We start from the raw sequence: 72,089 nt of genomic DNA, 5'->3' as shown, positions 1-72,089 counted from the left end.
AACTATGTTTAATGATTAACTAATTCTATTTCAAGTATTCAGGTTAAGCAATTTAAATGCAGTGAATGAGTAGAGAAAGTGTAAGAGAAAAAGCAGCAACCAACACAAACACAAGCAGTTTTATAGTGGTTCGGAGCTAACCCTTGCTCCTACGTCCACTCCCTAAGCTCCACTTGGGAGTTCACTATAATTCCTTGGATTACAACCGGTTGTTTTACAAGCTCACAATCCAACTTGTTGTTTTACGAGATCACAACGAACTCGGTCGATTTTCATAGGCTCACCGACTAGAACCACCCGATTGTTTTTCCGGGATCACAATCGAACCCTTACACCGTTGGTTTTACCTCGGCTCCCCAACAAACCTTACAACCCTTGATTCAATCCCCTGATTGAATCAAGTAAGAAAATAGTTTGGGAAAATTACACGGAAAGCTTCTTAATAAGCAAATATTAAATAATATGAAAAGAGTGAAGTTAGAAGCCCTCAAACAGATTTTGAAAGTGGAAGAAGGGGCTTCTCGAATTCAGAGTCTCCTCTTTGAATGCGCTAAAGACTTGATGTCAGAAGGAGAGCTTTGAATGCGAAGGAAAGAGAATGTAGGATGGAGTTCAATGCGCTTCTTCCTTCTTTCCCTTGTATTTACTCTTGAGAGCCTTTGGTAGGTGGAAATCACTTTTCTTTTGAATGGAATCTCTCTCTTAATGTCTATTACTATTCACTCTGGCTATTTAAGCAGTCCACTTTGAAAACTTGCCGTTAGACACAAATTTGTGGCCGTTCTGCACAATCTGCAATTTCTGACAATGTGTCCGTTGGGATCGGAGTCGACTCGCTCGATCTGGAGTCGACTCGACTGTTGCTGGAGTCGACTCATGCTTCACTGGAGACGACTCGCCCACTGTTCAGGATTTGAATTAAAGTGCTGTCCCGTTCTGGAGTCGACTCGGCCAAACTTGGAGTCGACTCGCCAGTATCCGGAGATGACTCGGCCCTCTGGAGACGACTCGTTCTCAAGATTCCAGAGATCTATTTTTCTGTATTTCTTTCTCGAGTCGACTCGAATTATCTTGGAGTCGACTCGGCTCTCAGAACCCAAAAACTGATCTTCTGTCTTTGGAGTTGAACTGTCTCGGAGTCGACTCGGATCGTCTTGGAGTAGACTCGGCTCTCAAAGCCCGAAGTTGGTTCTCTGACTATTAGTCTTGCTTTCCTCTGAGAGTCGACTCTTGCTTGTTTAGGAGTCGACTTCCCAACCGTTGGAGTCGACTCGAATTCTTCCGGAGTCGACTCGGTAACAGGGTCCAGAAACCACTTCTTTGTCTTTCGGTCTGTTACTCCTTGGAGTCGACTCGGAATTGTCGGGAGTCGACTCGGTAAGCATCGGAGTCGACTCGAAGCCATTGGAATCGACTCGGTGACAGGGTCTGAGATTCATCTTTCTGTCCTGCTGTCAGTTCTCAGTCGGAGTCGACTCGCAGTGTGCCGGAGTCGACTCGAGCCTGTGCCAGAACATCTGAAACACTTGGAGTCGACTCGTAATCCTCCGGAGTCGACTCGAGTTTCAACCTTTGACTCAAGCTGATTTTCACATTCACTCAAAAGAAGATTCTCACAAATTTTGCCTGAGATACTAGATTGAATTCATTAGTATTACATAAAATATACTCAAATGCTTTGGTCTCATCAAAATCAAATTGGGGTATTATCAATCACTCCACAATCTCCTCCTTTTTGATGATGACAAAATATTGAGTATTTGATGAGAGAAATGCCTATCTAAAAAGATGATTCATAATAAAATTTTGAAATGAATTCAAATGTCTAGTTATTTTAATCTATCCAGAATTGAAAGGTATGAATCAGTAAATCCTGAAATTAAAGCTCCCCCTTTCATTTGGAATTATATAAGCCTTCATATCATGCAATCAATTGTTTGGCTTATATGTGTTTAATAAATTTGCTTTCTTAAGATTTCAGATTTTCTTCCTCAACGTATGCATTCAATTTTGTTTAGATTTTCTGAATTTTCTTTTAATGTCTTGAATCTTTTTAGCTTAAATTCTTACTTTCAGAGAAAAAATCTGACAATTTGTTCTTGAGTATGATTCAACTAATCTCCGAATATCCTTTGAATAGATTCTGGAGATTACTCCTTGAGGAGCCCCAACAGAGAGATAATGAGCCTTGAGGTATCGAATCCACTTAGAACAAATTACATAGTAGTAGTTGATCCCGTAGAGGCAAGGGTGAATCGAGAGATCAGCTACGTCTTGGTAAACAAGAATGAAAGCAGCGCCGAACTCAACAGTAGAGTACTCGGCTTTTAAGTGTGACTTTTGCTTTAAGGATTTCTTTTTTTGTGATTCCCTTTACATTTCAATTCATCATATTTTCTCCCCCTTTTTGTCATCATAGCAAAAAGACAGAAACCATACAAGTATAGAAGCACAAGTGCACAGTCTTGAAAAAGAAATGTCTACTCATTGTATTGATGTTCATTTAAATACAATTGTAAATACATCAGACAAGTGTAAAAACAAATACATCATAAAGTGCTGCACTAGGGTTTCTTGGAGGATGTGGTTTCCGAACTTAGTCTTGTGTGTTTCAAGACCAAGCTGAGCCCCTCTGAGACATTCCCTAGCTGAGCTATGATCTCTGAGGTGGCCCTAGTCTGGATCGAGGTAAGCTCGGTCACACTCTCCTGGAGGGTGTCCAACTTGGAGATCAATGCATTGGCTAACCGCTCTGCACCCTGACTCTGACTGCCTAGATCATGTCGGATGCCGTCTTGCATCTTCCTCGTGTCGTCCTTGACGTCACTCATGTTCCAGTATTGAGCTTGAACTAGGCTTCGCATATTGGATATTTCCTCCTTCAGGTGTGCAGTCATCTCTGTCACGGCTGCCAAGGAGGGAACTACCTTGGTGGAGGGAGCAGTCTGAGGACCTTGGAGCTCCCTCAGCAGGTCATCCCTCAGTTCCCTCACTATTTCCTGCCGCAACTCTCGAAGTTGCTCAGAAGATATCCGAACCTCTAGAGGCTGCTACTGAAAAGGTGGTGCAGTCGAGGGTCCGGCTGAAGCGGATGGGAAAGATGGACCAGAAGTGGAAGAAAAGGTGGGAAGATCTGTATAGTGCTCCTGGTCATGGTCAGGGCTAGGGGAGTGATGAGTGGTAGGGTTAGATGGTGTGGAAGTGGATGGTCTCCGTACCTAGACTCCCTCAACTCTATGAAAGCCCATACGATGGAGAGTCCCCTCACCCATGCGATCTGTGTGACGCAGTGAGCGAGAGGGTTCCCCCTCAGGAATAGGGACATCTAAGTCCCTAAAGATAAGAGTGAATAGCATACCATATAGGAGACTCAACCTAGGTTTATCTAGGGGTTCACAGATATACTTGTAGATGAGTTTAGGGAAGTTGATAGGAGTGTCCTGGAGTATGTGGAACATCAAGGCTAGGTCCCTCTCAGAGATAATGTCAAATCGGCCAGTTTTTGGAAAGAGAGTCCTAGAAATGATACTGAGGAGGAGCCGCATTTCAGCTGAAAGCTGATTTGCAGACACTTCCTCTATAGGGGACTGAGGGGGTCTCTCTAACACTGCCGTAAGGGCCTCAGTCCTATCAAGGGGGTGACTAGGAAAGATCCCTTCCCGGGAGAGATGGAGGACTCGAGCAATGAAGTCCTCCGAGATGAATACAGGGACACCCGCTACGGTTCCCTGGATACCACCACTACTTCGGGCTACAGTCCCATAGAATTTCCTAACTAACCCCGGATAAGTAGGGAGGTCTAAGGAACAGAATAACTCTAACCCTTGAGCCCTGAGACGATGCCCTAGGGTGAACCCTTTCCGGGAGAGGAAGTCAAAGTCGACTTTCCTCCCGGTGGAGACTGCCCTCCCGGCGCACGGACGCGAGGGAACCGACCGAGGCGGGGAAGGAACCGGAGGTGGTGGCCTCGCGGGTTCGTTCTGAGCCTTTGACCGTCGCTCGGCGCCGCTCGCGGAGAGAGGTCTCTTTCGGCTTGGGACAACGGCTTTCCTAGGCATTTTTGACCTAAACACAGGGGAAGGACAAGAAAAATGGAAGAAAACTCGACGGAGATGACCTAAAATGGGTCGGAGACGAGGTCGGAGACGAGGTCGGAGACGGCTTTAGGGCTTTTGAATAGTGGCGGCTGAAAATAGAAGTAAAGAGAAAAACATTCTGCTTAGGGTTAAAAATCGGATTTCCGACCTCGAGTCGACTCCGGTAAGTCGCGAGTCGACTCGACCTCGAGTCGACTCCTAAATATGCGCGAGTCGACTCGCCCACGAGCCGACTCTAAATTCTTTTCGAGTCGACTCGAACTCTGGCACATAACCAAAAAACTTGTTATTTCCATGCCAAAAGAGAGAGTTATGGAACTATCTAAGATTTAAGAACTGATTTGATGATCATAGATAAGAAGTCCTATGTCCAACATAAACTAATCATCAAAATCAATGAATTAGAGGAGAGTATCACTAGAATGGATCAATCACTCCTAACCCTCTTCTAAGCATACAAAATCGATCTTCACTCAAAGATTTTGTGAAGATATCAGCAAGTTGATCATCAGTACAAACAAATTGAAGTGTCACATCACCATTCAGAACATGATCTCTTATGAAGTGATGTCTTATCTCAATGTATTTAGTTCTTGAATGTTGAATTGGATTTTTAGTTAGATTAATGGCACTTGTATTATCACAGTTAATGGGAATTTTATCTTGTTTAATGCCATAATCTTCAAGTTGTTGTTTAATCCACAAGATTTGAGCACAACAACTCCCGGCAGCTACATATTCGGCTTCAGCCGTAGATAGTGCAACCGAGTTTTGTTTCTTGCTAAACCAAGAGATTAAGTTTTCTCCTAAGAATTGACATGACCCGCTGGTGCTTTTTCTATCAAGTTTACAACCAGCGAAGTCTGAATCAGTGTACCCTATTAAGTTTATGCTTGATTCTTTAGAGTACCATAAACCTATGTTTTTTGTTCCTATTAGGTATTTAAAGATTCTCTTAAAAGCAATTAAATATGATTTCTTAGGATTAGATTGATATCTAGCACACATGCACACACTAAACATGATATCAGGTCTACTTGCAGTAAGATATAATAAAGATCTTATCATACCTCTATACATCTTTTGATCTACTGATTTACCTGATTCATCTTTGTCTAGTTTGCATGATGAACTCATGGGTGTGCTGATTGATTTGTTTCCTTCCATATCAAACTTCTTAAGCATCTCCTTGATGTATTTTGCTTGACAGATGAAGATGCCTTCTTTAGATTGTTTGATTTGGAGCCCAAGGAAATAGTTCAGCTCTCCCATCATGCTCATTTCAAATTCACTCTGCATTAAGTCAGCAAATTCTTCACAGAGGCGATTGTTAGTAGCACCGAAAATAATATCATCTACATAAATATGTACTACTAACATATCTTTATTTTTCTTCTTTAAGAACAGTGTTGTATCAACGTTCCCTCTAGAGAATTCATGGTCTAATAGAAATTTGCTAAGTCTTTCATACCATGCTCTAGGAGCTTGTTTCAGACCATAAAGTGCTTTGTTTAGTTTATAAACATGATTGGGGTATTGATGATTTTCAAAACCAGGAGGTTGTTCTATATACACCTCCTCATTAATATACCCATTCAAAAAGGCACTTTTTACATCCATTTGAAATAGTTTGAAGTCTTTAGAGCATGCAAATGCTAGTAACAATCTAATTGCTTCAAATCTAGCTACAGAAGCAAAAGTCTCATCAAAGTCTATGCCTTCTTCTTGATTATATCCCTTTGCTACTAGTCTAGCTTTGTTCCTAATCACGATTTCATTTTCATCAAGTTTATTTTATATATCCATTTAGTTCCTATTATTGAGTATTCAGTGGGTCGTTCAACTAAGTTCCATACTTTGTTTCTAGTAAATTGGTTTAGCTCTTCTTGCATAGCATTTATCCAATTTACATCATTTTCAGCTTCTTCTATGTTTTTAGGTTCAAAGTGTGAGACAAATGCTAGATGATTATTTAAGTTCCTAAGAGATGCTCTAGTTCTAACAGGTTGAGATGGATCATCTAAAATTAATTCCTTAGGATGACCATGAGCATACCTCCAAGCTTTAGTAAGCCCATGATCAACAATTACGTCTCGGCTTGTTGAAGTTTCTCCAATTTGCTTCGGTTCATCCTCTTGTAATATCATCTCATCTATCTTTTTCTCAAGTATTTCTGCATCATCATCAAGAGCTACTTTCTTGCTAGAAGAGATATCATTAGTATCATTAAAAACAACATGTATAGACTCTTCAATAACAAGAGTTCTTTTGTTAAAGACTCTATAAGCTTTACTTGATGTAGAATATCCCAAAAAAATACCTTCATCAGATTTAGAATCAAATTTACCTAAGTTATCTTTGTCATTATTATGAATGAAACACCTACATCCAAAAACATGAAAATAGTTTACTTTGGACTTTCTATCTCTTCAAAGTTCATAAGGTATTTTCTTTATAATTGGTCTCAATAAAACTCTATTTAATATATGACATGATGTATTAATGGCTTCTCCCCAAAAATACTTAGGGAGGTTACTTTCACACAACATGGTTCTAGCCATTTCCTCTAGGATTCTATTCTTTCTTTCTACAACTCCATTTTGTTGTGGTGTCCTAGGTGCAGAGAAATTATGAGTTATTCCCTTTTTACTACAGAATTCATCAAATAGATGATTTTCAAATTCCGTTCCATGATCACTCCTAATAGCTATAACTGAAGCATTTCTTGAATTAGTAACTTCCTTATGAAATTTCTTAAATACTGAAAATGCTTCATCTTTATGAGCTAAGAACATGAGCCATGTGTATCTAGAAAAATCATCTACAATGACAATGCCATACTTGTTTCCACCAAGACTTGTGGTTCTAGTTGGTCCAAATAGATCCATGTGAAGTAGTTCAAGGGGTCTAGCAGTAGAGACACAATTTATGGATTTAAAGGAACTTCTAGATTGTTTGCCATATTGACATGCTTCACAAATTTTATTTTTCTCAAATTTTAGTTTTGGCAAACCTATTATAGAATCTCTTTTAACTAGTTTTGATATTGTATTCATACTTGATCGATTATTTCAATTTTGAAAATAAACCACGCAATAGCACGTATCCTGTAGGATAGTGATTACGGGTGTCGGTCCACAGGGATTGGAGACAAGTTATTTTTCCTAATTAAATGATTACTTCAAAGGGGATAAGCTAGAGTAAATGATAAAAACTAAGAATTAATATGGGTGTAGTAGTATGAATTATCTATGGAGAGAGGTGTTTAGGGCTAGAATCCACCGATGGATTCGTAATTGTGATGCTTTCAATGACTTAGATGCGTGTATGATCTGATTGCTCTTAACTACAAGTTAGGGCAATTATACAAAAAGCTGAAATCTAACCCACAGTATGAGTCATCTAAGCCTGGCACAAACCATCTTTTCTAAGGATAGGCATGGTCTGTCCTATTTAGCATGATTCATCTGAGGATTAATTTTTCAAAGATAAATCCGATAGTTGCATAGCAATCTCTTCCAAACCACAGGTATTGGATTCAATTTCGATAAACTAGATTAATTCATGCAAAGACTTTCTACAAGATAAACATCTTACATAAATTAAACAAGACATTTTAAGATCATAATTTCATCGAGTATGCAACTGTCTTACAACGCTAAAAATCAAAGAAATGCAACACAAATACTCATCCATGGCTTCATCAAACCCCTAAACCGAGGCTTAGCTGCTCATGGTGGCCGGAAGTCCTCCCATCTTCATCTCCCTCTCGGCTTTCTTCTTCTTTTCACTGAAACAGGGGGTCTCCCCTGTTTTTCTTTTGAACCGATCCGAGCTCCTCTCCCCCCCCTCTTCTTCTGATGGACACCCTATTTATAGGCAAGTGAGGATGCTTGGGATTCCGGAAGGGGCGTACTCGGAGGCTTGACTGTGGCACGTTCCATGGAGCTTGGGTGCGATGATGGGAGGAGCGGATCCATGGGAGAGGGGCTGAGACCTTTGATTCGGATGAAGGTCTGGCCGCGGGATCTCGGGAAGACACCATTCACGGACGCGTGATGTTGGAGCTTGATCCGTGGAGGGGGTGATTCACGGGAAGAAGATGAATACGGACGAGATCTTGGGCTGCTTCATAGGCTGCTGGCAGTGGGATTGCTTGGATGCTGTGAGGAGGTGATGACCCGTGGGCTGGTGGGAGGAGCCGATCACGGCCACGGTGGAAGCTTGGATCACGGCTTGACTTCGAAAGGGAGGAGATGCGCTGAAGATGGAAGATGCCACGGGATGATTCGGGCGTTGATCATGAAAGATGCTTGATGGGCGTTGGTAGATCGCTGGAAATCACGCTTGCTCGGATGCGGTTGGGATGCTTGCAGCGCGTGAAGAACGCGGGCGTTGCTGGCGCGGCTGAAGAAGCTGGGAGGAGGGCGGAAGAAGGGCCGGAGGATCTGGTCGCGGGATCGTCGGGAGGGGAAGAAGATAAACAGTGAAATGCATTTTTAGTTTTTTTTTTTTTTTTGTTTTTCCTAACACTGTTCATATGAACAGTGTTTTTCACGGGACACTGTTCATATGAACAGTGAATCATGGATATTCAATTATTATTATTATTATTATTATTGTTTTAAAATTATAAATTTTATATGAAGGTAGGAAAGGAATTGGTTGGGAATTGGCTTTGGATTTGAGGTGGGTCATGATCGTTGATTTGCTTGAAATTGTTCTCGAGCCCAATGTTATTTATATTTAATTCTTGCTGAGCTGCTTCAGATCGAACTTGACTAGACAAGACTAAAAACCGGACCGTGACCTAATAAAAAGGGTTAATCAAACCTTTGCCCCATACATAATTAATTATAACTTTCAATCGAATCAGGACCAAAACCCATTTAATTATAAGCTTAGCTTGATTACAACTCTATCAGGTTACCAAATCGGGTCAACACAATCTCCTCCTTATATGTTTTTATGAAATTTTCATGAAAGATTGCAAACAAGAGAGAGACAAGTTCAGAATCTAGTTTAAGAGAATAATTACCATATTTTAAACTTACTTCAATGTTTGTTCAATTTCATGGTAAAATATGTATTTATCAGTTTAAAAATATTGATAAGTGCTATAGAAAGGTAACTAAATTATAAATTATTAAGCACTTATCACACCCCCAAACCTATATTTTGCTAGTCCTCGAGCAAAATAAAATTAGAAAAGAAAAACTCTAACTCACTTTCGCAGGCATCGCGATTGCATTTACCATATGCAACAAGGCTTTAAACCCCTAGGTTACCCTAGTGGACGAGTTATAGTCTCGTGAGGGTTTCCAGTGAAGATACCCACAAACTTCTAAAATTTTATTATTATTATTATTATTATTATTATTATTTATTTTTTTATAGTTATTATTATTTTTATTTTTATTTTTTATTATATATATATATATATTTAGATCGATTGATCTATGAAGTGAAAATCAAATTCCAAATGCATACTAGCTAAGATTTCCAAAAACTCTTTTTTTTATTATTATTATTATTTAAGATATATAAATGATAAGAATTTCAAAGCACACACGGTTTTATTTACTAAGTCAGCCCAAATTCTAGGTTAGTATGCAATCTAAGTTAAAGTCATTAAGTTTTCTTTTAGGGAGTTGTAAGACTTATTTATACTGGAGTGCTCGGTGAAATCTGGACCGTACACAAGCTAAGGGTTCGGATCTCCAAAATATTGTTAATACTAGTAGTTTCCAAGGATTGGTCGAAAAGACCTACTCACTGATTCAAAATCATCTTATCTGCAGGATTTCGAGAGTTGTGGATGTTTACTTTAGTACCTCACGGGCTTTATCTGTAATATTCCAGTTTACTCGAATTTTTACAACGACGGCTTTCACACTATTGTCTTTTCGGTCAATACAACATTTTTTTTTCTTTTTTTTTCTTTTCTTTTTTTTAAGAAAGATATATAAATTGTGCACTTTTACTCTTGTGGTGATTTCTCCGTGTAACGAGCAATCAGTCGACAACTCTCACACCAGTTGGCATAAGGTGTCGGGCATCAAGACTCCCCTACGGACTTATGCTCGGAGTCCTCATCACAAGCCCACTTGATCTTTGACAATAGGTAGCCCTTTTCGATGTTCCTGACTAAATCCATTTTTATTGATATTTTTTTTTTTTGGATTAGATAAGTATGATTCATCAGGGTCCAAGGTTGCTACCATACTCTCAACATAATGTCGAGCCTAGACCTTAGAAGAGTCGGCCAGTGTGTAGTGAAATTCCAAAGTATTAATTAGCTTACAACTCCCTAAGAGAGACTTAATAAAAAGAACTTAAATTTGTATTACTTCCCACTAGTCATTGGGCTTTTTAGATTTTATATACCTTGTGTGTTTATCATTCTCGCATAAATGTATATAAATTAGGGTTTTTTTTAACAAAAACCTTTTTTTTAATTATTTTATAAAAAAATGAAAATAAACACATTTTTTTTAAAAAAAAATATTTTTATTTTTTTCTTTTTTTAAAAAAAATGATTTTTTATTATTATTATTTATTTTTTTTATTTATTATTATTATTATTATTATTTTGGATGAAAATCAAGATGAATACCCCCAAACCTAAACCTAACATTGTCCTCAATGTTAAGAAATAATCTAAGAGAATTGGGTTGCCTCCCAACAAGCGCTAAGTTTATTGTCTTCAGCCAGACACAGTCAGGTAGTTTTTGCATCTCCTTTTATGGGTTCATCTATTTTGTCTATCATAAAACACTCAACTTTCCTCGCGGGTTGGTCGTCTGCATTGAACACATTTAATTTTACCTTCATGTTCCCAAATGATATATTCATTACCCCCGTTCTACAATTTATGCACGCATTGGCTGTTGCTAAAAAGGGGCGCCCAAGGATCACGGGGATTTGTTTCTTAGGATTAGGTTCATGTTCCATATCAAGGACAATGAAATCTACTGGAAAATAGAATTTGTCTACCTTGACAAGAACATCTTCAATTATCCCACGTGGTGTTTTTACAGATCGATCAGCCAATTGAAGGGATACCGAGGTTGGTTTTAACTCACCTAACCCAAGTTTCTCATAAACTGAATAAGGTAAAAGGTTGACACTTGCCCCTAGATCTAAGAGTGCTCGATCAATGAAATTATTTCCTAAGACACAGGAGATGGTGGGAGCACCAGGATCTTTGAATTTCGGAGGGGTGTTGTGTTGGAGAATAGAACTCACTTGATCAGTTAAGAAGACCTTTTTAGGCACATGTGTCCTAGATTTTCGCTTTTGTGTACAAAGGTCTTTGAGGAATTTGGCATAGGAGGGAACTTGTCTAATAGCATCAAGAAGCGGAAGGTTGATTTTCACTTGTTTGAAAACCTCCATTATTTCCTCTAGTGAAGTTCCTTTTTTGCCAAAGGGAGAGGGTGAATTAAGAGCTTCAGGATATGGGGCCTTTGGGATATGAGTTTTGGCAGAAGGTGGACTAGGTGAAGAAGAAGAAGAAGGTTTTTCATTTGACACATTTCTATCCTCTTCTTCATCTTCCTTATTGTTGTCCTCCCCAATCTTATTGTTTACTACACGTCCACTCCTTAGGGTAGTCAAAGCATTGGCTTGTTCATGATGAATTGCATTTAGTTGATTTTCTTGAGCCATGTATTGTCCCCTAGGATTACTTAGTAGTTGGCTTGGAAGCTTTCCTTCCTCTCGCTTGTTTAGTGCATTAGCTAGTTGACCCATTTGGGATTCTAGCTTGGCGATTGATTGAGTATGAGAGTGCACTAATTGTGTAATGGTTTCCAAACCTTGAAGGGCGTTCAACACTTTCTCCTCAAAGGCTGTGTTTCTTTGGGGTGGAGGAGGAGTGTGTTGAAATTGAGTCGAGGGACGGTAGAGATGAATATTTTGTGGGGTTTGAAAATTCTGAGGGTTTGGAAAGTTTTGGAAATAATGTTGGGCAGTATTCGAAGCTTGCTGCTTCCAAAAAAAGTTTGGATGATTTCGCCATCCCGGGTTATATGTATTGGAAAATGGGTCATTACCCGGTCTAGGCAGTGTTTTAGCAGCATTGATGTGTTCTTGCACGAGTTCGGAGAATTGGGGCGCTGAAGGGCACTCATGAATAGGGTGGGATGAGCTAGAACAAATAGTACACACTTGTGCTTGGGAAGAGTTCATGTAATGCCCACCTATCATCAGTTGGTCAATCTTATGGGACAATGCATCTACCTTGCTAGACAGGTCCATAGAATGACTTATTTCACAAATGGTCCCTTTTCTTTGAGAACTCGGGGGTGCTTGACGAGAACATGAAGCATGGTGGAGGGAGTTTTCATTTAGATTTTCAAATAATTTCCATGCTTCATGCTCATTTTGAAGCATGAATGTCCCCCCACATGCGGCATCAATCATCTGACGGTTTCGTTCAGTCAATCCGTCATAGAAGCATTGCACTAGCTGCCACTTAGGTATTTGATGATGTGGACATTTACGGATTAGGTCCCAAAATCTCTCCCAAGTTTCATGAAATTCTTCTCCCTCAGTTTGGGAGAAGCTTGTGATAGCACGTCTAAACTGGTTCGTTCTTCCTATGGGAAAGTATTTTTTAAGGAATTCTTGTTGCATTTGATCCCAAGAACGAATTGAGTTAGCTTCTAAAGAATTCAGCCATTGTTTGGCTCTATCTTTAAGGGAAAAGGGGAATAACCTAAGTTTCAGGGCATCATCAGTGAAGTTCTGAATCTTGACAGTGGTGCAAATCTCAAGAAATTCATCTAAATGTTTGTAGGGGTCTTCGTTGGTGAGCCCATAAAAAGATGGGAGCATTTGGATCACACTAGACTTTATTTCATATTGTACAGCTGCTACCTCAGGTAATCGAATGCAAGATGGGGAAGTGTAAATAGTGGGAGTAAAGTACTCCCTCAGGAGTTTGGGTTGTTCTTCAGCCATCTTAAGAGGTGGGGATGATCCTAATGTTTTGATCTTAGCTCGAATGTTCCTAAGGGTTCGTTCTATTTCAGGGTCAAAAGGTAATAGGTTTTGTACTCTAGAACGACTACCGTGCATACACTAGTACTCGATCAATCAAGCATGCAATAAAAGAGAAAAGCATATCAATCCTAGTCTTTGTCCTAAAATCACTAGATAGCTCCTAACTGGTTTGAAGAGGGCACCTAAGCCTCCAATCCGGTCTAATGAACCGAGTTGACCAGGTAAGCTCCCAGGTAAGTGGAGGGGTCACGATGCGTTCGCAAAGGTCCCACTTAAAACCCACTTGCCTCGAACAGATGAACTGTCTCCCTTATAGGGACAAAGCTTGCCTAGACATCAACTAAGCCACAGAGCGAAATTGGTGCAACCTTCGGTGATCTTCGTCCTATTGAGCTCGAATGTCCCTAGGAGCCAACGTCTAATTGATTTTAATTAAAGATGACACTATGTGAGATTGAGTTCACCTAAGTTGGGCAAGAGTCCGGTGATGAAATCCGGCTCTTATCTTGTTGGGGTGACTGCCCTTACTATGTGCAAATTGATTTGTGTATGTGTATCAAGCATGCATTCACAATTTTGCTATAATTAAAATCAAACAATCACCACAAAATTTCAAACCAATAATTAATTTAAATAAGAAAAGTTTAGAGGTTACCAAAGGGAATTTTCCCAGCAATTTAATTTTTTTTTTTGCAAACCTCTACAGCATTTCTTTTCCGGCAGTTCTCCTTTTGATCATCCCAGATTTTTTTCCTCGATTCCTGATCAAATAATATATAAAAAAAATAAATAAAAATTAGTAAGGGAGAAAAAGAAGATAAGAAAAGTAACAATAATAGAAAAAAAGAATTTTAAGAAATTTTTTTTAATTTTTAAATAAATTTTTTTTTAGTAGAAAAATAACTATCCTAGCAATCCCCGGCAACGGCGCCAAAAATTGATCGGTTATTTCAATTTTGAAAATAAACCACGCAATAGCACGTATCCTGTAGGATAGTGATTACGGGTGTCGGTCCACAGGGATTGGAGACAAGTTATTTTTCCTAATTAAATGATTACTTCAAAGGGGATAAGCTAGAGTAAATGATAAAAACTAAGAATTAATATGGGTGTAGTAGTATGAATTATCTATGGAGAGAGGTGTTTAGGGCTAGAATCCACCGATGGATTCGTAATTGTGATGCTTTCAATGACTTAGATGCGTGTATGATCTGATTGCTCTTAACTACAAGTTAGGGCAATTATACAAAAAGCTGAAATCTAACCCACAGTATGAGTCATCTAAGCCTGGCACAAACCATCTTTTCTAAGGATAGGCATGGTCTGTCCTATTTAGCATGATTCATCTGAGGATTAATTTTTCAAAGATAAATCCGATAGTTGCATAGCAATCTCTTCCAAACCACAGGTATTGGATTCAATTTCGATAAACTAGATTAATTCATGCAAAGACTTTCTACAAGATAAACATCTTACATAAATTAAACAAGACATTTTAAGATCATAATTTCATCGAGTATGCAACTGTCTTACAACGCTAAAAATCAAAGAAATGCAACACAAATACTCATCCATGGCTTCATCAAACCCCTAAACCGAGGCTTAGCTGCTCATGGTGGCCGGAAGTCCTCCCATCTTCATCTCCCTCTCGGCTTTCTTCTTCTTTTCACTGAAACAGGGGGTCTCCCCTGTTTTTCTTTTGAACCGATCCGAGCTCCTCTCCCCCCCCTCTTCTTCTGATGGACACCCTATTTATAGGCAAGTGAGGATGCTTGGGATTCCGGAAGGGGCGTACTCGGAGGCTTGACTGTGGCACGTTCCATGGAGCTTGGGTGCGATGATGGGAGGAGCGGATCCATGGGAGAGGGGCTGAGACCTTTGATTCGGATGAAGGTCTGGCCGCGGGATCTCGGGAAGACACCATTCACGGACGCGTGATGTTGGAGCTTGATCCGTGGAGGGGGTGATTCACGGGAAGAAGATGAATACGGACGGGATCTTGGGCTGCTTCATAGGCTGCTGGCAGTGGGATTGCTTGGATGCTGTGAGGAGGTGATGACCCGTGGGCTGGTGGGAGGAGCCGATCACGGCCACGGTGGAAGCTTGGATCACGGCTTGACTTCGAAAGGGAGGAGATGCGCTGAAGATGGAAGATGCCACGGGATGATTCGGGCGTTGATCATGAAAGATGCTTGATGGGCGTTGGTAGATCGCTGGAAATCACGCTTGCTCGGATGCGGTTGGGATGCTTGCAGCGCGTGAAGAACGCGGGCGTTGCTGGCGCGGCTGAAGAAGCTGGGAGGAGGGCGGAAGAAGGGCCGGAGGATCTGGTCGCGGGATCGTCGGGAGGGGAAGAAGATAAACAGTGAAATGCATTTTTAGTTTTTTTTTTTTTTTGTTTTTCCTAACACTGTTCATATGAACAGTGTTTTTCACGGGACACTGTTCATATGAACAGTGAATCATGGATATTCAATTATTATTATTATTATTATTTTTGTTTTAAAATTATAAATTTTATATGAAGGTAGGAAAGGAATTGGTTGGGAATTGGCTTTGGATTTGAGGTGGGTCATGATCGTTGATTTGCTTGAAATTGTTCTCGAGCCCAATGTTATTTACATTTAATTCTTGCTGAGCTGCTTCAGATCGAACTCGACCAGACAAGACTAAAAACCGGACCGTGACCTAATAAAAAGGGTTAATCAAACCTTTGCCCCATACATAATTAATTATAACTTTCAATCGAATCAGGACCAAAACCCATTTAATTATAAGCTTAGCTTGATTACAACTCTATCAGGTTACCAAATCGGGTCAACACAATCTCCTCCTTATATGTTTTTATGAAATTTTCATGAAAGATTGCAAACAAGAGAGAGACAAGTTCAGAATCTAGTTTAAGAGAATAATTACCATATTTTAAACTTACTTCAATGTTTGTTCAATTTCATGGTAAAATATGTATTTATCAGTTTAAAAATATTGATAAGTGCTATGGAAAGGTAACTAAATTATAAATTATTAAGCACTTATCAATACTTGCATGACCTAACTTACGGTGCCATAACCAACTTGCATCATTAACCTTAGTATCACTAGCTACTAAGCAAGGGTTATTTTTGGCAAGATTTTTAAGATCTACTACGTACACATTGCCACGTCTTATTCCTTTGAATACTAAGCTATTGTCAATTGAGTTGGTTATGATGCAAAGAGTTGGCTTAAACAGAACATCAAAACCTCTATCACATAATTGACTTATGCAAAGTAAGTTATGCTTAAGACCATCTACAAATCGTACATTATCAACAAAGGTTGAAGAGGTGATTTGTACTTTACCTATACTAACAATGTGATCTTGGTTATTGTCTCCAAATGTCACAGCACCTCCCTTTTTAGGCTCTAGGGTGAAGAATTGCTCCTTGTCACCCGTCATGTGTCTTGAGCAGCCACTATCTAAGTACCAACAGTTTTTGTTGACTTTGACTGCAAGACACTCCTACACAAGGAAATCATACAATTTTAGGTACCCAAGTTTTCTTGGGTCCTTCAAGATTAGTAATGTTGGTTCCTTTTGGAACCCAAATCTTTTTAATTTTTCTTTTAGCTTCTACTTTCCTATGGTCACACACATTAGCTTTATGTCCTACTTTTTCACAGAAAAATCAGGTTATATTCTTAGTTTTACTTTTCCCTGCTTTCACAAAAAAAGTTTTTAAGGAGCTTTTGCTTATTCTTAGGTTTATACCCTAAACCAGCTCTATTAAATACAGCTCGTTGATTATTAAGTATCATTTCCAATTTTTCAGAGCTATATGTAAACTTTTCAACAATAGGTTTGTATTTTTCAAGTTCTTTTATTAGCTTTTGTTTTTCTGTTTTCAGTATGTTTAAGTCTTTTGTGAGATTATCTTTTATAATTTGTTTACCATTTTTAAGTTCTGAAATTTTCTTGGTTAGTTTTTCGTTATCTTTAATTAAGGTATTAGTTTTTTGAATTAATATTTGGTTGTTTGTTTTAAGTTCTAAATTTTCTTTAATGATAAAATCCTTGTCCTTAATTAATTTATCGTATTTATGGAAGTGAGATTGATTAGTTAGTTTTAGTTCTTTATTCTTAAGATTTATTGTCTTATATTCATTCATTAGTTCATTAAATGCATCATACAATTCATCAAAGGTAAAATCTAAATGCGTTTCAGATGTTACCTCATTTTCATTCGCCATAAAACAAACGTTGGCCTTTTCCTCTTGTTCCTCATCCGATGATGATGTTGATGAATCGGAGTCCGTCAAAGTGGAGACGAGGACTTTCTTTTTTTTATATTTGCTGCCCTTCTTCAGCAAGGGACAGTCAACTCTGAAATGTCCCGGCTTCTTGCATTCATAGCATCCGATTCCTTCATTTTCCCTTTTCTTACCTTTATCCTTGTTGTAGAAACTTGAGGGACCTCTCCTCTGATGAAAGGACTTCTTCCGGTTGATGAATTTTCTAAACTTTCGCACGAGAAGAGCCTCATCATCGTCTTCCTCATTATCTTCTTCTTCGCTGCTGCTACTGCAAGATAGATCCATGTTAGAAGAAGTAGATTTGAAGGCTATTACCTTTTTCTTATGAGAGGATTCTTCTTCGCTGTGTTATTTCATTGTGAGCTCATGCGTCATCAGGGATCCAAGAAGCTCCTCAAGTGACAGCTTGTTCAAGTCCTTGGCTTCTTGGATTGCCGTTACCTTGGCTTCCCATGACCTTGGCAAACATCGAAGAATTTTTCTGACAAGGTCACTGTTAGTATAACTTTTGCCAAGGCTTTTTAGGCCATTGATAATATCAGTAAATCTAGTAAACATGCAAGTGATAGTTTCATTAGATTCCATCTTAAATAATTCATATTTATGAACTAGTATGTTTATTTTAGATTCTTTTATTTGATTCGTGCCCTCGTGGGTCACTTCAAGTCTATCTCATATCTCTTTTGCAGAATTGCAAGTAGAGACTCTATTGAATTCATTACGGTCTAAGGCACAATAAAGTACATTCATTGCTTTGGCAATTAGTTGTACCTTCCTTCTATCATCATCATCCCAATCTTTTTTAAGTTTGGGTATAGTAATATCATGTACAAAAATCGAAAGAATGTATGGTTTATTAACTATGGTGCTCCAAATCTCATAGTCTTGTGTTTGAATAAATATTCTCATCCTAGCCTTCCAATAGGTGTAGTCGGTTCCATTGAAGAATGGAGGTCTATGGGTGGATTGCCCCTCAATAAGAGAAGATCCAAATGGGGTTGTCATTTTGATCTTTTACTCTTTTAATATAAGAGTTCCGGCTCTGATACCACTTGTTGCCCAAGAAGACAACCCAAGAGGGGGGGTGAATTGGGTTATGACTTAAATCTCGACCAATTAAAAAACTATGTTTAATGATTAACTAATTCTATTTCAAGTATTCAGGTTAAGCAATTTAAATGCAGTGAATGAGTAGAGAAAGTGTAAGAGACAAAGCAGCAACCAACACAAACACAAGCAGTTTTATAGTGGTTCGGAGCTAACCCTTGCTCCTACGTCCACTCCCCAAGCTACACTTGGGAGTTCACTATAATCCCTTGGATTACAGCCGGTTGTTTTACAAGCTCACAACCCAACTTGTTGTTTTACGAGATCACAACGAACTCGGTCGGTTTTCACAAGCTCACCGATTAGAACCATCCGATTGTTTTTCCGGGATCACAATCGAACCCTTACACCGTTGGTTTTACCCTCGGCTCACCAACAAACCTTACAACCCTTGATTCAATCCTCTGATTGAATCAAGTAAGAAAATAGTTTGGAAAAATTACACGAAAAGCTTATTAATAAGCAAATATTAAACAATATTAAAAGAGTGAAGTTAGAAGCCCTCAAACAAATTTTGAAAGTGGAAGAAGGGGCTTCTCGAATTCAGAGTCTCCTCTTTGAATGCGCTAAAGACTTGATGTCAGAAGGAGAGCCTTGAATGCGAAGGAAAGAGAATATAGGATGGAGTTCAATACGCTTCTTCCTTCTTTCCCTTGTATTTACTCTTGAGAGCCTTTGGTAGGTGGAAATCACTTTTTCTTTGAATGAAATCTCTCTCTTAATGTCTATTACTGTTCACTCTGGCTATTTAAGCAGTCCACTTTGTAAACTAGCCGTTAGACACCAATTTGTGGCCGTTCTGCACAATCTGCAACTCCTGACAATGTGTCCGTTGGGATCGGAGTCGACTCGCTCGATCTGGAGTCGACTCGGCTGTTGCTGGAGTCGACTCATGCTTCACTGGAGACGACTCGCCCACTGTTCAGGATTTGAATTAAAGTGCTGTCCCGTTCTGGAGTCGACTCGGCCAAACTTGGAGTCGACTCGCCAGTATCCGGAGATGACTCGGCCCTCTGGAGACGACTCGTTCTCAGGATTCCAGAGATCTATTTTTCTATATTTCTTTCTCGAGTCGACTCGAATTATCTTGGAGTCGACTCGGCCCTCAGAACCCAAAAACTGATCTTCTGTCTTTGGAGTTGAACTGCCTCGGAGTCGACTCGGATCGTCTTGGAGTCGACTCGGCTCTCAAAGCCCGAAGTTGGTTCTCTGACTATTGGTCTTGCTTTCCTATGAGAGTCGACACTTGCTTGTTTAGGAGTCGACTTCCCAACCGTTGGAGTCGACTCGAATTCTTCTGGAGTCGACTCCATAATAGGGTCTAGAAACGACTTCTCTATCTTTCGGTCTGTTATTCCTTGGAGTCGACTCGGAACTGTCGGGAGTCGACTCAGTAAGCATCGGAGTCGACTCGAAGCCGTTGGAGTCGACTCGGTGACAGGGTCTGAGATTCATCTTTCTGTCCTGCTGTTTGTTCTCAGTCGGAGTCGACTCGCAGTGTGCCGGAGTCGACTCGAGCCTGTGCCAGAACATCTGAAACACTTGGAGTCGACTCGTAATCCTCCGGAGTCAACTCGAGTTTCAGCCTTTGACTCAAGCTGATTTTCACATGCACTCAAAAGAAGATTCTCACAAATTTTGCCTGAGATACTAGATTGAATTCATTAGTATTACATAAAATATACTCAAATGCTTTGGTCTCATCAAAATCAAATTGGGGTATTATCAATCACTCCACAGGTATTTTGGGTAAAAACCAAAAAATAGCCGTTTGGAAACGGCTATTTTCTTCCCCCTGCCAGACGGGTCGTGCCTGGCACGGCCCGTAACGGTGGCACGGCCCGTAACGGTGGCACGGCCCGTTTGGACCCGTTACGGGCCGTGCCAGGCACGGCCCATTTCGCGGCCCGTGATGGGCCGTGCCAGGCACGGCCCATCTCGTGCCCGGGCCCGGCACGGCCTGCCACCCCACGGGCCTAGGGCCGGGCTGTTGGCAGCGACCCGCACCGGAACCCACTCACACCGGCACTGCCCACCAACGTCGGAAAACAAAGAGAGAATAACTCTCTCGCTCCCTCGACACCGGACTCAAGGATCACCTCTTCGCTTATCCGTACGAAGGGCAAAAGATTACCCTGGTATCAGTAAGGGTAAAGCACTTGAGCACCGCAGCGGATTATCAAACACAAAAGAAGAAGGAAGAAGAAGATAGCAAAGCAAACACAAAGATGTAACGAGGTTCGCCTACAAATAGCCTACGTCCTCCACCGCTCCAAATCTCAACTAAGATGAATAGATTACAGAGATGGCACACACCCGAACGATCACACGAGATCGCTCTACAAGAGATTCACACAGAATTCCCTTTGCACAAGAAGTAGGATCCCAATCCTCTTCTTCTCTAGAACCCTAGCCTCACAAACAAGAGTCTCTCTCAAATATACGGCCAATCACTCTACCCTAGGGCTCTCATGAGTCCTATATATAGTCTCAAGACCTTCAGATGATCATAGCCGTCGAAACGCCACCAAAAACACCAAAAGAAAATCGTCCGTACGATTTTTCGCGAGCCCGAGTCGACTCGGCTGTGGTTCGAGTCGACTCTGGCACGTCTGGACAAAACTGGCACGATCTAGAGTCGACTCGACTGTAGCTCAAGTCGACTCGACGATGCTTCGAGTCGACTCGACTATAGCTCGAGTCGACTCTGACAGTCCAGACAGAAACATGGTTTTTCGGCCTTTCTTCTCCTGGGTCGACTCGACGGACCTCGAGTCGACTCGACTGTTCCCGAGTCGACTCGACTGAAGCTCGAGTCGACTCCGACAGTCCGCCAGACAGAAAACTATGCAGAATTGATTTTCCTTCAATTCTCTTCATCACCAAAGGTCTCCACATACCCCAACAATCTCCCACTTGGAGACCTTGGGTATATCCTCTTGTTACTTGGCTCTCCTCTGTGCTCCCACTGAAACTAAATCATCCTAGTGAAATAGGTACGATGCCTCCTCAACGTCTTCAAGCATGAAGACCAGCAGAAGCTGAACAACTCCTCAGCTTCTCCACCGTGACGACCTTCGTCAACATATCTGCAGGATTCTGACTTGTATGAATCTTCTCCAACTTGACGAGTCCCTGCTCGAGCAATGACCTCACGAAGTGGTACCGTATGTCAATATGCTTCGTCCTTGAATGGAAAGCTGAATTCTTTGCCAGATGAATGGCACTTTGACTATCTGAATATAACATGCAATCCTTCTGCTCCTTCCCAAGCTCCTTCATCAAGCCCTGAAGCCATATTAGTTCCTTGCACGCCTCTGTGGCTGCCACATACTCCGCCTCCGTAGTCGACAATGCAACAACTGGTTGCAACCTGGAAATCCAACTGACGGCTCCACTGCCCAAGGTGAACAAGTACCCTGTCGTGCTTCTCCTGCCGTCCAAGTCCCCTGCCATGTCTGAGTCCACAAAGCTCTGTAACTGGATCTCAGAACCTCCATAGCACAATGACATGTGCTCCGTGCCTTTCAGATACCTCAGTATCCATTTGACCGCGCGCCAATGCTCCAAGCCTGGGCAGCTCATGAAGCGACTCACAACTCCCACTGCTTGAGCAATGTCTGGTCTTGTACACACCATAGCGTACATCAAGCTCCCCACTGCCGATGCATACGGGATTTTTGACATATTGAGCTCCTCCACCCGCGTCTTCGGACTTTGCCCTTTTGAGAGCTTAAAATGGGCACCCAGCGGTGTGCCAACAGGTTTGGCACCCTCCATGCAGAATCTCCTGAGTACTCGGCTGATGTACTCCGCCTGAGATAGTCTGAGGATATGTTTAGACCTATCTCTGCTGATCCGCATCCCAAGGATCTGTTTTGCTGCTCCTAGATCCTTCATTGCAAATTTTCTTGACAGCTTCAGCTTCAATTTTGCAATCTCATGCATGCTAGCTCCTGCAACTAACATGTCATCAACATACAATAGCAAGATAATGTAAGATGTACCAAAGTCCCGGAAGTAGCAACAGTGATCCTCCTGACATCTCCTGTATCCTATCTCAAGCATGTAACTATCGAACTTGAGATACCATTGCCTGGGTGCCTGTTTCAAACCATAGAGGCTTTTCTTCAATTTGCAAACCAAGTCACCCGTGCCAGCTGCAATGTATCCCTCCGGCTGCTGCATATATATCTCCTCATCGAGATCTCCGTGAAGAAAAGCTGTCTTCACATCAAGCTGCTCTAAGTGAAGATCCTCTTCTGCCACCATGCTCAGCACCGCCCGAATAGAACTCATCTTGACTACAGGAGAAAAGATCTCCGTGAAGTCGATACCTGCTCTCTGCTGAAATCCTTTTACAACCAGCCTGGCCTTGTACCGCTTCTTCCCATTCTGCTCTTCCTTCAGCCTGTAAACCCATTTGTTTGACAGTGCTTTCTTCCCCTTGGGCAGATCCACCAAATCCCACGTTTGATTCTGCTCCAATGACTCCATCTCATCATCCATGGCCAACTCCCACTCCTTCCTGGTATCAACCTCCAATGCCTCCGTGAAGCATTCAGGTTCGCCATTATCTGTGAGCAGCAAATAACTAAGAGTCCCATCATACCTTTGAGGAGGCTTCCCATGAGTACTACGAGTGGACCTTCTTAGTTGTGGAGGGGGTGCCAATGCTTCAGGTTCTTGCTCTGACTGAGTCTTCTGACCAGAATTTGTAGACTCCTCTTCAGGATCCACAAAACACGGCTCAACAGGTTTTGTTTCTGATTCAGTGCTCTGCTGCATTTTCTCATTGAATACCACATCATAACTACGAATGATCTTCCTGTGTTCGGGATCCCAAAACCGATACCCAAACTGTTGACCTCCGTATCCAACGAAAATGCACTTCTTTGATTTGGCGTCTAGTTTGCTTCTTTGGCTTGGATCAACATGGACATAACTGGTACAACCGAATACTCGTAAGTGCGCCAAATCAATCTTCTTTGCTGTCCATGCTTCCTCAGGAATCCCAAATTCAAGTTTCTTTGATGGCCCTCTGTTGATCAAGTAGGCAGCAGTGTTAACTGCTTCCGCCCAAAACTGCTGTGGCAATCCAGCATGTATCCTCATGCTCCTGGCACGCTCATTAATTGTTCTGTTCATCCTTTCAGCAACTCCATTTTGTTGTGGTGTCCCTGGAACTGTCCTCTGCCTGACGATCCCAGCCTCTGCACAGTAGTCCTCAAACTCCCTGCTACAATACTCACCACCGTTGTCTGATCTCAGGCATTTTAACCTCCTTCCTGTCTCGAGTTCTACCATTGCCTGCCATCTCCTGAAGACCCCAAATACCTCTGACTTGTGCTTCAAGAAGAACACCCAAAGGTTCCTGGTAGCATCATCAATAAAAGTAACATAGTACTGAGATCCACCAATGGAAGAAACCGGTGCAGGCCCCCACACGTCCGTGTGCACGAGATCTAGCTTTTCTTGCTTCCGAGGTTTACCTTCTTTGTTGAATGAAACACGCTTCTGCTTTCCGAGAATACAATCCTCACAGAAGTCCATCTCAACATTCCTGAGACCCTGCAGCTTTCCCAACTGGTGCATCACCTCCAGTCCCTGATAACTCATGTGCCCAAGTCTGCAATGCCATAACTTGGCGTCCACATCTGCTGCAGCAACTCCAATAGAGTTCTCTGTGCCGTTGGTGACATAAAGTGTCCCAACCTTCTTGCCACTAGCCACCGTCAACGAACCTCTGGATATCTTCCACTGATCAGCTGTGAAAGTAGCCTTGTACCCCTGGCTCGCCAACTGTCCAACAGAAATCAGATTCCTCTGCAGTTGAGGCACGTGCCGTACGTCCTCAAGCTCAAGTGAAGATCCAGAAACCAACTTCACTTCCGCGCTTCCCCTTCCTTGTATGGTGCAAGGCTCTCCATCCCCTAGGTAGACTTTGCCAAAGTCTCCCTTCTCATATCCTCCAAGAAGCTTCCGTTGGGATGTAGCATGGAAAGACGCGCCCGAGTCTATCACCCAAGACTCGTCACAGGTAGACAAAGATAGAACGAGGGCATCCATATCACCGTCTTCAGCAAGATTTGCCAGATCCTTGCTGACTCCTTCGGTGTGGTCGCCTTGCTTTCCTTTAGGAGATTTGCAATCCCTCCTAAAGTGCCCCGTCTTCCCGCAGTTCCAGCACTTCGCTCTCTTGTTCTGAGGTGCTCGAGACCTGCTGGATCTCGACTTCGAGTCGCTTCGAAATCGACCGTCCTTCTTTTGTCTTCCCCGGTCAGAGGTGTTTAGTGCACTTCCAGATGACTCCGTAGCTCCAGAAGATTTCCTTCTTGCTTCTTCACTCAGAAGCACTCCCACAACGTCATCAAAAATCAACTTCCCCGTTGCCGAAGAGTTGCTCACCGCCATCACCAGGCCCTCCCAGCTATCAGGCAATCCGGAGAGGATTAGCAATGCCCGAATCTCATCGTCAAAACTAATCTCCACTGACTCCAACTGGGCTGTGAGTCCATTGAACTCGTTGAGGTATTCTGCTACGCTGCCGCCATTTTTCATACGAAGATTAAACAACCTCTTCATGAGAAATACCTTGTTTGATGCTGAGGGTTTCTCGTACATCCGCGACAATGTTGCCATCAACTCCATCGTCGTCTTCTCGTTTTTGATGTTGAATGCCACTTGGGATGCAAGTGACAATCTGATGGTGCCGAGCGTCTTCCGATCGAGGACCTCCCAGTCTTCATCGGACATCTTCTCTGGTTTCTTTGCTCTACCTCCAAGAGGTAAATAGAGATCCTTCTGGTAAAGGTAATCTTCTATTTGCATCTTCCAAAACCCGAAGTTCGTGCCATTGAACTTCTCAATTCGCAACTTCCCTTCATCCGCCATTGCAGAATAACCAATAGCTCTGATACCACTTGTTGGCAGCGACCCGCACCGGAACCCACTCACACCGGCACTGCCCACCAACGTCGGAAAACAAAGAGAGAATAACTCTCTCGCTCCCTCGACACCGGACTCAAGGATCACCTCTTCGCTTATCCGTACGAAGGGCAAAAGATTACCCTGGTATCAGTAAGGGTAAAGCACTTGAGCACCGCAGCGGATTATCAAACACAAAAGAAGAAGGAAGAAGAAGATAGCAAAGCAAACACAAAGATGTAACGAGGTTCGGCTACAAATAGCCTACGTCCTCCACCGCTCCAAATCTCAACTAGGATGAATAGATTACAGAGATGGCACACACCCGAACGATCACACGAGATCGCTCTACAAGAGATTCACACAGAATTCCCTTTGCACAAGAAGTAGGATCCCAATCCTCTTCTTCTCTAGAACCCTAGCCTCACAAACAAGAGTCTCTCTCAAATATACGGCCAATCACTCTACCCTAGGGCTCTCATGAGTCCTATATATAGTCTCAAGACCTTCAGATGATCATAGCCGTCGAAACGCCACCAAAAACACCAAAAGAAAATCGTCCGTACGATTTTTCGCGAGCCCGAGTCGACTCGGCTGTGGTTCGAGTCGACTCTGGCACGTCTGGACAAAACTGGCACGATCTAGAGTCGACTCGACTGTAGCTCGAGTCGACTCGACGATGCTTCGAGTCGACTCGACTGTAGCTCGAGTCGACTCTGACAGTCCAGACAGAAACATAGTTTTTCGGCCTTTCTTCTCCCGGGTCGACTCGACGGACCTCGAGTCGACTCGACTGTTCCCGAGTCGACTCGACTGAAGCTCGAGTCGACTCCGACAGTCCGCCAGACAGAAAACTATGCAGAATTGATTTTCCTTCAATTCTCTTCATCACCAAAGGTCTCCACATACCCCAACACGGGCCGGGCTTAGCTTTTAGGCTAAGCGGGCCGTGCCCGGCACGGCCCGTTTACGAAGCGGACCGGGCCAGGCACGACCCGTTTATTTTGTGGCCCGGTGGGCCTGGGCCGGGCCGGGCCCGGCACGGCCCGATGCCCATCTCTACTCCTTACCGCGTGACATGTGACAGCAGATTATCTACGGTGTTCGGTGTCTCGATGTAGACGCATGGCAGCATCAGATGGTGGATATATATATGTATATATGCTGGTTGACAAGCTTGTTATTGCTGGAATTTATTATAAGGGAAGGGGGCTTGTATTTTGACACTTGGCGGCCTCCTAAATGACATAACGTGCCAAACATCCATTTTGATTATATCATGGCACCCTGGATGTTGTCAAATTATGTCAATTGAGTCACTTGAAGTCGGAGTTGGAAGGCTTGGTCTAGCGTCGGTTGGCTCGCAATCCTTTTCGACTCCTCAATAGAGGTTTTGCACCTTAGCTCATGAAGTTACTAACTGCCTATAGCTATGTGCCTATGTTGGACCTATCTGGCTCTTGCCATCTGTGTAATTGTCAACAACCATATGTTCCTTCTGGTTAACATTTTTTCTTCTGTGTTCCAATGTATTAAAACGTTGTGTCATAAGAAGGTCATTCATCCCATAGTTTATGTTCTTCAAAGTAAATTATATAATTTGTTAACTCTTTATATATAACGAAAATGTCTAATTAAAATGGCGCCGACATTTATCTTCTCTGCTCCACCTTGATCCCTGGAGTGTTTTTTATTGGAGATGTAGTTCCTAGAAATTACTAATAATTACATAAAATAGTAATTTCAAAAATTAATAACAAGATTAGTTTAAAAAAATAAATGGGAAGGAAGATGTTCTCGAAATGAGGCATGTTAAAAGGCTACCTTATGAACAAATTTCATCTCCATTTGTGATTTTTCTATCCCGTTCAAGTGAGTGCCAGGAAACTTGGGGTCCTACGGAACTCGATTGGTAGGCGGAGAAAGGCACCAAATCTTCAACAGCATCAAGGTTATTGTGTGCGGACATACCACCGACATCTGATCAGCTGGAAATATGATGATCGGGATTAAAGAAAGGATAAAAGTAGCGTAGGTTTGGATGCCTTGATTTTCAAAAATTTGCATCACCATTACACTACTGTTTGAAGGGAGATTAATGGTATAGCATCGAGCTACAGTAGGGATATAGCATTGGGCTATAGTAAAAAGCTAAGTTATGCCTATTTCTAGGATAAAACGTAAAGCGAAACTAAGATGAGATAAATATGCATCGGATTGATTGTTGAAGGATCTATTACAAAGTACAATTCTACTTATTTATACTAATAGATAGTGTATACACACTTTGATGATTGCTCTCATGTCTGGCCTCTATTCTTAGCAATTCTAGTAACTCGCGCTACGTATGCCTCATTATGCACGCTCCTTAGTATAGTTGCTCCACAACTGTTAGACAGATAATCATGTATTTTTTTGGCTAAGATGCAGTTTTATATTTGAGGCTATCCTTCAAAATGTTTTAGTCATCTTAGTCTACTTCTACATATCGTAGCTAATTATAGCCAAGTCCTAGGCCTTCGGTTTGTTTTTGACCTAACTCTTCTCCTTCGATCTGTGCATCCACACATGTTGAATTTTATTGTAATCAAACTTTACTCAATTTAGTAAGGGCCATGTGATGGATTTTATCAAATCTGATTTACGTCGCGCTTGCTCTTAACCATCAACTGGATTGTTGAGATAGGGTATAAATATCCCTCTTGTGCAACTTCACTGTGAGATCATCTCTAAGGTACAATAAATTCAGCTTAGTCCTCCTATCATGACATCATTGTGTGAAGATCTGATCCAATTAACTCTCCTTTATTATCCAAAAAGAAAAGATAGAAAAATTGAGAGCGGAAAAGAGTGGAAAAATAAGTGGGCAAGTGGAAGTTCTCTATCTGATAAGTAGTTGTACAAGGCTTGTCTCAGGTGTGATATGTTGTGCTCAAGTTCGAAGATTTAGAGCCTTTTTATAGCCTCAGCTCAGGTAACCACAGGAGAGGCCTATAAAGACCTCAGCAGCTCTCTCAATAAAGACCTTAATGGTTTATGGACGGTAAGTTAGAAGTGATCGCACTCAAAGGCTACAGTATAAATTATGCAGCTGCAGAAAGAATGAGTTTAATATTTGCTCATAAAAAATGAATCAGTTCAATCATGCAATGAGATCTCAACTGTCTGCGGCCAGAGAGGCCTTCAAAGCTATCAAGCAAAAGGCCGCAGAGCTTTCTACGAAGCTAGGTTAGGCTGAACAAAAGGCTAACAAGGTCTGGGAGTTTGTCATCTGAGCTAAGGGGTAAGTCGCAGAGGCCAAGGAGCTCGTCATCCAAGCCAAGTAGAGGGCCGCCAAGGCAATTGAGGAATATCTCTCCTTAGACTAGTATAAGGATGACTACGAGGAGAACGCGACTGATGCTTTTGTAAAGGGCTTTGAGGAATGTTGAGCTCGGGACCAGCAACTCTTCCCGGAGATGGACTTTTTCGACCTTCAACCTAACTTCGGTGAAAGAAGCGATGAGGACGGCGAAGGTAGCGAGGCCGGCGGAGGCGGCAAAGATGGCGAGGACGGCGATGTTGGTAAGGGTGAAGGCAAAGAATGAAGCCCTTCACTTCTTTACCTTTTTTGCTTTGGACTGGGCTTGTACTTCATTTTTGGCTCGATTTTTACCGAGGTTGATGTACATCTATTTTTGCTCGACCTTTGTCGAGGTCAATGTATATATTTAAAAGTAATGAAAATAAAGAATTTTCTAAAATACCTGACTTCAGATTTTGCTTATGTTGTCTACTTTTTGCTTGTGTTTGGGTTATAGCATTGAACCTTCCTTTGACGCATCTTCTTATATTCAATTCCAACCACAGGATTGGCAAGGGTTTTTGGCCTATCTTGGGCTCCTCGGTTGATCCTTCTTGAGTTTGTCCCTAGATAAACTCTAGGTGAGCTTGGCTTTAGGAGGTTCCCGGTCGGCCTTGGGTGTCTTCTTAGTTGACCTCTTTGGAGTTCGTCTCCGAAGGAATTTCAAGTGAGCTTAGCTTGAGGAGGTCCCAAGTTGGCTTGGGGTGTCTCCTTAGTTGACCTCTTCGAAATTTATGTTAGGAGGAATTTTGAGTGAGCTTGGCTTGAGGAGGTCCCAGATGGATTCGGGGTGTCTCCTTAGTTGTTCTCTCTAGAGTTCGAGTCTAGAAGAACTTCAAATGAGCTCGGCTTGAGGATGTCTTAGACGGATTTGGGGTGTCTCCTTAGTTCGGAGCCCAGGCATTCGTGGGGTGTCTTGAGTCAAAATGCTTGTTATACTTGTCCAATCTAAAAGATAGAGACATAACAAGAAAATTTTTATTAGGAATAAACTTGAAATACAAATGAACCTTATTGGTGATAAATATGAAGATTGTCGAAATTCTAAGTTCATGGGATCAGAGCATCGTCAAGGTGCTCCAACTTATATATTCTAGGTCGCATTGATTCGGCTACTCAGTATGGGCCTTCCCAGTTTGGGTTTAGCTTTTCGGGCTCTCTTGGTCAAAATACTTCGATCTTTCTTAAGACGAGGTCGCTAAGTCAGAAGATCTTACTCTTGACCTTTGAGTTGTAGTACCGAGCTGCTTTCTACTGATACTTTGCCAGGCGGATTTGAGTTTGCTCTCTAGTTTCTTCCAATAGATCAAGGTTGGCTCGGAGCTGATCGAGATTTGTTTGGTCATCAAAGCTTTTCACCCGAAGTGACGGAAGCCTAATCTCTAATGGGATTACTGCCTTTGTTCCAAAAGCAAGGTTGAAGGGCGTCTCTTCGGTGGGGACTCGAGACGTGGTTCTATATGCCCACAAAACACTGTAGAGCTCTTCAACTCACATGCCCTTTACTCAGTCCAGTCTTGCCTTTAGTCCCTACAAAATCATTCGGTTGGTTACTTTGGCCTCTCTGTTTGATTGGAGGTGTGCCACCGAAGTAAACCGGTGGTCGATTCCGAGCTTAGTGTAAAATTCTGTGAATTGGGCATTGTCAAACTGACGCCCATTATCGGTGATGATCACTCGAGGGAGTCCGAATATAGAAATTATGGCCTTCCAAACAAAGTTTCGAGCTTTCACCTTGGTAATCCAAGCCACTAGCTCGACTTTTGCCCATTTGGTGAAGTAGTCCACCGCCACAAAGAAAAACTGGCACTGCCCAATTGCCTTTGAAAAAGGTCCAAGGATGTCGATTCTCCACTGTGCAAATAACTAAAGGGCACTAATCGGTGTCAGCGACACAGCTAGTCATTATTGGATGCTTGCCTAGCATTGGTATTGGTTGCATCTCTTGACGATGTCGGCAGTATCCTTTTGCAGGGTGGGCCAACAGTATCTTTGTCGTAAGATCTTATAGGCCGAGGATATTCCCCCCAAGTGATTTCCACAGATGCCCTCATGCACTTTCTGAAGTGCATAATCTACCTCAGTCAGACAAAGGCATCTGAGGAGAGGCAATGAAAATGATCTCCAATATAACTTGTCATCAAGGAGAGCATTGTGGGAGGCTTGTTGCTTCATCCAGCAGGCTCCACCCTAGTTCGTAGACAATTTTTCGTCCTTCAAGAAGTCGAAGAGGGGATCAATCTAGCTCGGCTCGACAATAGTGTTTATCATGACCTCGGGCTCGTCGATGCTCGGCTTCTCTAGGACTTCGAGAGATGTAGCTTTGGTCGGGTCGACAATCTTCGAGGTGGCTAGTTTTGACAGCAGGTCGACCCTTGCATTCTCCGTATGAGAAATCTAATGTATATCAAAGCTATGAAAGGCTAAAGTGATGTCGTTTACTTTCTGTAGATATATGATCATCGATGGCCACCGAGCTTCGAATTCTCTTCGAACTTGGCCGACGATCAATTGTGAGTCTTTGAAGACCTTCAACTGCTGGACCCATGCTCCTTGGAAAGCTTGAGCCTGGTGATGAGCACTTCATATTTAGCCTTCTTATTTAAGGTCGAAAACTTGAATCGCAGAGCGTACTCTATGATTACTCCATCTGGGCTGGTAAGTATGAGCCCAGCCCTACTGCCCCCTAGGTTTGATGACTCGTCTACGTGCAGGATCCATAACCACTTTGTGGTCTTTATTTTGGAGAGCTCGGCAGGATCTTCATTAGGGATGGTGCATTCCACCAGAAAGTATGCCAACACTTTTGCCTTGATGGACGGCCCAGGTTGGTACTCCAAGTCGAATTCTTCGAGCTTTACTGCCCACTTCACCAACTAATCTGCATTTTTGGGCTTTCTTATAATTTGCCTCACTGGCTGGTCGGTCAAGATTGTGACTGAATGGGTCTAGAAATATGGGCGGAGCTTCCGAGCTGAGATGATGAGAGCATAAACCGCCTTCTCCAACTTAGAATATCTGGTCTTGGCATCTTGTAGGATCCTACTTGTGTAGTAGATCAGTTTCTAGCATCCTTCTTCCTCCTGCACCAAGATCACACTCACAGCAGAAGGAGAAACGACTAATTATAAGTAAAGCATTTCTCTAACTTATGGCTTGGTGAGGAAAGGCGATAGAGCTGAGGTACTTCTTTAGTTGGTCGAAGGCCTTTTGACACTCTTTGATCCATTGAAAGTTCTTTGGATGCTTTAGGATCTTGAAGAACGGAAGGCAGCACTCCACTGATTTGGAGACAAATCTTGCCAGCGCGGCGACCTGACCAGCCAGGCGCCGAATTTCTTTGACGGTCTTTGGGAGTTGTATGTCCTGCACTGCTCAGATCTTCTCTGGATTTGCCTCAATGCCTCGCTGTGTCACTACGGAATCCAGAAATTTTCTTAAGGCAACTCCGAAGGCGTACTTCGTCCGATTGAGCTTTATTTGGTACCTTTTGAGGGTCGCAAAAGTTTCCTCTAAGTCGGCTATGTGCTGCCCCATTACTTAGCTTTTTACGAACATGTTATCCATATACACCTCCATGTTTCGGCTGATTTGCTCCTTGAAGATCTTATTGATGAGGTGTTGGTAAGTTGCCCTTGTATTCTTTAAGCCAAAGGGCATTACCTTGTAGCAGTAGAGGCCTCTGCCAGTGAGAAAGGTTGTTTTCTACTCGTCTTCGGATGTCTTTTGGATTTGGTTGTACCTAGAGATTGCATCTATGAAGGTTGGTAATTGATGTCCAAAGGTCACATCTACGAGCTGATCAATCTTGGGGAGTGGAAAGCTGTCTTTCGGAAAAGCCTTATTCAGGTCGGTATAGTCGATGCAAACTTGTCATTTTTTGTTAGTTTTATTCACAAGTACAATATTGGCTGACCAATCAGAATAGTTCACCTCGTGAACAAAACTATTCTCCAAGAGTTTGTCAACTTTTTGGTCGATGACTTGTTGTTTTTCTACGATGAAGTTTTTCTTCTTTTATACACAAGTCGATGAGTTGGGTCCACATTGAGCCTGTGAACCAACACCTTGGAGCTTAAACCCAGCATGTTGTTGGGCCGACTAGGTGAAGTCATCCGCATTGGCATAGAGAAATTGATTACTTTACCTCGATTTTCTTCACTCAAGTTGGAGCTGATCCAAACAGTTTGGTCAGGCTTATATTTCTTTAAGGGAACCTGCGCCAACTCTTCGGCTAGTTCTCCTCGCTGCTCCTTCAGTTTGTCCCTTGTGTCCAATCCTTCTATCGGTAGGGTTTCTATGAATTTCTTTCTCTTGAGGGTGGCCCTGTAGCATTGACGAGCTATCATCTAGTCACTTCAGATTTCTCCTACTCTGCTCCTTGTGGGGAATTGCATGAGCAAGTGGTTGGTAGATACCACAGCCCTTTCTCCTCATAAATATGAGGTGGATTTATTGCTGGAAGACAACAGCCTCTAGCCAGCTTTTTTTTTTTTTTTTCGGTTGAGCTGCTGAAGCAACAGGGCAAAAGGAACCATTAACATGCATATCAAGGCCCAAAGGAATCCACTGACCTACTATACATTCCAAATTACATGATCACCACATCAATCAAAATTAGAAAGAGATGTTTGATGATCTATCATGCTCATATATCTAAGTTCATTCCTTTCTCTTTGATGTATATACACCATCTTTAAATATCCAATGACACTTCTAGCTGCAGGATCTATTAGAAATATGCCCTAAAAGCTAATTTAGCAGAAAAATTGTATATATTCTGGGACATAAATTTGTACTTGATCTTTTTATTAATTAATAAAATTGGATATTTTTTTCATTCATGTTATTATCCGTCCATGAATTGTCCAAAGAATTAAGAAGATAATGACATATATTCTCAAGAGTTGAGAATTTAAAGTATGTGCCATTGTTGATTAATTTCTGAATTACTCTTGATCGATGGATCATTACGAAGGACGGTGATCGATTCGATGAGATTAGGCACATATCATATTTTTTAATGGACGAGTCTTGAGTCCACAGTGTGGGGATATTGAAATGATTGTGCAAGTGCTTGTTAGAGAATAAGGGTACTGAGCGTGACCAAAGCAAGAAGTCACTTGGATGTCAGTGATTTACTTGATGCTGCAGTTGTATGATTGGTACTTAGACCTGCGATGCCACAGCTATTCACAGTGAGGTCGCTGTAGTTTGACGAGCACATAAACATGGGCCCTATCCATTAGGATCCTTGTGGTGCAGATTGGCTGCAGTAGGTTCACTATCGAATTAGGGTTGCATCTAGATGGGATCTATCGATCTTGATAGATTAAGAGAGATCCTATGTGATTTATGAGTCTGAGTTCGAAAAACCTTGGCTAAGACATTTTGGAAAAGGAGTTTTCTAATCTCGAACTTAAGTCAAATAAATTTTGACATATGACAGATGATGGGGTTTGAGGAGTTATCCATGACCTCCATCTTGTCGGGATCCACGATAGAAGGACTATATCATACGCTAACTGCACCTAGAAGTTCATCTATTCCGTTTTACTGGATTGTCACTACATGCTGCTAGGTATCACTGGTGGATTGTGAGACTCGAAGGCATTTACTTGATGATCAGTAAATTCTGAAGAAAAGAGTTGAAATTATTTCAACCAATTGAAAGGAGTTTCAATAATATTATGATGGAGATCACAATATATCTCACTATCAGACAGAATAGAACCTATGGGGTCACACATATAAGAGATTTTGATCATTTCGACGGTTGGATTGCGATTTAGAATTGCAATATATCTTGATTGTCAATTTGATTGATAATTGGTTTAACCCACTAAGAGTTAGTGAGTTAAAAAAGGAGGATTTCAATTGGACTAAATCAATTTGGCTTAACCTTATTAGATAAGGATGGAAAGTCCTAATTAATTAGAACTCCTTATTTGATAAGGAACTTAATTCATAAATCCAATTTGGATTCTAATTGGATTAGGATTTACATGAATCAAATTCGAGGACATATTGGGTCCTAATTAGATTAGGATTCAATTAATCAAGAGGAACCATATGATTCCTAATTGAATTAGAAAATCTAAAGCATGAAAGGAAGGAACTCCCCCTCCTTTCCTTTCTCGGGTGAAACAAAGGAGGGGCATCCACCCCTCCTTGAATCACGCCAAGAACCTCTTGATTGCATCACGCCCCACCCCTCCTTCCTTTTTTGGCCTTCAACACGGCACAAGGAGAGGCCATGTTGCCTCTCCTTGGTTCTCTCCAACCTCTTTTAAGTAAAGGATTGGAAGGGGTGAATCAAGAAAGAATTTCTCCAAATCCTTTTCCTTCTTTAAGCTAGACATGAGATGCTTACATAAAGAGGAGGGGGGCGTGAGGGCTAAATATGCATTAGAGATTATTGAATTCAGCCTTTTCTCTTCCTCTTCTTTAGCCGCAAGGAAGTCCTTTTCTTCTTCCTCCTTCCAAGAAAAAGAGAAAATGTTTCTTTTTCTTCTTCCTTCTTCCTCCTCTTGGAAGCAATCAAAAGTTAATTGCTTAAAAAAATTTCAACCTTCAAAAGAGAATCTTCTGTAAGGAAGCTAGCACTTCGATGAAATCAAGATGCTTGAAGCGAACTGTACCTCGTGTGGATACCTATAAAGGTCGGACACTTGTACGGCTTCAAGCAAATCTGAATCCTTCGATCATCAGATAGCAGTAAAAATCTACCCGCTCAAAGGTAAAATAGGATCTTTACAATTCTTTATTATAGAATTAAATTAATCAAGTTTTAATTTTAATCTCTTTTTTTTAATTCATAATTTTCTGAGTTTGTGAACTTAGAATTTTTTTGAATTCTACCCTTTCTAGAATGTTCATGTGATGAACAACCCCGCACGTGTGTTTTCACTGCAATCGTCGCAACGCGTACAAGAGTAACCCGACGGGATCAACTCTCCAAAGCAATACAAGATCTAAATTACAGCCTTTTATGGCATATATGATACAGCAAGTTACACAGACTACAGATATGTACCACTTGACAGCAGCAGCCATTTTAACTAGGAGAGAAAACAGGTATTATAACTAGTTAACCGCACACTGCATTATGCATGATTGCAGCTATCTGATGATTGATTCCTTTTAATGGGAACACCTGAGGCTTTGCATCTTCAGACAAGTCATTGCCATCGTGGTGTTTCTCGCCTGTCACAACCAAAACGATATTGTTTGGAGGGAAAGACGGGAACAAAAACATAAGCAGCAATGCCTCAATACGCAAAGCTTCAAAAAGTGCAAAAGAGTAGCACACCTTGGCTTCCTCCCATCCCGTGACATATTGAGTTGGGGTTCCCTCCGATTATTTGATTCCTCACCAGTTCGGGAGGGAAATTCCTGTAGTTTTCAGGATAAAAGTGAGTAGAAGAGATGCATGGTTCCTACTTTCCACAAGATAATGCTGCTCATCAGAGCAAGGGTTAAAGGAATGTGTTACAGTTGCAGGAATGTGCCAGATCCACAGTCATCAGTCATCTAATGTCTGCCAGGCACTAATGCTTGGTAGCCACAAGAGATGGTTATAGGACAAACCACTGTTGTTCTATAATAATGGTCATTGGATACGCAGGAATGAAACCCACCTTTTTATTTCCTGTCCTGAGATTTCCAGTGAGAGGAGCAACAATCTTGGTACTAGGTCCTTGAGGCCCCTTCCACCTTCTGTCCCCTTTTTCCTGCATGATCAACTTCATGAGAATCACAGCACACCTAAGAAAAAGTTTTAAGACAATCTAGAAAAGTGCTATATTTCCAGCTCTGCTAGTGAGCTCAGAGGATCGTTATGCATGTTGTTATAAAGCAAGGTCTGATGCTAAGGAAGTTACTGCAAAATCTTTAGAGATAAGTCTCCTTTACATCACAGAAAACCCCCCTACAAATCCATGTAATTCAACCACCAAGTACTATTTGAGTTGCATGTCACTCAGTTGTGTTGAGTGGAACCAATTAAATAGGGGTGAAAGTGGATCAAATAATATCCGTTCAGAACCAATTTTGTATCTGAATCGATCCAGATATGGAAAGAAATTTGAGCATCCGACTAATATCTGTATTCGTATCCATATCCATAAAAAAAAATGAATATGGATAGATAACTATCCAATCCATATTTGAATATCTGATTCCATTTGTAATTTTATTTAATTTTATATAGCACTCATGAACTTAAAAAAAAAAAAATAGTCACATTAACATACTATTAACTTGATTGATCATCCACTTAGTAATATCTTTGATTTTGTGGTCATAAAGTTTAATTATCCGATTTATATCCATACTTTCGGTATCTGATTTATACCCGTACCCGTTTAAAATAAATATGGATGTGCATTTTTGTATCTGACTAACATCCGTATCTGTACTGTATTGGTCAAATAAAACCAATATATATATATGAATATACTACTATTAGATCCGTATCTTATCCAATTTCAGCCCTATAATTAAATGTCTTCTGTCTTCCATGCATCACATGAGACTCTCCTCATCTATGGGATCAAAAACTAAAACCCGCTCCTTTGCATGAGATTAGATGCTTTAACACTCCAAGAACTCAATTGATAGTTTTGTACTTGTATAAAATGAAGTTTTGCACCAAGCATTAAGGCCTCAAATTTGTAATTGCAATTACAAGAGTTCCAAAAAACGTTACTAAATGTGACAATTGGCACACAATTAAAAAACATAAAAGAAACATCTAAATCTCATTAAGTTTCAAAACAAGAAAGGATGAGAACTTTGAAGGATGAGAACTTTGGATGCCAAATCATTCAGCGCGCTGATTTGCTCTGATATCATAAATCAAAATTGGTAAGTCAATTGATTGTACCGTTGAACATTAATATGACCGAATCATACCAAGTTTTGGCATTACCGGAGTCTAATGATTGATGCATATATTATTGAACATATTGCAACTGAATCTATTCTTCTAACGGATTGGTCTGATTATCATCCAAATATCATATTTCCTAAAAGGATTAGGAGCCAATATATGGTCGAGTAACTAGGTAAAACAACTTTTTCTTGTTTGTCAGCTAGGAATGGCTCCCTGAAAATAAAAGTTGCTGAACAAGAGAAGCATCTATAATGTGCCATTTTACCTCCTTTGGTTTGTTCCTTTGGATGGTATTTGTGAGCTGAACTTCAGACGCACCATCAGAATTAGATTTGTTCCTTGCCAAAAGGTTCGTAGAACTGGAAATCAAAAAAGAGATGTTTTAAAATTTTAGTCTTTCTAATATATTATTGGAAAAAATTGCAAAACATTAGAACAAAAACATAATTTTCAAATTTCAGATGCAGTTGAGATGTTAACCTCGGCTTTGATTGTCTGACAACATGGGCAGCTCTGCCCTTCAGGCAGGTGCCCTGGCTCTCCGATGTCAAAGATTGTCTAATCACTTCTTTGCAGTCCCTGAAAAATTCAAAGCAGATATTACAAAACAACAATATGAGTATCTAAAGTGCAACATATATCTTCTCAAAATGATGTCATGATCATGTAACAAGTTAACCTTTTAATTTGTAGTTCCTGGCTCTTCACACTACAGGTTGCGTTCATCCTCTTTGAACCACCCTATAAAAATGACAACTGGGACAGTCAGTGACTGCAGCAAGATTATTGTGATATTGAAATCAAAAGTGCTACGGGTGTTGTTCAGAAGGGAAAAAAAAAAAGAAAGAAAAGGAAAAAGCAAGCTAGAAGGTTCAAAGATTACAATATTGATCAATTGTCAGAAGTCCTCTTTGAACTCACCTGCACACTTGACCCACCATTTGCCTGATTTTGTGATAATACAAATCTGTTGGGGGTCTTCAAATCCAATCTCGCTGCACTTTCCCTACTGCCTGATCTTCTTTCCATGGCAAGAGAAAACGGGCATGCACTGGTAATATTGGAACATACTTCTGTAACTGATCCATGTGAAGCAACTGAGGCAGATTTATTGTTGCTTGTGACTTTATTAGCAGTTGTCTTGCTTGAATGGAGACTGCTATCTGCCTTGCCAATTAGCTTCTGTCGTGAATGTTTAGCTCTACTTGACAACTTAAATACTTCTGTCTTTGTTCCATGTTTTAGATCCAGGCCAGTCTTGACTGAAGCAACAGGCTCCTGAAAATAAGATCAAATCAAAAATAAACCTGATTATCCAGTGTTAAAAAAAGAAAAAGGAAAAGAGCAGCTGAGGTGTCATTAATCTGTTCTTTATTCAAGTGAATTTTTGGTATTGACATTCCGCTACAAGAAACACCGACAATCTTAGAATACCATATGTCTTACGACCAAAGAAAGGAGCAGAGGAGGCATTGCGAACAGTGTGAAAAATCAACTGTTACTACTGATGCCCCATAGGCCATAGTAAAAGACCAACTTATCTTGAGTTCTGTGGCTTAGGCCTCCTAAAAGTAACCATTTTGCTTGTGGAAATAAATATTGAAAAACTTAAAATGAAAATTGCTAAGTTGTTCAAATGAAAGAACGTTTTACTTGGAGAGTCCTGATTTCATCATGAAGCTATATTTTCATAACACGAAATTATATTTTCATAACTATGTGCTTATTAGTATAATTTGCTAGGGAGGAGGAGATTTCCTCATATCCACATTGAATATCTGCACTGATGACTTGAATGAAACATTGATGTTCCTAGGCCCATAAAAGGAGATTAATATGATAAAACAAGCAATCCAGGGTATTTGTGATGTATGTGGCAAGCATTTTTCTCATGCTCTGACTAGAATGTTAAGGATCAATCTCATGGTATAACAGAATTAGGCTTACACTATTCTCTTGACTGAATATATTCAGTACGCTAGTAGGAACAAACAATACTTAGCATATACAGTAAGTCTGTATTTACTATTAAGAATAAACTGAAGAATAGGTAATATTTGGCATATCAAAATCCACCGTATGGAGTACATCAACTTCTCTTTTTTTATGCTTCTCTGAATTGTGGGTGATGGCCATGATATATACCCTTGGTTAGATAACTAATATAAAAATAAGTTATATCTGATTGGAAGGTTAAAGGGATGAAAGGAAGAAACAATTTCTGATCAATAAATCATGCTGGGATTCTGTGGAGACGGTCAGTAACAAGCCGGCTCTGCTTTAGCTCTGAGCTGAATGGTGGAAAAGGGGATATTGCATTTAGAAAATGTGCACGAACTACTGCACCCAAAATCCTATCTGAATCAATTTTGTGGACTGGGTGACCCATGGTGGTCAAGATTTTCCTCCTAAATGAGCTATTGCCCAAGTATGTCCCTAGCACGCCGTATTTTTAAAACAAATTTGGACATCATATCTGACTGGGAAGTTGGATTTGCTGCAGCATAGCGAAACAAACATTTCCAGTTCCTTTCCCAGTCTTGATTTCATTTGGTCACTGAAGAAAAACAAACTAGCTTATTCAAAGTAACAAGTAGTTTTTATACACATGCAAGAAAACATTCCAAGTTTGCCATACCTTCTTCACTTCAGGAACTGATTTACAGTCTGGAGGTTTCTCAACAGCCAGTTTGGTTTTGTATGGTATCAAGTTGTGACCAGGTGCATGCTGTGAGACTCCGGTTCTAGAATTTGTCACGTCTGACACAGACCTGTTGGTAGGAGGCCCAGATTCAACATTAGACCCTGGACTCTCCTGTTCCCTCAGAATCTCTTTGTCATCAACACTACTGATATCATTCTGTTCAATCTCTTCTATGCTTCTACTTAATGACGACAAGGATTCTCTGTCCAGGTCTTGCATCACAGCATGGTTAAAGTTTTTCTCTGGCTCAATTTTTTCCATGCTTCTTCTCAGCGAGTCTATATTTGATGTTGTGGATCCTGGATACAGCGGTCTAGTTTGAAGAGCTTGACTGCACTTCGTATCCTGCTTGAAGTTTAGTTCATTTTCAGTTTCTGTAGAAGGGGCATCAATAGTTTCTGCTGCCCCCTCTCTAAGACTTCCATGCTGCAGAGCTGTTTCATCATCTTCTCCAGTTTGGCTAGAATTACTACCATCACCACCATAATCCAATGTGAGCTCAGTTTGCTGGTTCTGTTCCAAGGCCTTTAAAGCTCGAAGCCTTCTGTAGTATTCTTCAAAGTATGCTTTCTTTTTGGCAACTAAGCCACTAAACTTGTCCAGTTCCTCCTGGCGTCTGTCGTGAGTAAACACTGACCTTTTCTCCCATGACAATGACTCAGCTGCAAATCTTCCAAAGGATATAGAACCATGATCAAGCATTTGCGAGACCGAAGCTTCCTGCAAACCACATTAACAATATTAATACTCTACATAAATGAAAGAAAACAATATATTTAAATAATTACAGCACCCCAATTATCTTTCATTGGCTTCTTTGTATCACATGCTATATTCTCTGCTAACTTTGTATCAAACTTAATATAATATCCATATAAATCAACAGAAAATGTAAGAAACAAAAAGGGGAAAATTAATATACCAACACAGCTGAAAGGTAATGTATCATGAGTTCAGAATTCAATATAGGAGAAGAATAACAAAGTAGGTCACATCAGGAAATACAGAGAAATGAAACTCAGGTACTTAATAAAGCTCAAGCACCCATTTAGCCACCCAATAACAACAGAATAGGAAAATTATATTCATTATAGACCTTTTGCATAGCAATCTAACTTAATAAGCAGATGTAAGGAGTTTATATCATCCCAACTGTATATACTTCAAAAACAGCAATGAAACTGCAAGGAGAGGAAAACAAGCAAAATAGAACCAATAAGACCACAGCAGAGAATAAAAGAACTCGTACCATTCTGTTGCAAATATAGTGTAGAATTTGATACAATATATTACATGTAAGATCATATATTAAAAAATCTGAAATGCAAAATGAAACTAGCAATAGATAAATATCTTATCATTGTAGTTAGCATTTATGTAACCTGAATAATGTCATTAAAAAAGGGTTAAAGAGCAAAAAATAGATGGTTTGATACATGTAAGAATGAATTGCTGTTAGTTTAGCACTCTAAAGGAGCATTAAAGATTTTTTTAGACAAATAATTATGATGGTGAACAACCCAAAGAGATTAGAAAAAAATTACTTGAGAATCATCTCGATCAGATAACTCCTCCTGTGACCATCCATAATAAGTCTGACCAACACTGGTCGCCATTTCATGTCAACCAGTTACTTTACAATTATTACACAATATTATGGAGGCAAAAGCAGTCAGTTGATGGTGCCTCTCATTCTACAAAAGTATAAGCAAGGGCAGATACCTACATTAGGAAAAACAACGACAGTTTTAGTCCTTAACCTTGATAGCGTAAAAGTCAAAACACTGAGAATCATATTCTAGTTTAGATTGTCATGGTAACAATGTCAAAATATGGGATAACGATGATAGAGGAAATGTAATAACATGAGATAAAGTTGCGAGTAAAGTAGGAAAAATAACGAATCTCCTGAAATTTGAGTATGTAAAAGGGAAGAGTACAGCAAAATCTTGTCACAGTGATTTGTAAAGTACTTGCAAACTTTGCTAGATTTTTAAAAATACTCTATTCATCAAGAAAATTATAAATATATTTTCAATGACCATTGTGCTAATAGCATGGGGTTGAAAACTTCTTGACCACAAGCAGATGAGAGTATAATCAATTTAGGTTTACATAAAATTCAACTTCTTTAATTGCATTTAAGAAAGTCTTCATCCAAAACAAGAAAACAATATCTGAAATAGGCTGGGTCAAAAGCAAGGTAGTGTTCCAACTTTAATCCAAGAAAAATTAATGTTTTTTCCATAGGTTTGACTTTGGGGCAAAATTTTATATCACATTTATAATTGTCTTGTAAAAATTGGTTGAAATCCTTTACATGATAAAAAAAGAATTAACAACAGTAAAATTATGATGCTCTGATAGGCATAGGAAATTGATGGGAAAAATGAAAAATCAAATAACTTAACACAGACTAAATAAAAAGCCATGGAGCAAATTTTTCTTCCAAGCCTCAAGGAGAACAGTAAAGGAATGATTTAAATTCCTTGGGGACCTTTTCAGATTCGACATACTTAACAAAAGACTGCTGTAATCATTAAACAATCCAAATAAATTAAGTTTTGTAAACGAGCTAAGATAGTAAATTAAAGTTAGTCCAACACTCACGGCAGTCATAGTTAAACATAAGCTGAAAACATATCATATCTACTTTTACGAGGTCAGAACATTCTTGGACAAGCTAAACAATTGAGAAAAAAAAAATCCTGGCTTCTGAATATTGCCACCTATTCTTCAATCTTCAAAACCCAAATTCAGATCTTTTTGTTTTTCACAACTCAAGCAGATGTTTAACTAGTGCCAAATTTCGACTCTCAATAAATAGAAACTAAAATCAGGAAAAAAAAATTATCAAAGCAGCTCTTCCATGATATTATAAAATCTAAACTCCAACGTTAGATAAGTGACTCTAAATACCTGGCATGAGACGCGCGCGCGCTGGAGAGAGAGAAATAACAAAGCAAATAAGAAATAAAGAATCCAGCTAAATAATAATTAAAAAAAAAAGACGATGAAAAATTTAAAGAGATCAAGATAAAGGTTCCATCTTTGATGGGCAATCAAGATAGAGATTCCAAAACCAAATCTTTGGCAGAAAATCGAATCCAATAGAAAGAAAAACATAAAATCTAGCTCCCGAACCTTGGCTGGGGCAACAAATCATCCATTTTGGGATCAAAAACAAACCCAGAAAAAAAAAATCCCCTTCGAAAAGGCGAGATTGAAAACAAGTGAAGATATTGATTCGTTAAATGATGGTGAAAACCGCACCAAATCCTTCGATTTCAATCCTTTATACAGCAACTACCAAACCCGCCGGGCCGAGAGAGTAGAGCCATGTGCTTCCCCAACAGTCAGTAGAGATAACGGAGCGTTCGAACGTTAGGTTATTGATATTCTCACCCCAAAGCTTTCACTTAGCCGTGACACCAAACTAGGTGGAAACATAGGAGCAACAACAAGGTGGGTGCAGAATATCAGTTTTACAGGATTTATAGCTTCTTATTAAAAAGAGTAGTCAGCATAAAACTATAAATAAATGGTAGGAGCGTGGGACTCCTTTAACTATTATTGAAGCTTTGGAAGGGGATATTATAAAGAAGCGTTCTCTGAGGACCTTCCGATTTGCCTTTTTGGATTCATTTTTCTACGTCTTTGGGACTCACTTGATCAATTGTTTGTCATTGTCTTGGGATGGAGAGATGGGCCAAAGAGGAGGCCACATGGGGATGCCTCTCTATGCCAAAAGATGATATATGCTTTATATAAACCCATTCCCCACAGGACCCAATGCCACATCCTTTCACTGCCAAGAGAGGGTGTTGGGTCCATCTCCTTGGCTCAACATGCACTCCAAGTTCATTAGTCCATTGAATAATAACAAAAAGATAAGAGAGAGAGAGAGGATTAAGAAAGGTTGATGTGGAACAGACTTTTTCGTATGCAGTTTGTTAATAACGTCCAATCTTTGTTTTGCACTGGAAGTCTTAGTGCTTTACCTTTCTAGCATATCTCACATGGTCGAGAAGGAAAGCTCGAGAGTGTGAACGTGTGATTCCTCATTTGGAGACTATGACATTCACCGGCTTCTACTTTGATCCCATGATTACTTCATCCTAAAAACTTAAGGATATGATGGAATACATATATGGATGAAAAATTAAGATTTTTGAGGGGGTCTTATATGCAATGCAAGATCATATGAATCAACATAACATAAATGGAATGTGGTATCTTGAGTATTTTACTTTTACATTGCATGATTGGTTACTCCACCTATTGGGTGAGATTTCTTTTCTTCCATCACTGCCCCTGCCCTCACCTTCTACTGTTAGGATATATTCATTGGATATCTTACCTAGGATTCCAAACAGGCCCCACGTCAGTGGGGGGATTTTGATCAAAAATTTATATCAAACGTGATATCAGAAACTAATATTTTTAAGATAATAGAAGTCATTTCTAAATGAAATTATTCTTTGAATATAGACATATTGCATGACCCTAGCTCCAAACCTCTAACAACCAATATCAATACGCCTAAAATAGACCTTTCCAAATTCCTCCTCTCCCCCATCCATGTACAAGATATCACACGGATATCATTATCAGGCATGGCGCAGGCAGTTAGATGAGATAATATATTGGCTTGACAGGAACCAGCTCTGCACAAGGAAGTACATGAGTGCCATAATTGGGGTTTCATTGTCTATCTTTTAGTTTATACCATGGATTATGATGTCCCACCGAACCAGTTGAAAAGGAAAACTAAAGAGCATAAAGGAGCTCAAAACCAAGGTTTTAACTAACACATTATGATGTAAATAAAAACTGTTATTTTTTAAAAATAAAAAATAATTATGGATATATTATTCATATTATTTATTTTAATAATAATTGTGGGGATGACTGAAATCGTTGCAATAGCCGTTATAATAGTATAGTGATGACACTGCCACTTAAGACGGTGCTAAAAAGGCTAAATCACCGAAGAGGACCAAAACAAGTCAATCGGAAAAAAGAAAAGGATCAAGACAAAATGGAACACGTGATACCCTTCCGAATCCAACGGCACCAAAAAAGACTAAGGAATGAACTCTTTGGGCCAGGTTTTCTAGGGGTCCCACGCTTAAATTAATGCCGATCGTCCATCAACTTACAGCGAACGGCTAGATTCGATCAATCGTGCAACAACTTTGTTAGGCTTTAGCCATCACCCCGGTCAAGTGGATTCCATTGCTTAGAAGACTTCGTGAGAGCCAACAGGAACAGGCTAAGGGCTGCTTACGTTACCGTCCTCTCCAGTACTGATCCGAGCTTGAGCGTTTCCCTCTCGGAACGCGATTCCGATCAATGATTACTAAAAAGGAATTCCCTTCACACGACCTGTTGCGGACGTTTCCCACGGCTTCCATGCTCCTGGAACTTCTGGAGCTCAAAATGCTACAAATTCCCATGGATCAAATCCACTCATATCATTTGTATCCAAAAAAAAAAAAAATCCAAGTTCTCTGCTTCGGATCTGAGCATTTCCTCAGTAGTAGCTTATAATTAATTCGAGCTCCATCCCACCAAAATCCCTCCGTTTCATTCCATTTGCCTCATCGAACCAATGTTTGATCTGTGGAATATTACAGCAAAAACTGGCTTTTGATTTTGGTTATCACTTCCAGCAATATCAAAGCGGAGTTACTCTTAAGCTTCACCTCTACAATCTTGCTTCAAATGACACCAAAAATCTTATCACAAAATTCTACCACTCCAGAATCGCACACAATTCCTATCAGATGAATATATTTAGCAACATGCATCAAATCGGAGCTTTAGATCCGGGAACACCAGAGGAAGAAAAGAAGAGAAGCGAATTGTATGAAGTATTTCAAAATCCTACTGCATTTTTCACACGATAGCGTTTCGGTTTTCGAAGTCTCGTCGTCCGTTTGAACCAAAAGAGGAGCAAAAATTAGACGAAAAAGGAACCGAACGGGGAGAGCAAGCGAAGGGAGACGAGAGCGCGTACCATTTCGTTTTCGCCGGAAGAAATCTGAGGAAAAGGAGATCTTGGTCTTAGCGGCCAGAGAGATGAGCTGTTGAACCTTCTTGGAAGACGAGGAAGCGAAGAGAAGGCGGCTGAAGAAATTCCTCTCCTTTCTCCCCCCCCCCCTCTCCCGACACCGAGCTAAATAAAACTATTTATTTTAGTAGATAGGGACGGTGAAGGTCATGGGCGCATAGTTTCGGGTTCGCGCGAAAGAAGGATTCACAATCCTTCGTGCGAATCCACCGTTGAATCACCCGCTAATCGCTTTGAGATATGTGCGTCAGATGATCCAACGGTCTCTTTGCGCGAAGGAAGGTGAATCCTTCTTTCGCGCGAAAGATACAAGCCCTACCCAATAGTTTCATGGGATGGGAGGAAGAGTGGAAGAGACAGGAGATTCATGGGCTCTGATTCATCTAGAGCCGTTGATTTGGTGGACCTCGAAACGGGGTTGGGTCTAAAGAGTGGGCACGTGAACCGGTGGGTGGGTACTGCGGGCCAGCAATGCGTTACTCTGGCCGGTTGTCTCTGGATTCTGCCATCTTCAGGAACTATATCACTGAAATCGCCGAGCGCTTCCCGTCCTAAAAATAGGGCTGTTAACGAGCCGAGCCGAGCCCGCCGAGCCCGAGCCACCGCAGGCTCGGCTCGGCTCGTTTCACCAACTTCCCGGCTCGGGCTCGGGCTCGGGCTCGGTACCGAGCCCAGTATTGGGCTCGGGCTCGGGCTCGGTACCGAGCCCAGTATTGGGCTCGGGCTCGGGCTCGGGCTCGGGCGGCTCGTTTGCCTGAGCCCGCCCCATCCCCAGCCCCATCCGGCCATCCCCGTCCCTGTCTCCGTCGACCGTCGGAGAGAAGAACGAGCAGCCGCCAGCCGAGCTCAGTTCCGGCGGTTCGTCGGAGAAGAATGAAGGAAGGAAAGAGAAGAAGAAGAGAAGAAAGAAGGATAGAAAGAAATTAAAAAAAAGGAGAAGAATGACTCACCTTCTTCTTCTGAGACGAACGAAGGGCGGCGGAGGGAGCTCGGATCTGGAGAGCTCGCGGTCCATGACGACGAACCTCACCGCGGTGACCCTCACGCCGGGCCACCGGGGTGCTCCGCCATCCTGCTGGCCAGCTCGAGCGCCTCCCGGTCGTCGGGACCTCCGAAGAACAGCACGCACACGCCATGCGCCACCTCGGCCGGGCCCACCTGCCCGCCCCCGCCGAAGCCTCGGTCCACGAGGACGGCCACGGAGCACGGAGCCTCCTTCATGACCCTCTGGTTCACCGCCCGCCAGCCGGGCCCCACGTTCTCCATGTGGCCGCTGTCGTCACCGCCGGCAGCCCGGTGTTTGTGGAAGGGGACGACGAGGAGGGAGACGCGCTTGTCGTCGGCCACGTTGCAGACGTCTTCGTGGATCGTCGGCATGGCGGAAATGGCGGTCATGGCAGCGAGCTCGGCATCGGCGGCGGAGGAGAAAGGCGAGAGGGGAGGGGAGGGACACCCGGAGGGGAGGAGGGGAGGGACACCCGGAAGAGAAGAGGGGAGGGCACCGGAAGCTTCTGGAGAAACCCATAAGAAAGGAGAAGAAAAAAAGAAAAAAAAAAGAGGAGGTGGTCAGCCAGTCAGGTGGGAGGGAAGGATTAACGTGGGTTTGGGTTAACGGGCTAAGTCCCAATCCAATTCGATTTTGGAGGTTGGAGGCTTGGAGGCTGGAGCTCTCTTTTGGGCTCGTTTGGGCTCGCGAGCTGCTCGGGCTCGAGCTCGGGCTCGGGCTCAGTTTTAAACGGGCCTCATTTTGGGCTCGGGCTCGGGCTCGTTTGACTAACGAGCCGAGCTCGAGCCGGGCTTTTACCGAGCCGGGCCCGAGCCGAGCCCGAGCAGCTCGGCCCGTTTGACAGCCCTACCTAAAAAGGTGTCAGGCCTGCACCGCTGGACGTTCTTAAAGAGTTCATCTTTTAACTAGCAGGTACGTGTAAAAGTTATTATTAACCCGACATCACTCCATCTGATGCCATGCATTTGATGAACGGCTGCCATCATTTGCATGGAGTCATCTATGATTATGATCCCGTTTCATAAATAGATTTCAACTTTCGAACAGTGATCTCTTCTTTTGCTCTCTTGTAATCGAAAGCTAGGTTAGTTGAACATATTTATTTTTCTATGAAAAAAAAAATATGTATTCATTGAAGAAGTGACATTTGTAGAGTATCTCACTTAGCAATGTTATAGGACAAATGATGCTCATGACCATGAACGAAGACTTAAATTGTTTGCAGTAGTAGTAAGGACAGCAAGCAATCCCTGTAGAATTAATCTATTAAAAACGGAGGTCTCTAACAAAGCTAAGATATAGGGTCAAAGAATTCGCCCATAATTAAATTTACGAAGACATTGATCTGATTGTTCAAGCTGCTGCTAAGGGTCATTCATTAATTATTGTAGATTTTTCCTCCTAGACCTACTTGTCTAAGTTGTTGTTAAGGGTCATGATACATTTCGAAACCAACTTCTGCCGATGAGGCAAACCGATTAATGAAAGTTGACCATTTAACTGCAGGCTGACCATTAAAAACATACCATATGGTCAATCCAGAAGGTGCGTGGCGAGTTCTTTGCTTTTCAACTCTTCCCTCTTCCTCTAGCTTGGAGCAAGTCGTGGTGACCATTAATTGTTTCCTAACAGACATGATACCTAAGCAAATTCTCAAGATCGAGAAGCATAGGCATAATTTATGAGTGGTATACGAGAGTACTTACTATATCGACCAGCATATAACTTGGGACTACTAGACAGGCTTTAACTCGTGCCTATATATTGCGTTAATAGGAGCCCTCTAGATAAGTTCTCTTTCGACTCTCTTACATTACCTCTCTTCCTCTCTCTAATCTTCTTCTATTTTTTGAGAGCCGTATTTGACTTAAGCATTAGAGAATCTTCAGCTGGATACATCCTAATGGGTAATCTTCTTTGCTTTTGTTATTTCAGGTCAGAGCCAACATTGGAGCGTCGGTCGAAGTAGTTCGTCTGCTATCCAATGCCCACTTAGAGGTGCTCAATATTTGAATCATCATCGATCGAGTGCAACAACCATTGGATCATTGCCGTGAGACATATAATGACTCCATCCGATATTTCCGATCCAAACAGCAGATGAGCCAAGTGTTAGAGTTTAATTTATAAAAAAATATTTTTTAAAAAAATAAAACCAATTTTATCTCCTAGATGTTAAGTATTTCAAAGATTTTAAAACTCTTTTCTTTTTAGTCCCATATCAGATATGTGAAAGCAAGTTTTCTTCTTGCTTAAATGGAAATCATTTCCCAAGAAGCCCAAATCGAGCTTTATGGGAATGGGCTGGTGACCACACGTATGCACGGACTCAGCTCAGCTCAACCGATCGTGCCATGTATGTGCGCGTCGCATGACGAGGCAGGGTGGGGTGAGGGCGTATCGAACGACTCTTTAGACAAGAACATTGATTTATGAAAGATTACGATATTTTCGAAACATCGCATATATCGAAAAATGTAGCGTCTCCTCGATCATCCGGATAGAGTCTATAAATTGGCTTTGGGTCCAACATCTTAGAATCAATCAATCTTCTCTCTCTCTCTCTCTCTCTTACTCACTTCTCTTTCTCTATTTCAGTTTCTATTTTCCAAGGGATTCTTGAGACAGAGACTTCTTCTCTTCATTTTTCATTTTTTTTTCCTTTTTAGACATCTAAAGGAGTAATTTGGGTTGAGCCTCCTAGCGATTATGCTTATTAGAAGAGGATTAAGTTGAGCTGGATTATTATATTGGGGATGATATCTTCGCAAGCCTGCACGTAGGGAGCGAATCACATTTTTAGGACGCTATGCATCACACACTTAGTTCTATACAAGCTTTTTACCAATTGATTTTTCAGAAAAAAAATATAGATATTAAATTTTTTATTTCAATTTATTTTTTTAGATAATAAATAGTAAATTTTAGATAATATTCTTTCAATACCGAGATCTCTAATAATCTCGTGTCTGGACCGGCCGACCTTTAGTGGCAACAGTGTTTTTTTTTTAAGGAAAACATGTTAACCGTCATTCGATGTTATAGTATTCTTTGCGTCCTTTGTTTGACATTTTCTGGTTACATTTACTTAATACAAATGAGGCCAAACGTGTTGCGACATTAAAATAAGGGGCCTCGGGTGGGTAGGCATGTTGCTTCCTCGTTTTCTCTCCCAAGGACACAGCCATATATGCCACTGGTGCTTTGCTATTCCAAAAGCAAACTCCCAAGTCTACTGTTTCTTGTTTTTTTTTAAAATGCATTGATCATGGTTAAAACAGAGCGACTTTAGTTACAAACCTCTGAGTATGACCTACAGAGAGATTAAAATACAAAAGCTGTAGGATACATCCTTTTCCATACTATAGGTTTGAGAGAGGACCTCCAAAGTCTTAATATTTCTGCCAGTCCAGTTCTCATATATATGCGCCTTCTGCTTTTGAAGCATACATCCTACAGATTCAGCTTTTTCTTAGAGAGCAATTCAATACTAGTGCACGACAAAAATAGTGAATTCGGGTGAGAACCACAGATACTAATGCTCTCTCTCATGTGATTGCAGCCATCCATGATTCACTTTGCATGCGTCGCATGTGGCTAAGACTGTAGTGTTCCATGGGCTAGAATTCATCTGCTATTTTCTTCTCACTGATATTCTCTGATCTGCTGGTGTCTGAGCTTCAACTAAGCTTCACTCAGAATTTTTAAGAAGATAAACGATGAAACTAGAATTATGTCAGTAAATAATTACCTTATAAATTACACAAATTCTTAAGATTCACATTTGTCTCCTCTTAGCAATTACGCTTAAATAACGAATACTACACTTTTGAAGATCGTTTATGTTATCCTGGTACAATCTAAATCACAATGTCAATACATATGATAGACCAGAGTCTAATCCATGCCAAATGTGGATAAAACTAGTTAGATTTGTCTTCTAAACTTGCTACACACCTATAACAACAATTAATGGACTGTTTTTTGAGACCGTAGGTGAAATCTCACTGAAAAGCTTTCGAGGCAAGGATAATTCTTTTCCATGCTGCTTTCTTCGTTTTGTCAGAACATCATTGGACCAAACAATCAAAAACTTCGTTAAATCACCAGCTTTTTCGCAGTTGTAACAAAATGATTCCAAAACACGGCGGAAGACATCCCATAGGAGCCAGGAGGCAGAGAAGAGGACCCAACATATTTCTCATTTGCACCCATGATCCTCAATATTAGTCAAACCAATCATCTGAATTTAAAAGGTTATAAATTTATGATACAGAAAATATAAAGAATTCCTCTTCAATCCGTGTCTTTGAAAAATTCCATCTCAAAGTTCCAATTACATCTCGGTCTCTCCCTTAGGGCCAGGGGAGTTTAAGAGTAGGAAAATACTATGGCAGACGCATTGGGTAGGAGTTTGAGGGTATAATCGAAGGAGGTGAGCCAGAGGGGTGGAGAAGAGCGGACCTGGAGGCCAAAAGAGTGAGGGGAGGGAGAGAGTGGATGTAATTAAGGATCAATACGGACATGTGTTTAGTTCAACATTAGTTAATCGCTTGAAGATTTTAGATACTTATATAGTATTAAAAAACTTAAAAAAACTACTTTCGACTAGTCTTTTTGGATGAGGTTCTAAGTTGTTACAAATGATATCAGAACAGATCTAGCTGATGCCCCATATGGACTAAGGGATACTGCAGTATAAGCTCATTAAGGTTGATTATAAACCGATCGTGATGCTTCTAGTTAGATTTGAATAGATTTAAAATTTTAGCCGGACGAGGGCATCAAGGCTTAAAATAGAGGGAGTACGTAAGAATCCGTACGGGCGTGTGTTTAATTCCATATTAGTTATTCAGCGAGAGATCTTAGATGCTTATATAGGATTAAAGAACTTAAAAAAATACCTTCTAGCTAGCTTTTTTGGGTAGGGATCTGGGTTGTTACAGTGGATATCAAAGTTTGGGTGCTTAGTCTTGATATCTTCTAAGAATTGTTTATATTGCAGCCAAAAAATCTTCATGCTCCTCTTGGTTTCTCGCTCCCAAACAAGCACCAAAAACAAAACCTATTTTTGGACATCATGCATGCATGTGCGAGATCTCAGTGAGAGAGCGATTGGATGAGTGGAGTGGGAAGGGATGTGAGATTTAAGAAAATTAGTTATGAAGGCATTTCTTTTTATTTTTCTTTGCTTAAAATTTATACTTTTTTCTTTACTTTTCAAAATAGAAAAGTAAAAATAACTCCACTAATTATAGAAACTTTAAATTGGTTGGATGCATAATAAATGTAAATAGAAGAGTGACAATTTGTAGAAAATATAATAATTGTACTAAAAAATATCTTAGAGAGATGATAAATCTATCTATGAAAAATGTATGTAAGTAATGAAAATCAAATATTGCTACAATGGAGAAAATAGTTGTTAATAATTGACCACGAGTGTCTCTACCATACTATTTTTTGCATCTTGAGTATTCTGCTCACTAGCAATTTATGAGAATCGAGTCGCAAGCAAGAGTATGATCCGGGAAAGATCCAAAAAAAATCAGAATTTGTCTCGCATTAATTAAATTCTCATGGCATAAAATTAATAAACAAATATAAATACTTTTGATGTAACACAAGTGTGGGGAAAGAGGAGAAGAAGGAAGAACAAGAGAGGGAGAAGGAAGAAGAGGTTCTAGGGACGTAGGAAGAAGAGAAGGGGAGGAGGAGGAGGAAGAAGAATAAGATGTGGGGGAAAAGAAATTCTTAATCATTCATTAAAACCCTAATCATGAAAATAGTCCCCTATATATAGGGCCAAATAAACACAATTAACATAAAACCCCCTTACACAAAAATAACTCCTAATAAGCCCACAAATAACACAAATAAGCCCTAAAATGCAAATAAGCCCAGAAATAAAAATAAAATGAATATGCAAATAAATGGATCTGACTCAATCCGGGGGCTCAGGATCATCTGGATGAAGAGCTCTGATGTCCCCATCAACTCCTCCCGGATGAGAAAAACTCGATCCCGTTGAGTACAGGTCTGACCGATTGTCGTACTGCTCCAGAAGATCGGGGTCAAGGCCCTGCAATTGTGCTTTGGAAATCCACGTCACATCAGATTTTGGTTGACCTTTACACCGAACAAGGTAACGTTGGTAACCACCGTTCTGTTGGGGTATGTGGAGACCTTTGGTGATGAAGAGAATTGAAGGAAAATCAATTCTGCATAGTTTTCTGTCTGGCGGACTGTCGGAGTCGACTCGAGCTTCAGTCGAGTCGACTCGGGAACAGTCGAGTCGACTCGAGGTCCGTCGAGTCGACCCGGGAGAAGAAAGGCCGAAAAACCATGTTTCTGTCTGGACTGTCAGAGTCGACTCGAGCTACAGTCGAGTCGACTCGAAGCATCGTCGAGTCGACTCGAGCTACAGTCGAGTCGACTCTAGATCGTGCCAGTTTTGTCCAGACGTGCCAGAGTCGACTCGAACCACAGCCGAGTCGACTCGGGCTCGCGAAAAATCGTACGGACGATTTTCTTTTGGTGTTTTTGGTGGCGTTTCGATGGCTATGATCATCTGAAGGTCTTGAGACTATATATAGGACTCATGAGAGCCCTAGGGTAAGGTGATTGGCCGTATTTTGAGAGAGACTCTTGTTTGTGAGGCTAGGGTTCTAGAGAAGAAGAGGATTGGGATCCTACTTCTTGTGCAAAGGGAATTCTGTGTGAATCTCTTGTAGAGCGATCTCGTGTGATCGTTCGGGTGTGTGCCATCTCTGTAATCTATTCATCCTAGTTGAGATTTGGAGCGGTGGAGGACGTAGGCTATTTGTAGCCGAACCTCGTTACATCTTTGTGTTTGCTTTGCTATCTTCTTCTTCCTTCTTCTTTTGTGTTTGATAATCCGCTGCGGTGCTCAAGTGCTTTACCCTTACTGATACCAGGGTAATCTTTTGCCCTTCGTACGGATAAGCGAAGAGGTGATCCTTGAGTCCGGTGTCGAGGGAGCGAGAGAGTTATTCTCTCTTTGTTTTCCGACGTTGGTGGGCAGTGCCGGTGTGAGTGGGTTCCGGTGCGGGTCGCTGCCAACAAGTGGTATCAGAGCTATTGGTTATTCTGCAATGGCGGATGAAGGGAAGTTGCGAATTGAGAAGTTCAATGGCACGAACTTCGGGTTTTGGAAGATGCAAATAGAAGATTACCTTTACCAGAAGGATCTCTATTTACCTCTTGGAGGTAGAGCAAAGAAACCAGAGAAGATGTCCGATGAAGACTGAGAGGTCCTCGATCGGAAGACGCTCGGCACCATCAGATTGTCACTTGCATCCCAAGTGGCATTCAACATCAAAAACGAGAAGACGACGATGGAGTTGATGGCAACATTGTCGCGGATGTACGAGAAACCCTCAGCATCAAACAAGGTATTTCTCATGAAGAGGTTGCTTAATCTTCGTATGAAAAATGGCGGCAGCGTAGCAGAATACCTCAACGAGTTCAATGGACTCACAGCCCAGTTGGAGTCAGTGGAGATTAGTTTTGACGATGAGATTCGGGCATTGCTAATCCTCTCCGGATTGCCTGATAGCTGGGAGGGCCTGGTGATGGCGGTGAGCAACTCTTCGGCAACGGGGAAGTTGATTTTTGATGACGTTGTGGGAGTGCTTCTGAGTGAAGAAGCAAGAAGGAAATCTTCTGGAGCTACGGAGTCATCTGGAAGTGCACTAAACACCTCTGACCGGGGAAGACAAAAGAAGGACGGTCGATTTCGAAGCGACTCGAAGTCGAGATCCAGCAGGTCTCGAGCACCTCAGAACAAGGGAGCGAAGTGCTGGAACTGCGGGAAGACGGGGCACTTTAGGAGGGATTGCAAATCTCCTAAAGGGAAGCAAGGCGACCACACCGAAGGAGTCAGCAAGGATCTGGCAAATCTTGCTGAAGACGGTGATATGGATGCCCTCGTTCTATCTTTGTCTACCTGTGACGAGTCTTGGGTGATAGACTCGGGCGCGTCTTTCCATGCTACATCCCAACGGAAGCTTCTTGGAGGATATGAGAAGGGAGACTTGGGCAAAGTCTACCTAGGGGATGGAGAGCCTTGCACCATACAAGGAAGGGGAAGCGCGGAAGTGAAGTTGGTTTCTGGATCTTCACTTGAGCTTGAGGACGTACGGCACGTGCCTCAACTGCAGAGGAATCTGATTTCTGTTGGACAGTTGGCGAGCCAGGGGTACAAGGCTACTTTCACAGCTGATCAGTGGAAGATATCCAGAGGTTCGTTGACGGTGGCTAGTGGCAAGAAGGTTGGGACACTTTATGTCACCAACGGCACAGAGAACTCTATTGGAGTTGCTGCAGCAGATGTGAACGCCAAGTTACGGCATTGCAGACTTGGGCACATGAGTTATCAGGGACTGGAGGTGATGCACCAGTTGGGAAAGCTGCAGGGTCTCAGGAATGTTGAGATGGACTTCTGTGAGGATTGTATTCTCGGAAAGCAGAAGCGTGTTTCATTCAACAAAGAAGGTAAACCTCGGAAGCAAGAAAAGCTAGATCTCGTGCACACGGACGTGTGGGGGCCTGCACCGGTTTCTTCCATTGGTGGATCTCAGTACTATGTTACTTTTATTGATGCTGCTACCAGGAAGCTTTGGGTGTTCTTCTTGAAGCACAAGTCAGAGGTATTTGGGGTCTTCAGGAGATGGCAGGCAATGGTAGAACTCGAGACAGGAAGGAGGTTAAAATGCCTGAGATCAGACAACGGTGGTGAGTATTGTAGCAGGGAGTTTGAGGACTACTGTGCAGAGGCTGGGATCGTCAGGCAGAGGACAGTTCCAGGGACACCACAACAAAATAGAGTTGCTGAAAGGATGAACAGAACAATTAATGAGCGTGCCAGGAGCATGAGGATACATGCTGGATTGCCACAGCAGTTTTGGGCGGAAGCAGTTAACACTGCTGCCTACTTGATCAACAGAGGGCCATCAAAGAAACTTGAATTTGGGATTCCTGAGGAAGCATGGACAGCAAAGAAGATTGATTTGGCACACTTACGAGTATTCGGTTGTACCAGTTATGTCCATGTTGATCCAAGTCAAAGAAGCAAACTAGACGCCAAATCAAAGATGCATTTTCGTTGGATACGGAGGTCAACAGTTTGGGTATCGGTTTTAGGATCCCGAACACAGGAAGATCATTCGTAGTTATGATGTGGTATTCAATGAGAAAATGCAGCAGAGGACTGAATCAGAAACAAAATCTGTTGAGCCGTGTTTTGTGGATCCTGAAGAGGAGTCTACAAATTCTGGTCAGAAGACTCAGTCAGAGCAAGAACCTGAAGCATTGGCACCCCCTCCACAACTAAGAAGGTCCACTCGTAGTACTCATGGGAAGCCTCCTCAAAGGTATGATGGGACTCTTAGTTATTTGCTGCTCACAGATAATGGCGAACCTGAATGCTTCACAGAGGCATTGGAGGTTGATACCAGGAAGGAGTGGGAGTTGGCCATGGATGATGAGATGGAGTCATTGGAGCAGAATCAAACGTGGGATTTGGTGGATCTGCCCAAGGGGAAGAAAGCACTGTCAAACAAATGGGTTTACAGGCTGAAGGAAGAGCAGAATGGGAAGAAGTGGTACAAGGCCAGGCTTGTTGTAAAAGGATTTCAGTAGAGAGCAGGTATCGACTTCACGGAGATCTTTTCTCCTGTAGTCAAGATGAGTTCTATTCGGGCGGTGCTGAGCATGGTGGCAGAAGAGGATCTTCACTTAGAGCAGCTTGATGTGAAGACAGCTTTTCTTCACGGAGATCTCGATGAGGAGATATATATGCAGCAGCCGGAGGGATACATTGCAGCTGGCACGGGTGACTTGGTTTGCAAATTGAAGAAAAGCCTCTATGGTTTGAAACAGGCACCCAGGCAATGGTATCTCAAGTTCGATAGTTACATACTTGAGATAGGATACAGGAGATGTCAGGAGGATCACTGTTGCTACTTTCGGGACTTTGGTACATCTTACATTATCTTGCTATTGTATGTTGATGACATGTTAGTTGCAGGAGCTAGCATGCATGAGATTGCAAAATTGAAGCTGAAGCTATCAAGAAAATTTGCAATGAAGGATCTAGGAGCAGCGAAACAGATCCTTGGGATGCGGATCAGCAGAGATAGGTCTAAACATATCCTCAGACTATCTCAGGCGGAGTACATCAGCCGAGTACTCAAGAGATTCTGCATGGAGGGTGCCAAATCTGTTGGCACACCACTAGGTGCCCACTTAAAGCTTTCAAAAGGACAAAGTCCGAAGACGCGGGTGGAGGAGCTCAATATGTCAAAATTCCCGTATGCATCGGCGGTGGGGAGCTTGATGTACGCTATGGTGTGTACAAGACCAGACATTGCTCAAGCAGTGGGAGTTGTGAGTCGCTTTATGAGCTGCCCAGGCTTGGAGCATTGGCACGCAGTCAAATGGATACTGAGGTATCTAAAAGGCACGGAGCACATGTCATTGTGCTATGGAGGTTCTGAGATCCAGTTACAGGGCTTTGTGGACTCAGACATGGCAGGGGACTTGGACGGCAGGAGAAGCACGACAGGGTACTTGTTCACCTTGGGCAGTGGAGCCGTCAGTTGGATTTCCAGGTTGCAACCAGTTGTTGCATTGTCGACTACGGAGGCGGAGTATGTGGCAGCCACAGAGGCGTGCAAGGAACTAATATGGCTTCAGGGCTTGATGAAGGAGCTTGGGAAGGAGCAGAAGGATTGCATGTTATATTCAGATAGTCAAAGTGCAATTCATCTGGCAAAGAATTCAGCTTTCCATTCAAGGACGAAGCATATTGACATACGGTACCACTTCGTGAGGTCATTGCTCGAGCAGGGACTCGTCAAGTTGGAGAAGATTCATACAAGTCAGAATCCTGCAGATATGTTGACGAAGGTCGTCACGGTGGAGAAGATGAGGAGTTGTTCAGCTTCTGCTGGTCTTCATGCTTGAAGACGTTGAGGAGGCATCGTACCTATTTCACTAGGATGATTTAGTTTCAGTGGGAGCACAGAGGAGAGCCAAGTAACAAGAGGATATACCCAAGGTCTCCAAGTGGGAGATTGTTGGGGTATGTGGAGACCTTTGGTGATGAAGAGAATTGAAGGAAAATCAATTCTGCATAGTTTTCTGTCTGGCGGACTGTCGGAGTCGACTCGAGCTTCAGTCGAGTCGACTCGGGAACAGTCGAGTCGACTCGAGGTCCGTCGAGTCGACCCGGGAGAAGAAAGGCCGAAAAACCATGTTTCTGTCTGGACTGTCAGAGTCGACTCGAGCTACAGTCGAGTCGACTCGAAGCATCGTTGATGACCCAAAGATTGATTCATAGATTGATTTTGATGATCACAAAACCTTGAAGTATAGATACTAATGTTTATGTTGCAAGGAGAAAGATATTTATTTTGCAAGGAACATAGCAAGTTGGGAGAACACAAGAAGGCCTCCAAAGCTCTTTATTGGCCCAAGTTTAAAGTTCAAAGGATTCAATTTGGAGGAGTAAAATCAAAGAAAAAACTCAAAAGAATAGTCTTCGAGTCGACTCCTGAGGATTTCGAGTCGACTCCAATGTTTACCGAGTCGACTCCGGAGAAGTTTGAGTCGACTCCTAGGAGTCACAGGCAGAAAAGTCAGAGAGCAGTTTTCGGGTCTGAGATTCGAGTCGACTCCAGTGGAACGCGAGTCGACTCCGATGGTTGGTAGGTCGACTCCAAAGAAAGCAAGAGTCGACTCTCAGCGGAACACAAGGAAAAAGTCAGAGAGCATTTTTGGGACTCTGAGATTCGAGTCGACTCCCGCATTGCACGAGTCGACTCCGAGACTCCGCGACCATCAACAGACAGAAAACCAAGTTACTGCCTCTGAGATTCGAGTCGACTCCCAGACAGCTCGAGTCGACTCCAAGACAGCTTCACATCAAAAAGGCAGAAGACCAAGTTTCGGAAACTGAGAGCCGAGTCGACTCCGAGGAAGTTCGAGTCGACTCCAAGACTGGACGAGCCAAAAGACAGAGGATCGGGAGTTCGGGCTCTGAGATTCGAGTCGACTCCCAGGACAGTCGAGTCGACTCGAGTGGATCAAATTCAAAATTGGATCCACGGACTTCAGTGGATGAGCCGACTCCGAAATTGCCAAGTCAGCTCCAGAAGTTGGCGAGTCGACTCCAGGTTAAGACGAGTCGACTCCCAGTCAAGGCATGCACTTTAATTCAAATTTGGAACAGTGGCCGAGTCGTCTCCAGTAAAGCACGAGCCGACTCCTGCAACAGGCGAGTCGACTCCTGATCGCGCGAGTCGACTCCGATCCCAACGGTAACATTGTCAGGAAGTGCAGACTGTGTCCAACGGCTCTTTTTCTTGTCTCTAACGGCTATATTCCTGTTTCCACGACATCTAAAGTTATAAAAACAAGAAGAGAGCTTGGGGAGAATTTATGGAAGTGGGAGAGATCATCTAGGAAAGAGATCTCAAAGAGATTACAAAGGAAATCTCCCATAAGCACAAAAGGGCCATCCAAAGCGAAATAGAGAGAAGAAGAGCATCCAAGACAATCCCAAAGCTTCCTCTCCATCCGTGTGCTGCCTCGGTGATCCTCTACTTCGTGCCAAATCAGAAGAGGGTCAAGTAAAGAAGAAGCCGAGCTCCTCCATCTTCAAAACTCGTTTGAGGGCTTCTCTTTACTCTATTTGTTTATATTACTATATTTGCTTGTTTAAGAAGCTTTGATTTGTTTTAAACTTTGTTTCTAATATCTTGTAACTTGATTCAATCAAGGGATTGAATCAAGGGGTTAAGGTTTGTTGGTGAGCCAAAGGGAAAACCAACGGTGTTAGGTTTGTTGGTGAGCCAAAGGGAAAACCAATGGTGTTAGGTTTGTTGGTGAGCCGAGGGTAAAACCAACGTGTAAGGGTTTGATTGTGATCCCGGGAAAACAATCGGAGTGGTTCTAGTCGGTGAGCCTGGGAAAACCGACCGAGTTCGTTGTGACCTCGTAAAACAACAAGTTGGGTTGTGAGCTTGTAAAACAACCGGCTGTAATCGGTAGGATTATAGTGAAATTCCCAAGAGGTCTTGGGGAGTGGATGTAGGTGCTGGGGTGCATCGAACCACTATATGTCCTTTGTGTTTGTAATGCCTCTAGTTATTGTCTAACTAACACACTTACTTACTTAGATAAATTGCTTGCTTAATTCTTATCCGCACATCCTTTAGTTGCAAGCATATTTAATCAAGTCGAAGTCTATACATCAAACCCTTGCTAAGTTTAACTTTCACTGTGCATCTATACAACTTAGCATAGTTAATCAAAAAGTTTTAGAAGTAGCATAAAAGTTTTGAAAGACCCAATTCACCCCCCCTCTTGGGTTGTATCTACTGGGCAACAAGTGGTATCAGAGCAGGTGCTCTAAGTTTAATCATTGATCTCACGATCAAGAGCCAAAGATCATGACAACTCAAATAGATAGTTTTCTAGGAGAAGGACATTCAATTAATACACCTCCACTATTTAATTGCATAAACTATACACATTGGAAAATACGCATGCGCATCTTTATTCAATCACAAAACTATTACTTATGGAAAATCATAATAAATGATCTTCACATACTCTCTCAAACTTTTAATGAAAAGGACTTAGCACAATTGAATGCTGATGCTATGAACATATTATATTGTGCTATTCAAGAAACAAAGTTTAATGAAATTTCTGCATGCTTATCTGCTAAGGAGATCTGGGATACTTTAGAAAATATTTATGATAAATCTCAGATTAGCTCTCATGTGCTTCAATTACATTCTAACAATGAGACTGCAGAAAAAGGTGTTGAATCTCCCACCTCAGTCGAGTCGACTCCAAGTATTTCAGAGTCGACCCTCAAGATAACCGAGTCGACTCCAATAAGGTCCGAGTCGACTCCGAGGCAAATCAGCTTCCTAAAGACAAAGAAAAAGAGGAAGCAAGAAGAAAGGAAGAAAGAGATAAAAAGGAAGAAAGCCTTGACCAAGAAAGAGTCAAGCCAGAAAATAAAAGTTAGGAGCAACAATGATGATATTAGCTCCAAGAAACTACAAGAGGTAACGGACTTGTGCTTTATGGCACAGGAAGACAAGGTAAAATCTGAATCTACTTTTACCTCAAATGATTTTCAAGACGAATTCTCTTATGATGAATTATTAAATACTTTTCACGATTTGTATAGTGAATGTAGAAAATTAGCTGTAAAGAATAAAAATCTTAAGAAACTAAATCTGAAAATTTCAAAAGAAAATCAAATTCTAATAGATGAAAAACTGAAACTAACTAGTAAAACTGAAATCTTAATGAAAGAAAATCAAGAACTAAATCAAAGAGATCAATCTCTCACTAAAAGTCATGATAAACTTAAGAAAAACAATGAATTACTTTCAGAAGATAACAGAAGATTAACTAAAGAAGTTGACAAATTAAGACCTGTTGTTGAAAGATTTACCCTCAGCTCTGAAAAATTGAACCTAATGATAAATAATCAAAGAGCTGAATTTGATAAAGCTACATTAGGATATCAACCTTGGTACACCCAAAAATCTTTTAAGAATATGTTTGTTAAAACAGTTTTTAATTATTCTAAAACAGATTCTTATAATACTGATAAACAAAAGCTAAGTAAAATCTCTTCTGTTGTTCCTAAATCTATACATTACAAATTTGATGAACCTAAAAGGGAAAAACAGAAAACCGAAAGTTTTTCTACTACTCATGTTCGATCTAAGTTTGTTAAATTCAACAAGAGGATACAGAAATACATCCCTTGTAGTCCTAAAATCTGTAAATTCATGGACAAAATAGCTATTAAGAAAATATGGGTTACAAAAGGAACAATTATAGCTAACCTACAAGGACCCAAAAGAGCTTGGGTTCCTAAGTTGAAAATATGATTATTCTTCAGCAAGTATGTCTAGCTATCCAAGGTTCTAATAAAAGATGTTATCTAAACAATGGGTGCTCTAGACATGTGCTAAGGAATTGAATTTAAAATGTAATTAAGAAGAATGAGTTAAATAAAAGAAATAATGATATAAGTTATTATTGCATCCTCTCATATTGAAATTACTTTAGTATTCGATTAAAATATGAATTGCATGTATTGATCAATTTTGTGATATAGAAAATACTTTTGGAAATATAATCAAATCACTTCATTTTATAGTATACTTTACTCACTATTGGATAAGTTGCAAAATGATTAATTTATTAAGAATAATTCTATGAATTCTCTATATGCTTGATTGAGAGTTTTTATCCATGGCATTATTGTTTATTGATCATAGATATGATAATGTGTACTTGGTATGTTTTTGAATATATGCACTATGAATACCAAGATTAAAGAAACCATCTTTAGCATACAAAATCAACTCATGCTAGTATGTACTTAATCTCAAAAGACCTTGCCATAGGCTTACTTAGATTATCCTCTTAAAGGTCAAAGTTTTACTATGCATGCTAACTAAGGAAACAAACAAAAATAATTTCTAAATCTAGAGATGTTGTTTCCAACACTAATTTTTTCAAAAGCTTACATTAGCCTTGTTCTTGGCACTCAAATTAAAATATTTTCTGCATTGGCACAAACTCACAAGAAGCGATCAAATGATAAAGGTTTGCAAACTATGAAATCATGGCATAGTGATTGAAAACCAATTTTGTGTTAAGTTGTGCACAGAAAAATAATATTTTCAGCACCAAGGACATCTTAAGTAAAATAGGATTAATAGAATTCTTGAAGAAATGAAAAAGACAATTGTGTATGATAGTCATCTACTTAAATGATTTTTTAAAAAAAGCTATCATCACTGCTTGTCATACATATGATTTCTATTAGATCTATTTTTGATGAAAACTCCTTTTGATCTTCTGAAAAATGGAAAATGAACCATTGCATATCTTTCATATTTTTCAGTCGTACATGTTATGCTTGATATGTTCTTATGAAAAATAATGCCAAATCTGATAGAGATATGTCTATCCTTGGATATCATTCATCAAGCAATGCATATAGAATATTCAATGAAAAGATTTTAGTTGCAAAAATATCAAGTCGTCTTATTCTCTATGAGACTAATGATTTATTGTCAAGATACTAAGATCAAATTATATATGGTTAATCTTTTACATATAACAATCTGAAAACTTGTTAATAATTATAACAAAATTAAGTTTTTCAGAAATGCACTTAATGAAGAAAAACATGACTACTAAAAGACTAAATCAAGAAAAGATGAAATAGATCTTGATTCTTGCATGATTAGAAGTAAAGATCACCATTATCATTTGCTTGCTTTATGAGCTTTATATTCTATCAAATGAATGTGTAGAATGCACTCCTAGGTACTTATTTTATTAAAGAAGATATATGTTAAATAACCACCATATTTGAAAACACTCATTACAAATATGATAAAGCAATATATAACTTGGAACAAGCATCAAAAGCATGATATTAAAGCTTAAGTAACCTTTTTGATAGAAAGTAATAGTGATAAATCTATGGATCAAAAAGAAGAATTAGTGAAATCTTATTTGCTCAAAGTATGCATTGATGACATCATTTTTGGTTCTACTAATGAAGAGTTATATTGCAAGGTGAGTTTGAAATATGATGAATGAATTAACACCTTCTCTCAAACTCCAAATTAAGACAAACAGGAAAGGGGATCTTCATTGACCAACGTTAGTCCACAAGAAAACTCTTATAGAAGATTGGCGTGAAGAAGGTATATCTATGACCCCATCTTGTAGAAATTGTAAAGGATGAGCAAAGTAGATCTATTGTTTAAAGCTGTATTGAAGCATGATAGAATAATTATTTTATCATACAGCTAGTAGACCAGATTGTATGCTCATTATAAGACCTTGTGCAAGACTTCAATCTAACTTTAATGAATCATATTTTATTGATAACAAATAAATCATATTCTGAATTTTGATAGAAACAAACGTTTAAGATAAGTTGATTAACACTAGGCTAACTTATCTTATTAATAATTATCTTAAGCAAATAGAATCCAAACTAAATTGATCTTGAAAATAAGAAATTGATTTGACCTCGATAAATCTTTCTATTGCCTCACATGCTTGTCCTTGAACTATCTTGGTTAATGAAACTATCTCTTTAGTTCAAGTGATATGTGCTTGCTTATATTTAGGCATTCTCTTGAAGTAAAGTGACTCAATATTCAACTATTGTCTTACCTTATGTTGAGTCATCTAGTTAAAAAAAAAATTATATGTTGAATGAATATTTTGTATCTTAAAGAAACTAAAGACCTTCTTTCAAGAAAGAAAAGGAGTTTGTTAATAATGCAGGATCCTTGAGCAAGAAAATGAAAGATCTCAACTTGAAGGATATCTCCGTGTAAGATACAATAAATATTCACATGCAAACAAGAGAGAGAATCTTCTTCAGCCAAAAGTTCATACATAAGGAATCTAGTAGGTATTTGACTGAAGAATGCAGAATGAATTGGTAATTCTAGATACTTCTCTCACAAATTAATTGAGCAAAGTCAATAACTTAAATCTTATTTTGGCATGATTAAATTCTTTAATTATTAATTTTTGATATCATGTCTATATGTGTATTGACTGACTTGTACTTTTAGAAACTGTTTCATGGTTTGCCCAAACTAAATTATTTCTTTGCCTATATCATAACCATGAAATACACAAGTATATGCTTAAAATTTTGATGTAAAATAACTTGTGAGAAGTTATGAATCCCTGAGCATAATGAAAATGTTGTTTGCATGATATACATATATATGATACATAAGATTATTTCTTTATTCTGCTCTTTCATGTAAATTACTTGAGAATAACAAAAGAGAGAGAGATAAAGAAAAGAAAATGGATATCATTCAAGAGAAGTAAAATCTAAGTAAAGGCAAATACTTCAATCTTAAGGAAAAGCAAAACAAGCATAATATATTCGGCACATTTGTGAGACTTGTGTGAGCATTCTTTTGGAAGGGATAAAATCCATAATTAATTACACTTAAACAGGGAGAGTTTGAAGTAAACATTTTAACCTTTCTATATTGTTCATCATAGGGATGGTGCCAATGGGGAGGCTAGTGGTAGTACCCGGCACTATTTGACCCAACTATTCGGTGTAGGGCATATTAGGGACGGCACAAGAAGGAGGCTAGTGGTAGTACCTCGTGCCCCTTTCCAACTCCACCGGATAGGGAGCAAATAGAGTATAGAGCATAAGAAAGTTATAAATGAAAGATAAAGTAAATGAAAGTATATAAGAAGAATCAAGTCAAATTTTTTTTAAATCACTTGAAAACACACTTTAAGGATGAAATCAGTGCAAAATTATATTTAAATAGGGGGAGTTTATTTGAAAAGAATTGATTTTGATCCTTGATATTCTTACTCTTAATATTCTAATGCATGACTTAACACATAATATATTTTGCATGTGGCATGATGCTTTAAATTATGGATTCTCAATATTTTGTAATGCTTCATGCTTGGACAATTTGATTGAATGTTTGAAATGCTACATAACATCTTTTGTTTGGTTTTATTGAAAAGAAAATTCAGATTTGTTATTCACAATCATCGTTAAAATCTGAAAGTTAAATAAATTTGTAAAAAAAAAAGGAGAAGAGAAGGATATCTCTATTTAGGCAAAATGAATTGAGTTTGTCTTATCCATCAACTTGCTTAACTTTGGTATATAATGTGCTAACTCATACCAAAATTCAACATAAATACAAATATTCTGAATATGCTTGAAATATGTGTTTTCAATCGTAATGATTTAAGATAAGCTACAATGTAGAAGATCCATATCTCAAATTATGACTTTGAAAGCCTCTTTTGAAAATCTTTATGAAATTCAGAATCTGATTATTGTATAAAAGCTTAAACTAAATGTGATTTTTTAAATAAAGTCTTACTTTAGGAAAAATAGAATTAATTTTGATGCCTTTGGTGATTGCTCCGATACGCATCCGAAACATATCATTTCTTATCTTCAAAGTATACTAATATTGGTTCAAATGATGTGTCTTTCGATGATCTTGATTGCAAACAAAAATTTCTAAATATATGATTTTATTTTGATATTAAAAAGATTTATTGTGCTTCATGTATACATTGCTGAAAAACTATGATTAAGATATTGAGTTCTAAAAATATATATATTTCAATAATCATCTATATGTTTTTCTCTCCTACATTATTAAACACTTCTATTAATAGAGTGAATGATCTTAAAGCTAGAAATATTTCAGCTCACTCAAATGATTCTAAAAGAAAGAAAATGTAAATACGGTTGAAAGAAACTAAGCTTCAAATGAATCATTTTCTGATTAATATTTCTATACATTTTCTCTAAGATTAAGAGAAAGCATAACTTGTTCGTAAAGGATTAGAAAGAGTAATTACTACAAATTTTGGAATAATACTAGATTACTCTACATTCTCGATATTACAGAATTTCAGTGTTATTCACGTTTATCACTAAAATCTGAAATTCAACAATTTAAAATGATTAAAGAAGAATGCATCTTTTGAGGGGGAGCTTTAGATATTCAGTATCCTATCCCAAAGACACTTTATTTTGATGCATGCTTTGAATTTTATGGATTGATTTTGATGAACCTCCTTATATTGCAAGACATGCTTTAATTACCTTGAGATGAGTTCTATAAAGATTGTCTTATCTCAAACCTTGAGTCTTATGAAAATAAGCTGAAACTTATAGAAAACATATCTTTGAGATTGACAATTTTATTGAACATTATCTTAAAATTCTAAACTCTTAAATGGAATGATCAATTAAGGGGGAGAAAGAAAATTTTTATGATACACCTTGAGGCATGTTATTTGGTTAATATATCTCATGCATCACTCATGAACCAAATTGCAAATCTTAAGAGCCTCTAATTTAATGAAAAAGGGGGAGAATAATGTGTTAAATTTTCTTGAGTATCTCTTAGAAAATCTATTTTTGAACTTCACTAATGAGTTTTAATTGGCTTGCTCTTTAGAACTTCTATTTTGTGCCAATTCATTATTTTATGTATCAAATTATGCTTATTTTCTAAAGGAATAAAAGAAAGTCTTTAAAAGAGCTCAAAGATGTATCAAAAATTGCATAAACTCATATTTTGGTATTTGTGCCCCAATGCTCTTATTATCATATAAGAACTTTGAAGTCATTAAGAATTAATGATCCAACATGATGAAGAGAGGTTAGATTTTCACTCATATTTTTCCTTGAATATCATTTGTGGTACTTCTTGAATTAACCTAAGGAAGATTCCACCTACACTTGATTAGAAAACTATCTGTGGTATCAAATTAAAAAACCTCTTGAATTCACACTCGATGTGTTCTGCTCTGATCTTTGTACTTAATGTTTCACTATCTTTTTGATGTTGTCAAAAAGGGGGAGAAATATCTAAGTATATGCTATATACTCATAATGCTTTATTACTTTGAATTGAATACAAATCAGCTTAAAATTTAAATATGTTGATTGTGTTAAGCTGATTAAATCTAAAGCATTATCATGAAGTATGTTTTTAAATATATATGTTTTCCACTTCATGCAACTTAGCTATGTATTACTTCTAGAAATCAATATCTTTTATATTGCATATACTCCAAGTTTTGTCATCATCAAAAAGGGGGAGATTGATGACCCAAAGATTGATTCATAGATTGATTTTGATGATCACAAAACCTTGAAGTATAGATACTAATGTTTATGTTGCAAGGAGAAAGATATTTATTTTGCAAGGAACATAGCAAGTTGGGAGAACACAAGAAGGCCTCCAAAGCTCTTTATTGGCCTAAGTTTAAAGTTCAAAGGATTCAATTTGGAGGAGTAAAATCAAAGAAAAAATTCAAAAGAATAGTCTTCGAGTCGACTCCTGAGGATTTCGAGTCGACTCCAATGTTTACCGAGTCGACTCCGGAGAAGTTTGAGTCGACTCCTAGGAGTCACAGGCAGAAAAGTCAGAGAGCAGTTTTCGGGTCTGAGATTCGAGTCGACTCCAGTGGAACGCGAGTCGACTCCGATGGTTGGTAGGTCGACTCCAAAGAAAGCAAGAGTCGACTCTCAGCGGAACATAAGGAAAAAGTCAGAGAGCATTTTTGGGACTCTGAGATTCGAGTCGACTCCCACATTGCACGAGTCGACTCCGAGACTCCGCGACCATCAACAGACAGAAAACCAAGTTACTGCCTCTGAGATTCGAGTCGACTCCCAGACAGCTCGAGTCGACTCCAAGACAGCTTCACATCAAAAAGGCAGAAGACCAAGTTTCGGAAACTGAGAGCCGAGTCGACTCCGAGGAAGTTCGAGTCGACTCCAAGACTGGACGAGCCAAAAGACAGAGGATCGGGAGTTCGGGCTCTGAGATTCGAGTCGACTCCCAGGACAGTCGAGTCGACTCGAGTGGATCAAATTCAAAATTGGATCCACGGACTTCAGTGGATGAGCCGACTCCGAAATTGCCAAGTCAGCTCCAGAAGTTGGCGAGTCGACTCCAGGTTAAGACGAGTCGACTCCCAGTCAAGGCATGCACTTTAATTCAAATTTGGAACAGTGGCCGAGTCGTCTCCAGTAAAGCACGAGCCGACTCCTGCAACAGGCGAGTCGACTCCTGATCGCGCGAGTCGACTCCGATCCCAACGGTAACATTGTCAGGAAGTGCAGACTGTGTCCAACGGCTCTTTTTCTTGTCTCTAACGGCTATATTCCTGTTTCCACGACATCTAAAGTTATAAAAACAAGAAGAGAGCTTGGGGAGAATTTATGGAAGTGGGAGAGATCATCTAGGAAAGAGATCTCAAAGAGATTACAAAGGAAATCTCCCATAAGCACAAAAGGGCCATCCAAAGCGAAATAGAGAGAAGAAGAGCATCCAAGACAATCCCAAAGCTTCCTCTCCATCCGTGTGCTGCCTCGGTGATCCTCTACTTCGTGCCAAATCAGAAGAGGGTCAAGTAAAGAAGAAGCCGAGCTCCTCCATCTTCAAAACTCGTTTGAGGGCTTCTCTTTACTCTATTTGTTTATATTACTATATTTGCTTGTTTAAGAAGCTTTGATTTGTTTTAAACTTTGTTTCTAATATCTTGTAACTTGATTCAATCAAGGGATTGAATCAAGGGATTAAGGTTTGTTGGTGAGCCAAAGGGAAAACCAACGGTGTTAGGTTTGTTGGTGAGCCAAAGGGAAAACCAACGGTGTTAGGTTTGTTGGTGAGCCGAGGGTAAAACCAATGTGTAAGGGTTTGATTGTGATCCCGGGAAAACAATCGGAGTGGTTCTAGTCGGTGAGCCTGGGAAAACCGACCGAGTTCGTTGTGACCTCGTAAAACAACAAGTTGGGTTGTGAGCTTGTAAAACAACCGGCTGTAATCGGTAGGATTATAGTGAAATTCCCAAGAGGTCTTGAGGAGTGGATGTAGGTGCTGGGGTGCACCGAACCACTATATGTCCTTTGTGTTTGTAATGCCTCTAGTTATTGTCTAACTAACACACTTACTTACTTAGATAAATTGCTTGCTTAATTCTTATCCGCACATCCTTTAGTTGCAAGCATATTTAATCAAGTCGAAGTCTATACATCAAACCCTTGCTAAGTTTAACTTTCACTGTGCATCTATACAACTTAGCATAGTTAATCAAAAAGTTTTAGAAGTAGCATAAAAGTTTTGAAAGACCCAATTCACCCCCCCTCTTGGGTTGTATCTACTGGGCAACAATCGTCGAGTCGACTCGAGCTACAGTCGAGTCGACTCTAGATCGTGCCAGTTTTGTCCAGACGTGCCAGAGTTGACTCGAACCACAGCCGAGTCGACTCGGGCTCGCAAAAAATCGTACGGACGATTTTCTTTTGGTGTTTTTGGTGGCGTTTCGACGGCTATGATCATCTGAAGGTCTTGAGACTATATATAGGACTCATGAGAGCCCTAGGGTAAGGTGAGTGGCCGTATTTTGAGAGAGACTCTTGTTTGTGAGGCTAGGGTTCTAGAGAAGAAGAGGATTGGGATCCTACTTCTTGTGCAAAGGGAATTCTGTGTGAATCTCTTGTAGAGCGATCTCGTGTGATCGTTCGGGTGTGTGCCATCTCTGTAATCTATTCATCCTAGTTGAGATTTGGAGCGGTGGAGGACGTAGGCTATTTGTAGCCGAACCTCGTTACATCTTTGTGTTTGCTTTGCTATCTTCTTCTTCCTTCTTCTTTTGTATTTGATAATCCGCTGCGGTGCTCAAGTGCTTTACCCTTACTGATACCAGGGTAATCTTTTGCCCTTCGTACGGATAAGCGAAGAGGTGATCCTTGAGTCCGGTGTCGAGGGAGCGAGAGAGTTATTCTCTCTTTGTTTTCCGACGTTGGTAGGCAGTGCCGGTGTGAGTGGGTTCCGGTGCGGGTCGCTGCCAACACGTTCCTGATTGAAATAACCTGCTCATCCAATATATGTTCTATTTGTTCTCTGCGTGCATGAAATTTGGGAGGTGGTGGCTCAACAGCAGGTAATAGATCAGGATGTCCAACATGGGCAGGTATATCAATAAAGAGGTTAGAAGGCATGAATATTATCTTTTTGTATGGGACTAAATCTTCAATATTAAATGTCGCACTAATCCCATAGTCATCAGGAAGATCCACAACATATGCATTCGAACTGATTTTCTTTAAGATTTTGAACGGTTCCGCACTATAAGTTTGCAATTTCTTAAACGTATCTGAAGAAAATCGTTCAAGCCTAATTCTTATCATGACGTAATTTTTTTCACTTAACTCTTTATAACGTCTGTGTAAATCAGCAAAAAATTTATATTTTAAGTTATTAAAGTGAATACAATTGCTGACTTCTTGATGCAATGAATGTGGATGTGATGCAATTGATTGTGCAGACTCAAAGACTCTATACTGATGAGACATGAAAAACAGATCTATGGGTTGCCTGGGTTTGTAATCATGCACCACTTCGAATGGACTCATACCTATGGACTTGTTAACCAAATTATTACATGCAAACTCAACTGTCGGTAATATTAAATCCCAGGTCCTAGTATATGCATTTGGGTTGAGCCTATGCTGTGGAAGGTTGGGCAGAAATACTTTGGGAACTAGATCAATTGCGTGTTGGATATCACGCATCGGAGAAAGTGCATCCGGACGATCATCAGGGACTACATCATTAAACTCTTCTAGAAGGAAAACTACTATAGGGGAATGTTCAAGATTGGACTCCACATGGGTATCTTTAGCTACAAGTGCCAATTCAGGTGACTGGCTCTCAATATCTGTCACTACCTCTTCCACGGTAGTGATGTGAAGTGGCTTGGTTGTACTTGGATCAATAGTCTCCCTTTGGAAATCATTTTGGACAAAATCTAATTCTATAGGTTCGTCTTCAAAGTCTTCTCCATAGTCTTCTATATTTGGTTCATAGACTTCTTCGACATATTCGACCTCTTGGCTCCTAACTTCTGGTTCAGTAATCGGGTAGGTCCTAATGGAACATTGCGATGCTATGTGCTCGAATTGTTGACACCTTGAACATTGAATTTGGTGCCCAAG

General features: G+C 40.6%; 1 protein-coding gene and 1 non-coding gene across 11 annotated transcripts; one reads left to right on the top strand and one right to left on the bottom strand.

Moving 5' to 3' along the window:
• Window positions 1-12,582: 12,582 nt before the first annotated feature.
• On the top strand, window positions 12,583-12,688 carry LOC120105073 (small nucleolar RNA R71). Its single transcript, XR_005507468.1, has one exon. It is a non-coding gene; the product is annotated as a small nucleolar RNA R71 (small nucleolar RNA).
• A 606-nt stretch (window positions 12,689-13,294) lies between these two features.
• Window positions 13,295-46,810, bottom strand: LOC120105068 (uncharacterized). 10 transcript variants are annotated; one of them, XM_088706839.1, is made up of 10 exons: window positions 46,399-46,810; window positions 41,921-42,098; window positions 40,311-41,096; window positions 38,594-38,950; window positions 38,352-38,413; window positions 38,153-38,251; window positions 37,938-38,031; window positions 36,417-36,509; window positions 36,089-36,171; window positions 35,752-35,982 (listed from the first exon to the last, which is right to left on the bottom strand). In XM_088706839.1, exons 2-10 carry the CDS (start codon window positions 41,990-41,992, stop codon window positions 35,958-35,960), a joined length of 1,671 nt encoding a protein of 556 aa, XP_088562965.1. In that variant the 5' UTR covers window positions 41,993-42,098; window positions 46,399-46,810; the 3' UTR covers window positions 35,752-35,957. The 10 variants fall into 10 exon arrangements, with proteins under 10 accessions (XP_038973071.2, XP_088562970.1, XP_088562972.1 ...); XM_088706841.1 differs by lacking the exon at window positions 46,399-46,810 and adding an exon at window positions 43,650-43,730; XM_088706840.1 differs by lacking the exon at window positions 46,399-46,810 and adding an exon at window positions 43,296-43,666.
• Window positions 46,811-72,089: the final 25,279 nt, after the last annotated feature.

This window comes from Phoenix dactylifera, chromosome 11, assembly GCF_051530095.1.
Source record: "Phoenix dactylifera cultivar Ajwa chromosome 11, Ajwa_hap1_PhDact_Kaust_v1.1, whole genome shotgun sequence".
NCBI lineage: Eukaryota > Viridiplantae > Streptophyta > Magnoliopsida > Arecales > Arecaceae > Phoenix > Phoenix dactylifera.
The sequence above is the reverse complement of the archived record's forward strand: the minus strand, read 5'-3'. Positions and strand labels throughout refer to the sequence as shown.

Bases quoted from the DNA above. Each gene is read 5' to 3' on its own strand.
- LOC120105068 (XM_088706839.1), bottom strand. From the start codon at position 41,992: ATGGCGACCAGTGTTGGTCAGACTTATTATGGATGGTCACAGGAGGAG. The intron at 38,951-40,310 runs GTATGGCAAACT...TCTTATTTTCAG, and splicing joins CAGTTCCTGAAGTGAAGAAG to GAGCCTGTTGCTTCAGTCAA. The intron at 36,510-37,937 runs GTAAAATGGCAC...TTGATCATGCAG, and splicing joins AAAGGAACAAACCAAAGGAG to GAAAAAGGGGACAGAAGGTG.